This window comes from Hydra vulgaris, chromosome 14 (genome assembly GCF_038396675.1).
Source record: "Hydra vulgaris chromosome 14, alternate assembly HydraT2T_AEP".
Lineage (NCBI taxonomy): Eukaryota > Metazoa > Cnidaria > Hydrozoa > Anthoathecata > Hydridae > Hydra > Hydra vulgaris.
In genome coordinates this window covers 41,260,172-41,332,260 of record NC_088933.1, presented here as the reverse complement: position 1 = coordinate 41,332,260, position 72,089 = coordinate 41,260,172, and the positions used below count along the sequence as shown (strand labels likewise).

The following is a 72,089-nucleotide window of genomic DNA, read 5'->3' as shown; positions in this document are numbered from 1 at the left end:
TTAGAAATAAGAAAGCAGCAATTAGTATTCAACGATCATTCATGCAAAACCCGGCTTATAGAACAGAGAAAGAGCCAAAGGGTTTAAGATTTCAGTGATTTTCATCAAGAAAGTTACAAAAGTTGCTTACAAAGTTTAATGGCTGCATAATTATGGATGACGAAACTTATGAGAAATGTTACTTCAAACAGATCCCAGGTCCAAAATTTTACACTCTAATTATTCGTGGACGTGTCAGCAACAAGTTTAAGTATAAATCATTGGATAAATTTGGTAAGAAACTTCTCTTGTGGCAAGCAATATGCAACTGCTGTTTTAGTCTCGAGCTTTCGTCACATCGTCAACTTTAAACTCGGATGTTTACATCAAGGAATGCTTGCAAGCTCTACTTTTGCCATTTTATCGAAGTCACAATGCTCACTGTAGGTTCTGGCCTGTAATTGCTTCTATTCATTGTTCTATGAAGCCCGTTGAGTGATGCAATTCGAGAGACATCAAATCTATACCAAAAAGCTTGAATCCACCAAACCATCCACAGTTCCGTCCCATCGAGAAATTTTGGGGAATTCGTAAAAGATATTTTTGTAAGAGTGGCAAAATAATAAGTACATATAAAGATTTGATAAGAGAGTGGACATTGGTTGGAAAAAAACTTACCAAAGACATTGTGCAGAAGTTGATGTCATCGATCAGTGTAAATGCTCACTTATTTATTCGATGCAGTGAAAAATACTAAAAAAAAAAAAAAAACTTATAATCTACAAGTTCCTTAGTAAATGTTATAGTTTTTGCGTTTACTTTAGTTTAAGGAACTTGAAGATTATAAAAATGTTTTTTATTTTAGTATTTTTTACTGCATCGAATAAATAAGTGAACATTTAGGCTAATCGATGACATCAACTTCTGCACAGTGTCTTTGGCAAGTTTTTTTCCAACTAATGTCCACTCTCTTATCAAATCTTTAGCTGTACTTATTTTTTTGCTTATTGTTTGTAGAACGAATCATACTAAACTCAAAAAAAGTTGTAGCAAATAAAAACATGCTTGCAGAATAATATTTGGAGCAAACAGCACAGCGAACCTCTCATACGTCAGCTTGAAACATTAAATATTTATAAAATTTATATTCATCAAGTTATGTTATTTACGTTTAAAGCAAAATGTGAGTTTTCCAGTAACATTTTAATTATACTTTAACGAAATCTCTTAAAATTACTCTTTTAAAATCAAGTAAACTTTATCAAGATCAAAGTTCATTTTATTTTCTATTTACTTATTGTTTTTTAAAACGATTTTCCATGTACTTAAAATTCAGCTTAGAAACTTCAAGCTGACACTAACTCAAAATACAAATAAATCGTTTGTCATTATTTGCTTAGGGATCGTCTACAAATTACGCTATGCAAAATATATTTTAAAAATAATTATAATAGGAGAAGTTAGGCTCCTATGGGCTACTTTGATTTTTTATTTGAGTCAAGACTTGGCGTGGAATGTTAAAAATGTTAAAAAAATGTTAAAAAAAAATGTTAAAATAATGTACCTATATACAAACTCATCGCTCTCACGCTAATGGCATGAAATGCTATTAATGTGTGAGAGCGATGAAAATAGCGATGAAATGGGAAGTTAACATTTTAGGGGCCTATTGTTAACAGAATACGATTATCGCAATACTTTTGAAAAGCTTTACATAAACATGAATATATTAATGTTTGGAGTTTGCTCCATGTCGTTACACAAAGTTAAAAAAAAAACAAAAAGCTTGCTAGGGGCATAATTTTAAATATGTGATTGGAATCTGGTTGTTTAAATATTGTGATTTGCACTTTTATTAACTTTTTTACTTTAAATTTTTGAAAATTTTAAGTAGCAAAAGTAACAAAAATTATCTTTATGATAAAGTAACATCAAGACACTTTTCTTTACAACCAACCATATAGTTTTAAACTTGAAAGTGAGCTTTTTCGAACCAAACTTCTAAATTCACTATGTTAAAAAAAATTAAAATAAGCGGTTGTTTTGGTTATAATAAGCCATAAACTTTTTTTAAGTTAATTACTTCTACGTTTACTTTTTTAACTTTATTTTTTTTTTTTTAATTAAAGTTAAAAAAGTAAACGTAACTTGGTGTTATTTAAATCAGTTATTTAAAAGTTTTTTTTAAATAACTGATTTAAATAATCTCTCTTAAAAACTCTCTATTTTGCATTTTAATTTAAGTTTTGCATTTTGGCTTTTTTTAATCAGATTGTTTTTTTCTTTTTCTTTTTACTTTTTTTTATTATTTAAGTGCCCCAAGAAGACCTAACGGTGCTGTCAAGGAGCTTCGCCGAGTTGTATTTGAGAAAAGTATAAAGAATACAAAGTTCTTTGTATTTTGAATTGTGCAGTCCTAATATACTTTGTAATTTAAGGCTGGAAATAATAATATAATATCAATAAAATACAAAAAGTCATGAAAAAGGCATTTGAGATTTCGGCGGTAACTGGAAAAACCTACTGGGTGTCATTTAAAACTCTCTTTTATTTTTGTTTGTGAAAAATTTAATTGAGATTTCAGATGAATTATAAATAAATAATTTATTTACATTAAAACTTATACAAATAATTTATTTACATTAAATCTTAAAATTTAAATTTAAACAACGTCATTAAAAATCGTCTTAATATTCAGTTAAGCACCCACTTGGACATTCTCCATAGTTAAAATCGTTGCATAATGCGCGGTCGTATGTTTTACAGCGCGTGTACAATCACCTCCCATTAATGTATTTTTTTGCCGCAGGTCCTAATCCTAACAACTCAGCCAGTGAATTTTCAAACACCCTTTCCAAACAAGTGTGACATGGAGCATTTTCTGTTACGACGAACAAATCCTCTAAACGAATCCCGGATGTAACCCATTGGTTAAACAAAGCCAACATCCACTCGTTACAAAAATCTGCTTTAAATGACCCTCTTCTTTGTTTTCATCATGATGACATTTGTTGTTGATATAGCTGCAATCAAATGTTTGTTTGCACCTTTTAAAGAAGGTAATTTCATTATTGCTCTTTTTCCCTGTTTGGCACATCCTTGCGTTTTTCTACAAAAAGGATTAAAAAATTTTTCATCCGAACAAACTATCTGATGACAATTTGTTATGTGTTCGTTAATGTTCCTAACATAATCAGCTCTTTTTTGTTTGTTTTCAATACTATTCATTGTAGTAGGCTCCTTGTGCACTTTTCTAATAGAAAATAGTCTACCTTCGAGGTAATTGGGAATTGTAATTGTGCTGACGCTAATATTAAATTGTCTTAACATTCTTGTTTTAATGGCCACCAATGTCAACTGACATTCTCTTTCAATCCATGTTAGTGTTTCTTCGATTTGATCATTGGTTAAATTTTTGGTTTAAAACCACCTCTTCCAATAAAATTTAAATTTTTGCTGCGGACCCAATTGTATGTTGCCTTATATTTGAAACCTAAAGTTTACACCAAAGTAACCCAATTGTCGTTTCGCTCAGCATATTCAATTACTGTACTTCTATCATTCGATAAAACATAATGTTTTCTTTCAATTTGTTCAGGTGTATGTATTTCATGTCTAGAAATTAGACAAGGTGGAACTGGTTGTTCCAGAAGTGTTTGTAAACAAGTTTGGTAATATAAATGCTTGCACGGATTCAATTTAATAACAGACTGTCTATTCATAGTGTATTAACAAATAACACAACGATCTTTCAATTCGATTACTGTATTACTGTATTGCTGGTGCATACAAATGCTAAATTTGATCTTTTATAATGACCTTTAAGCTTACATTGAATTCGCAGTTAAAAATAATGTATTCTCATTTACATATCACAATTTCTTAATTACAACTTGTTTTTCAAATTACATACTGCAATTTCTTCTTTACACGTTGGGTTTCTCAATTACATTTTAAATTTTCTTAATTACATGTTGTGTTTCTTAATTACATATTGCGACTTCTAAATTACATGTTGTATTTCTCAATTACATCTTACTTTTCTTAATTACAACTTTCAAGTTCTCAATTACATCTGAAAAGGTGAAAAACGTTTGAAAAAAATACAAGTTTATTCTGAAACACTATTTTAATTAAATAAGGTTTAATTTTCTAATCATCCTTGTGCGGGTTGGACACCAACGCAACAAAAAGGAGGTTATTAGGGTTACCCTATAGTAGAAGACTGAACAGTTTTTCTTACTATCTTTTTTCAAATTGATTTTATATGATAAAACGCAACCAAAGATTACATCTCATAAACATTCCATAAATCATATAAACTATGTTAGATAGCTTAAATGACTTATAATTTTTTGAAAACTGTTTAGCAGTCATTTTCCTTGCGGATACCAGAATGTTATACTGCGTCATGTTGCAATAACAAAATACTCGATTGAAAAGACAAATACAAAGAAAAAAACTAGAGAGTTCTTGCATGTATAAACCTTGACTAAGTCACAAACAGTGACTTAGTCAAGGTTTACACATGCATGAATTACCCATAGCTTAGAAATTATGCCCCTTCCCTCAAACGCCAAAGTTTCATTATGGCCACTAACCTATTTCTGCTCAACAAAAAACAAATACATAAAAAATCAGTGATTGTTTAGCGGCCCCTAGTAGCACTCATGCGGCAGGAAGGCCGTCTTTATACTACTGGTGTACCTGCATGTTGACTATATTTGCCCCTAATTATAAAAGAACTACTCTTTATGATATACGCGAAAAAAGATCCTTTCCCGATGCCCCCCGCAAACACTGCCCACTTACACTAGAGTATTACCTGAAGTATTATCTAGAAGTGCCCTCAAACAGGCATTAAATTTGAATACGCATCCTATCTCAAAATTTATGTTAAACCAACATGAAATCACTGTTCTTTGAGAAAGTAAATAATATAACTTACATTTTACATACTTACAAAGTAAAGCATAATATTTCAAAGAAAAAAGTTACTTTTAGGGCCTTTTATATGGAAGACTGGCTTTTATATGGGCTGGCTTGTTTGCCGAGCCAGCCCGTTTGCCGAGATATCGACGTCATCAATATTTTAACTTAATTTTATTTTGCGTTTATATGAATAAATAGCGATATCTCACTGTTTTTTGCCGAGATCTCGGCAAACGGGCTGGTTTATTTCTTATATAAACTTGTACGCATGCGTACAAGTTCTTACATTTTTTAAATTTATAAGCTTCCGCATAAAATAATAAATTTAATAATAAAACTGACAATTTCCGTGCACTTAATAATTTAGTTGTTTTGCTTTTATAATTTACAATTAATTTTCGATTTTATTAGTTGCAGTTTTATTTATATTGCTGCAACTCTCACTCAAAATGGCTGATTTTATTGATAAAAAAAAAAACTTCATATGGGATCATAATATGGTAGAGAACCTTATGAACTGTGCTATCAGCTATAAAGCAAGGATGCTTTATAAAAACCTTGACTTTGATGCCGATAAACTTGGTTTATATAGAGAAGTTCGCTTATCTATTGCAGAGATCTATAATAAAAATAAAGAGTTGTATTTTGGACCTGTTGCCATTGATACTTTAAATGAAAAGGACTCAAAAGAAGTAATAAAATGAGGAATTAAACGAGTTCAAGAGAAATTGAAGGAAATTCGACAAAAATTATCGAAAGCAGTTGTTAGTGGAAGTCGAAGTGGAAGTGGTAAAATTGTATTTGAGTTTTACGACCAGCTCATCTCCTTGTGGGGTAGTTCAGCCAATATTGAACCACTTATATTTGTTGTTAAAGGAGATGATTTTATTGAAACCAAAGAAACTCATTTTTCAATTGATCAAGACTTATCAGAAGAGGTAGAGTTGTCAACAACAGTGATACTGCAGAAAGTATTAATAACCCTAAAAAAAGAAAAAGCTGTGTACCACAACTTATTGTCAACAAAAGAAAGCACTTGGAACGGAATTTAAGCGCCGCCCAACGCGACCAACTACTCCTTAAAGAAGCTAGAGACGATACTCAATTTAGAAAAGAAATGGCAGAAGCAATGCGAGAATCGACAAAGTGCTTCACAAAAAGTATTAACACTGTAAGTAAATCAATGACTGACCTGGGATATGGCATAAGTCGTTCTATTGAGCTTTTGGCACAAGCTATGATAGTACAAACTCAACAACAATCGTCAAACCAAAATCAGTTCTATCAACATTCACCTAACGTATATTCACAAATGCAATTTAGTCCCTTAGTGTTACCAACAAATACTTGTCTAGATAAAAACACTTTCGAAAATATTGAGAAAAATTAAAAACAAATAATTTTATAAAGAGTCTTTATAAATATAATGTTTAAGATGTTTATTTTATATATATATATATATATATATATATATATATATATATATATATATATATATATATATATATATACATATATATATATATATATATATGTGTGTGTGCTTGTGTGTATGTTTAATTTATCAAGTCTGTAAGAGTTCTTCGTATAACTAATCCTTCAGCTTCATTTATAGAATATATTAAGTTTGGTACATCTTTGTATTCTTTTTCGTTTTTTTTAATGATATCTGTTTGTGATTTAACTAGGTCGTCAACATAAGAATTTGTTTTTTCACATATGTTATGCAATACAAAACAAGCATAAATAACAGTAGGAACAGCTTCTAGTTTAAGGTCAACCTTTCTTGTTAAAATCTAGCTTTAAGGCGACCAAAAGCGCACTCAATAGGATTTCGTGCTGCTCTAAGCATGTTGTTAAAAATTACCTCTTCATTATTTGAACAATGTTCATATTTTTTCATACAGAATGGTAGTAATGGATAGGCTGGATCACCAATAAGATAATTAGGTATCTTCTCTGCTTTTTTTGTTGGTTTTTGAAACGTTTGAGGAAGAATTGCATTTCTTAACTACATATTTTATGATGAGTCTGCAAATACTTTAGCATCATGTACACTTCCTGGCCACATGCACTCAACATCCATGAAATAGCCTTTGTAATCGCATACAGCTTGAACACTAAGAGAAAAATATTGCTTATAGCAAAAAAAATCTTGTGAGTTAGTTAATGGAAGACGATTAGGAATATGGGTGCCATCGATGCATCCAAAGGCTTGTGTCATTCCAAATTTACTTTCAAATTCTGACTTTATTTCGCATTTCAGTTTGATTTCTTGGAAGAAATAGATACTTTGGCCCAAGATACTTTGATATTGCCTTACAAACTATAATTATAACGGCAGAAGCAGTGCATACTGCAATTCCAAAAGTATTTGCAGTCATTTCCAAAGATGCAGTATCTTTTAAGTAATATAAAGTAATAGCTACTTTTTTATCTGCTGATAGAGCTCTAGAGTTAGGCGTAAAAGGGTCAGGAGATAAATAAGGGCTTAACTCTGAAACCAAATTCATGAAAAGAAACCGTGAAATCCTAAAATTTGTTTTCCATACATCACTATTACACCATTTATTATATTATCCCACCATAAATCAGTTCTGCCAGTTTTAAACCAGCAACTACGATTTTTTCTTTTAAAGCGCCTCTCTCTTGCTTGTTTCATCTTTTGAAGTGGTTGAGACCGTTTTCGTAAAAGAATAATATTTAAAAAATTATCAAATTTAAATTTGTGAAGCTTGTATAATACTATTAGGCTTTTAAGAAGCATTATTTGTGTTATAACACCGGTTAAACATATTGTTAAAATGCAATGTGTTTTTTTGTAATTGTAAATAACAATTTTTTTCAAATTATTTTTATGTAATCTGTTTTTGCTAAATTAGTTACTTTGACACGTAAAAGTAATTTGTTGTTATGATGTAGTTTTATTTTACTTTATAAAGTATGTGTAATGTTTTTTAAATAGTATATTCACGTAAGTTAACTTCATAAATAACTTTTTTTACATTTAAAAAGTAAATTACATTTCGATGTAAATTTTTTACATAGTTATTACCAAAATTACTTTTCAAAGTAAATTACTTTACACGACTTACCATTAAAAGTAAATTACATTTACAAGTAAAAGTTAAAATGCAAATAATATTTACTTGTAAAATAATATAATAAAATATTATATTATACTATTTTACTTGTAAAATAATACAATATATCATTTTACGCATCTTTCATTATCAAAAAAATTATGGGAAAAAAAAAATCAAAAAAAGCATAAACAATAAATAAGCGGATAAATATAAAACGAATATGTGCAGATATAAGAATAAGAATAAAAAACTTGTCTCACAGTTATCAGTCAACAAGATCACTAAACAACTTGTTTTGAGACTTATATTTAAACATCTCTACATCTAGTGATAAACATAAGTTATAAATATAAAGTTATAAATATCCATCTCTACATCCGGCCTTAAAATACATCCCGCTAGGCCATTGCATCCAACTAAGGTTCAAAAAGTCATTTTTGTGTGTGATATAATTTACAAAAGTGTTTGAACTGACGGTTTACAAAACAATAACAAACTTATAGTAAATTTTTTTTTGTGTGACACAATATATATATATATATATATATATATATATATATATATATATATATATATATATATATATATATATATATATATATATATATATATATATATATATATATATATATATATATATATATACATATATATATATATATATATATATATATATATATATATATATATATATATATATATATATATATATATATATATATATATATATATATATCTAAAAATGAGAAAATTCTATTTATAGTTTTATATATTTTAAATATTTTTTGTATATAGTTTTAAAGAACATTTTTTTTTTTTTTATTTATTCTTTGTTGTATTACCAATTGTTTGCTTTTGGATTTCTAAGTAAGCCTTGCACAGCTTAATAAAATATATTATTTTATAAAGCAGTGTTTACTTATATACGTGGCAGTTGTTTACTAACATCATGGCCACTTAAGTTAAATATAAAATTAAATTTAGTATAAGTAAACGTCATTTTATAACAAAAAAGACAAAGATATCAGTTTATTGAACATAATAGTTTAGATGGATGAATGATCATTCGTATTTTTATTCAACATAGAAAGATTTTTATCATTATTGAACTAATAACTACTTTTACAATGTAATTTTAAAATTGCCAATTTGCTCATAGATGCCATCATGGTTTTCCTGTTATTACTTTTAGAATGCATAATCAAGGAAACATAATAAGCCCGTTGGTACAACTTTAAGTTCATTAGCAAAATAAACTAACCGTTAAACTTATTGCTAAATGTGTCATAAACTCAGAGCAGTGGCTAGGCTACCCTCACCTCCAATAGGATCAAGGAGGGGGAGAAGGAACAAATTTAAGGGCTCTTTTACAAATTTGATGACTTTTTTTTTGATAATGCATAGTGAAATATTTTTTAAAATTTTGGAGCCCTAATGACAAGTTTATAGGAGAGAGAAAGAGGCCTTCAGCTAACTAGCCACGGCACTGCATACCTATTAGTAACTGAGTTTTATAATTGTTAAAAACAGGAAAAAAGTTTCCAAAAACATTCATAAAAAGATTCTAAACATTCATAAAAAGATTCTATTTTAATTTATTCTTTATAAATGATCATGGTCTTTATAGTATTTTTTTGTTTGTCGAACCTTGTCTTTTTTAAATTCTGTAGACAGCAATTAGCCAGAGAATTCAAACCTAATTTTGGGCGTTATCGCAAAATTAGGTTTGAATTCTCTGGCTAATCTTCCTTGTGTGTTAGCTTAACACATCTCTAACTATTCATGTTTTCTGTCGTTCTTTCTTTTCGCTCTACTTCTATAGACTGAACCTTTTCTGATGCTACTTTTAATGAAACTGACCGAGCTTTTTCTTTAAATCCCTTAACAAATATTATTGTTATGTGACTAATAGTCATTACACCGAATGTTTTAGTTTTCAGTTCTATTGTGTTTCATATTTGGTTCCCGCTTGTGTTTCGTTTAGTTATAGGTAAGACAAAAATTCTAAAGCTCTTGCTATAGAACTCGAGGACTTAAAAAGAGGCAACTTGGTCTCCACTACTTTAACAGTTTATTTAGTTTTCCAAAAGCAATATTTTAAATTATTTTGATCCGTTAAGGCTGCTTAATGGATCAAAAATATAACCAATAACTTAACTTTAGTGACAACATTAGCATAACAAATCCATCTTTAATTGACATAGACTCAATAATATTCTTAGGCCATTAAAAATCAATGACTTCTTCAATAATCGTAGAAACCCGAGGCGGATCCAGACCATCTAGTACGGGGAAAGATGAGGCGGGGAGGCAAATTTTAATATTTTTTTGATTCGATGGATCCAGAACATCCAGGAATAATGGAACTATTTTTTGATTTGGTAGTTCCAGACTCTAAATAAGTAGGGCGAGAAAGATGGGGTGGGGGCGGATGAAGGGATAATTTTTTGGTTTAAATCATTAAACACTTTTAGTTAGTTCGTTTTAAAACATTCGTCTTATTTTTAATCTATGTAACTATGAAATTACGTAATATTGATAATAATTACGTAATATTGATAATCGATCCCCGCTACGTCCCTGGTAATACCGCGCTCAACTTGTTTCTCCGCGCAGCGGCCTTGTTCGTCAAGGTTCGGAGATATAGAGTTCTCCAATATATAAATTTGGATTTTTTGCGTTGTATTTTGAATTGTGGTATTTCTTCCTGTATAACTTAGCATTTTCTTGTCTCTTCTTGTCTCTTAATCATTAATATTTGTATCAACCCTTGTCTGAAATGAGGGTATTGTGAAACCTGTGAGGCGATCGAACATAAGTGTAGACTGTGGTATCCGAGTTGCGCATTGGGGAGTGGTATGGTAGGAAAACAGGAAGTTGTATAACTGCTTTTTCCAGTCTCTTCGTTCAATGTGTACTGCTTGAATTGTTTTCATCAGTGGTTTCATGAATGATTCGGCTTGTGAGTTAGCTCGCGGCCATGGCGGCATGATTCGTTTATGTTCAATATTCAGTTTGTTAAAAAACATTTTTATTTTGAATAAAGTAAAAGGTGGTCCATTATCGCTGATAAATCTTTTCGGTATTCCATATACTGCAATCGTTTTCTGTATAAAATCAATAAGAAAGCCATCGGATGTATTATTTATAATACCGACAATCGGAAATTTTGAATTTTGGTCTATAGAACTACCAAATAGAATCCGTTAGGTAAATGACCAAGGTAATCTATGTTAAGTGTGTCCCAAACTTCCGATGGTGTTGGTGTGATTAAAAGCTCGGCGGGGAGATTTTGTTTACCAAGTGCTTGACAAATTGCACATTGTTTTATTTATTGTTCTTCTTTAGTGTCTAGGTCAGGAAAGTAAACTTTCTGTCTAAGTAGTGGTTTGGCTTTCTCGAGTCCCACGTGACTATTATGCGCCAGTTGTATAACCGTAATCTCTAGTGATCGTGGAATTATAATTCGATTTGCTTTTAGGATAATGTCTGATGTTTGATTTACTGTAAGTTCTTAGCTAATCTTACGGTAAGCAAGTAACTCTTTTTTAAACTTTCTTATTTTTGGAGGACAATTCGGATGTGTTAGTTTATATAATGTATTAGTGGCGACTAACTCTGTAAGTATTCGTAGAATAGGATCGGCTTCGGTTTCTCTTTTAATATCTAGTAGTGAAAGGGCTTTAGGACATGCGTATTCAGCAGTAAAGTTGACATATTTTTTTAGCTCTTCGTTGTCACAAGGGTCCACCGGGTGTTGACTTAGATAATCAGATATATCATGTTTTCTTTGGACGTAGTGTAAATCAAAAGAATATCCCTGTAATCGTAAAGTCATACGCTCAATGCAAAGTGGTACTATAGCATTTGGGTTGTTTAAAACCTTCGCAATAACTTCGTGATCGCTGTACATTTTAAAAGGGTGTCCAAACAGGTATGTCTTGTTGTGTTCGCAGGCGTACACTATAGCTAAACATTCTCTTTCCAGCAAAGAGTACCGTTGTTGTACAGGTGCCAGCGCTTTTGAATTATAAAATTTGAGTTTAAATTTTTTTTTATTTGGCGTCTTTTATACAATGATTGCCGATATGCCTACAAGACTTGTATCTGTGAAGACTGTAGTTTCTTTGTTGGGATCGAAGTACCCAACACATGAGTCTGATGTCATAGCGTTTTTTAGTTTATCAAACGCACCCTGGCACTCAAAGTTCCAGTTCCATGATGAATCTTTATAAAGATGGTTTCGTAAAGGATAAGTAGTTGGACTGTAGTGTAGAACTTGACTTTTTCTTTTCGAAATTAGCATTTTTCAAAGTTTAGAGTTAAACCTCTCTGCTTGAATCTTTTTAATACTTTGTGTAATATTGAATCGTGTTGTGTTTCATTTAAAGCAAATATTAAAACATCGTTAGCAATATTAAGAGTTCCTTCTATATCTTTCAAAACTTCTCGTAAAGCGTTTTGTAGTTCGTCCTGCGCAGAATTTACTTCAAAATTAAGTCTTGTGAAACGTTTAATTTGAGTTTCGGATTGAAAAGTAGTAATTGATCTCAATTCCGGCGCAAGTTCGAGCTGGTAAAATGCCTTCATTAAATCTAGTTTTAAGAAAACGGCTGAGTCTTTAAGTTTTATTATAAAATTGTCGTGGGTTGGAGTTGGGAAACGCGTTCTTCCAATACCTTTGTTAGCGGCTCGCATGTCAACGCAAACCCTTAGGTTACCGTCATTTTTTGGAACAACTACCATTAGACTTAACCAGGGTGTCGCTTCGTCCGTTACCGTTACAATTATTACTTCTGCTTCAAGCTTTGTAAGTTCATCTTTAACTTTTTCTCTAAGTGCAAAAGGAATTCTCTTTTTTCTTTGTGCGACTGGTAGCTTACTTTCATTTATTTTCAACTTAACTTGGTAGTTAGAAAGCTTTCCTATTTTCCCGCTAAAAACAGAACTTTTGAATGAGTTTATAAATGGTTGTAATCGTTTCGGAACGTTTATAAGGAGAGTATTGTTTAATTTTCTAATGTTCTGCATAGAATGGCACATTTTTTGTTTACTGTCGCCATTTTGTATTGTCTTTTGTTTATTTAAAAGTTTCTCATTGACGTCAATATGTACTAGAGCTTTATTCAATTGTATTAAACCGAGTAATTTGCGTCGTTTCCAGATAAGAGATTTTTGTGGTGCGTTTTAATCACGTGGAATGTGGACTGAAGGAATTTCGTTTGATTTTCAATCACGGCATTGATTTGCTTTTCAATTTTAAGTTTTGGATTGTTATCCCCTTTAAAATAAATGCCCATTAAAATAAATCCCCATTAAAATAAACATTTAAATTTGATCCTCATGTCTGAATGCCACATGTCGAAAGTAGTAGGTTCTATATAAGAAATACAAAAATTTAATTGCAACTAACATAAAAAATTTGTAAGTGAAAAAAAAAAGTTTCACAACTAATTTAAACTTACAGTATGATATGGCATGACATGCGTCTAAAATAGCAAATCATAAATGCATAACAAACTTAAATATACTGATTATAACATTTCATATATAAAATTCGCTGTAACTACCCTAAATAAAAAAACTGATGAAACTTAAAGTGTGATATTGCATGCCACTTGTCTAAAGTCGCAAATTATAAAAGCATATAAACTAGCTCTATGTAAACATAGCTGCAACTAACCTAAATAATGAACCCATCAAAAGAAATGTTAATATTTTAAATTTTGCAACTGATTTAAATTTATATTGTAAGTTACTACATGTCACGTCTAAAATAAAAAATTATACAAGAATATATACAAGTCACATAGACAATATTAAATAAGTAATTGTTCAACTTACGTTTAGTTCATCATATAAAAAAAATTAAAAATATATTCAATGCTTAATATAGAAAATTTAAAATAAGTTTAACAACCTTCTAAATTACAAATAACAGAGTGTAATTTAAACTGTGTTTTTCCATTGGTTTATCTACTTAAAATTAGTAAAAAAAGTAAATGAATAAACACAATTTAAATTATGCTTTTTAAAATAGCTTCACATTTAGTCTAAATGCGAAGCTATATAAGAAATGGCAAATTAAACTTATGCAACAAATCTTTTATCTACGATTTAAATGTGGTTAAAGAAAAATGACTTTTAAAACTTTATCATTTATTAATAAAGAACTATAATATATTGACACATCTAAATTAAACAAACAAGGTTTAAAAATATTATCTACAGTGGAAGCACTTCATAATTTTTTACGGAAACCCTTTTAAATAAAAAAGTTGTTGTATTTCAACGGATTTGAATATTTAATCCGTTGAATTAAAGGACTTTCGAAGAATCCGTTAATAGTTGATTTTAAGCATTTGTGCGGCCGTGGCGCAGTGGTTAGAACGCTTGCTTTATAAGCAGGAGATCGAGGATCGAAACGAGCTCTGGACATATTTTCGCGTCACGGTAAGGAAGGAGGCGTGAACTTCTTGGTTAAATGTACTTCCACGGTGCTCTGTGACAAGACCGTTAGGACTTCTTGGGGCACCTAAAATAAAAAAAAAAAATAAAAAAAAAAAAAAAAAAAGCATCTGCGCATCGTTATCGAAATATCGAAACTAACCGATATTTTCAACGATAATGGGTTTCGATATGAATTGTTATGATCCGATATGTTTCAATATGATTCCGATAAATATCGTTTGGGTTTCGATATGCACGGTATCAGTATCGCTTTTAGCGACAAATACCGCATAATTTATCGCTAAAAAATGTAAAACGTTATTTTTTGAGTTTCGATATAATTCGATACGTTCCGATAAAATATCGTTTGGTTTCGATATTTTACAATATTTTGTATTAGATATAACTAAATGTTAAGTTGTTTTATATAAGATATTTTACAATATTTTGTATTAAATATATAACTAAATGTTAAGTTATTTTGCAATACATTTTCTCAATTTATTAAAATATTGATAAAAATTAATTATCGCTTAATTTTGAATGCCATCTTTTAGATTAAATTGTTAAAAACGGCTCAGGCAGTTACAAGAACAATCTTTTAAATGTTTAGTTTTTTAAATAAAACAACAATCAACTGTTTATCTTTTTAAATAAAAACAATGTCCTATGCTTTAAGGAAGTCATATAAATATAGGGTCATGATGATATCCTAATTATATTGATGTTTTAATCGTTTGTGGGTAAAATCAATTTTTAATTACAACAATTGCAGTAATTTTTAATTGAAATTACGTGACAATTGAATCAAGTTACTATTTTCAAATCATTTTTTAAGCGATCATCAAATATTAAAATATTTTCACATGCTCTATTTTTTGTCAAATCATGTTACATACTGATCGTTTATATGCCTTATATCCCATAAATCAGTGCAAAAATAAATCCATTTTATTTTTTCAAATATTTATTTATTCAAACAAATTTGAATGATAAATAAATGTCATCGTTATGGAGTTTTTGAAGATTATTGTTATTATTATCAAATATATAAACATATATATATATATATATATATATATATATATATATATAAACATATATATATATATATATATATATATATATATATATATATATATATATATATATATATATATATATATATATATATATATATATATATATATATATATATATATATATATATATATATATATATATATATATATATATATATATATATATATATATATATATATATATATATATATTAAAACTTACCAAGTGCGTTTTGAGTTTTTTTATTTTTTCAAGTAAGTCAAGATTTTTTTTTGAAATTTTTTCTTTGTCTTTCGAACTCTCTAGCATAATTTTTGTAAATGGTTTTATTTTCAACTGATTCGGATTTCATTTACTTAATATTTAATTTTTGTTTAATTGTGGAAGATTTTCTTAGTACATCGGTGATCCATGGGGATGTTTTTTTTTTAAGCTTTTGGTTTGTTTCAATTGTAGGGAAATTTGCGTCATAAATATCATAGAATGTTTTAAGAAAATCGCTATAAGCTTGAAAATTGCTATAAGTTGGCGTCCTGAAAATGATCAATATGGTGTCAATGAAGCATTGATAATTGGTCATTAATGATGCTAAATTTGCTTTGCTACAAATGCGTTTAAATAAACTGTTTTTTTATCTAGTGTTAATTTATTATCTGTATTTATGGAGAAAAAAATTGGAAAATGATCTATGATATCGCATTTAATGATTCCTTTTTTAAGAGAAACGCTCCGTTTTTAAAAAAAGTCATTGTAAAACTCTTTAATGTTGTATTTGACGTGATACTGTAAACAATCAAAATCATAATCACCAACTAAATAGTTTAATTTCTTTTCGTGGTTACTTTTTTTAAAAATAACTTTTTTTTGGTTTTGGTTACTGTTTCAATTACGGTTCTACTAAACCGAAATTATTTAGCTAATTTTAATAAGAATGTTTTTAAAAACTCTTTGGGAAAAAGTTTTTGAATACTCTTTAAATTACTTAGATATACATGATAAGGCTCTTGAAATAAATTTTTTTTATAAGGAAAGATGTTAAAATTTTAGTTTGAATTCGTATTAAAATTTTAATTGAACAACATTATGAAGAATCCCAAGGCCAACGAGCGAAATTAGGAATCACTTTAATAAAGAGGTCAGTACTACACCTGATGAAGAGCGACTTGCTACTGCAAAATGCAAGTATTGTTTTGCAATTTCCAAGTTGACGGACAGAAACACATCTGGCATGAGATCACATTTAACAAGGAAGCATCCTGTTCAGTTTGCAGCCTTGGAGAAAAAGCGCCATGTTCCTTTTGATCTGAAAATTTGAAAATTTATTTAAAACAGTTAAAATTTTATTTGGGAGTCATTTCAATTGGAGTTCCAAGAGAACAAAATTGTTTAAAAAAACTACTTTTTTAAGACCAATCCACACCAGTTTTTTTTTTGTTTTCTCAGTAGGTAACCAAATTGATATGTAACGAGAAATACTAATGATAACTAATTTTTTATTTTAATTTTAGGTTGCCGTTGTTGTACAAAAATGTGAAAATCTGTGCGGATGAAATTCTAAAGGAGGAATTGACAAAGACCGCTGGATTTGCAATCTCAACTGACCTCTGGAAAAGCAGAAACAATGATGCATACCAAGCCAGTACATTGCATTATGTGAGTGAAGACTTCCGGGTAAAGATGTTTGTGATTGGAGTTTTTCCATTTTCCGGACAAAAAACAGCTGAAGCCATTGCTCTTCGTCTGGATTAATATGTTTTAGTATTTTATTTTTATTAGATTAAAATTTCTGTAAATTAAGTTAACCGTTTGAATTATTTAGATAACTTTTTGTTACAAAAAAGCAAAACCCGCCATTTAGTTTAAAATTAATGGCACAAATTAATACTTTTATTTATATCTGAAATAACAACAAAAGTATTACTTTCTATTTTAAAATATCAAAAAGCAATCAACTAATTTTACTTTGCTTTTCAGGAATGTCTCAGAGTTGGCTGGAAATAATGGAGTTTCGTCCGTTGAGTGTGTCCATGATTTAGCCGCTAATATGAAAGCGGCAATTAACAAGAGCAATTTTGTAGATGCATCTCTTTTGTGTGCTGATCATCTTTTGAATTTGGCAGATAAAGCAACTGTCAAAGAAACAAAAGGTTTTGACAGTCTGGATCTTCACGAAGCAATCCAAAGAGCAACTGAATTAAGTTCAAGATGACACAAGTCATCTTTGTCTGAGCAAAGAATTAAAAACGAGGTAACTAGTTTTAAGTTTAACATCTTTTATAGCAATTCCGTTTATAGTTTAATACAATACAAGCGCAATTTAAACTCAGTACACTTTGTGCGACAAAATTTTTCTAATGATAGCTATCATTAATAACTAATTAAATGTTACCACTTAAAAAGTAAAGACTTATAACATAATTGATATCAGTTTTTAATAATAGTAAATAGTACTAATCAACTTTTATGTTATGTTTCTTATAATTCTATTTTAATTTTTAGCTAAAGCTGTTGCTTGATGACAGTGATGTTATTGGCAAGGATAAGTTGAAATTTGTGAAAATCATCACTCCCGTGAAAACACGCTCGAATTTAACTTTTATGGTGTTGAATAGAATTGTAAAAATGCGTCGTATCCTCAGCTTCATAAAAGACATTCCTGGAAACGATGACACTAAACTAGCTCCAATTATCTCCTATTCTGAGGAGAGTTGCTGAGATTTCAGAATGTTTCTCTGCCGACAAAAAAGTAAGCGTTCACCCCGTTATCTCAAACATTTACACACTGAGGCACAAATGCCTGGATTTCATCAAGGCTGGTGGGGCATCACCAACAGCACAAATGTTTCACAAAAAATTGGTGGAAAACGCGGATGTTCGTTTTCCGGACACTGGTTGTCAAAACTTTTTTTACTTTGTTGCTAACTTACTTAACCCCTTGTACAAGGGAAGAGCTCTGAAAAAACTGGGTGGATTTGATGAAGCCTATGAGACACTGGTTACTCAATCCAATGCTCATCAGGAATGGATTGCTGCAAAAAGAATATTTAATGAACGGTTACATGGTGAAATCTAAGGTCATGTTCCAGAAGATGATCCTTTCTATAATGTTGGAATGGAATAAGCTCCTGGACTTATGACTTCCTATTCTGATCCGGCACCACCTGCAAAGTTGGACATTGTCACTGAATGAGAAATATTTCAAAAACTCCCAGGGGTTGTTGGTGTGGATGTGCTAGAATTTTGGAGAGCAAATATGTACAAATTTACTCTCCTTGCTCAAGCTGCTAAAAAATGGCTATGTGTACCTGCTTCCTCTGCATATTCAGAAAGAGCCTTTAGTGCCGGTGGTGGAATCGTCTCTTATAAAAGAATATAATTGCACCCTAAACAAGTTGAAAAATTCTTGTACATTCAGCAAAACTACCCTAAGATCCAGATCAAAAGATGGTTTCTAACCAGTCAGGATTGGTTCATTGCCTTAGTGGCATCATTGGTCTATTTTACTGCTAAGTGTTTATGAAATTTGCCATATAGTGATTTAGTGATTTTAATAAACCTTGTCTTTGAGATTAAACTTTAATATTTTTCTTATATTAAGTCACAAGCACAAACCTTAACATATTAAACATGTTAAGCCAACAGTTTATCAAGTAAAACATTGTTATTTTTTGTTTTTAGCTGTTTTTTGCTTCAACTTAATAAATTAAAAATGTCTTAAATAAATTAAAAAAGCAAAATTACAAATAAAGTTTTGTTTATTTTTTTTTTTTACATTAAATAGTGCACTTGTCATTAGTTTTATAAAGTTATTTAGGTTTTTAAAAAAATTATTTTTTTAGTCGGAAAAAGTAATACCGTAATGAACCGATAAGTATCGTTATCGTTTGAGTTACGATATAAGTTACGATATTTATGGTAATTGAGCGATAAATATCGTAACAAATTGATAAATACCGAAACTTTATTGTGCAAATTTTTTGGTTACGATATTATCGTAATATAAAAAAACTTACGATACGCACATTCCGATATCTTATCGTATCGTATCGTAATAAGAAAAGTTTCGAGACGCAGAACCTTAGTTGATTTCACTTCGTTAATTTTGTGATTTTTGGTTAGTTAATTTAACGGGAAAAAGCAATCCGTTGCTTTTACTAACGGATTGTATGTAGAGTGTGCTTTGGTCTTTAATTACATTGAATAGTCTTTTTAGAATACACTAACGTATTTAGCATTAGTAAGTAATTTGACATAATTAAATTGAGATATGAATGTTGTTCAGCTTAGATAGACTGAATACATAAGCACACAAAAAGACCATTAGCATCGTAGATGGGGTAAACTAGAGCCATTTTCAAAATTCAATCTTCAAAATTCATATTTACATATGTATATACTTAATATATATTCATATGTATAAATGTATATACATCCCATCACTTAGACAGTCTTTTGTCAACCAAGTTGACAGTATTTTGTTAACCAAATTAACAGTGCATTTTTTGGCACACTCTGCATAAGGATATATATATATATATATATATATATATATATATATATATATATATATATATATATATATATATATATATATATATATATATATATATATATATATACATATATATATATTTGAACCTGGATCTCCTGCTTCTAACGCATGCGCTATAACCACCGCGCCACGGCCGCTTTTTATATAATATAGTATATATAATATATATATTATTATATTATATATATATATATATATATATATAAATATATATATATATATATATATATATATATATATATATATATATATATATATATATATATATATATATATATATATATATATATATATATATATATATGTGAATATATATACATACATACATACATATATTGTACCAAAGTTTCTTTTATTGATTTTCAGTGAAATTTTTAATTTTGTGGATCATTTTGCATATAACTTTTTGTAAAATTAGTGGAATATCTTAATTAAGTTTATTAGGCGCCTTATTAATTACAACTGAAAGTTTTTTCTTGATATTCATTCTTCTTTTTTCTTGATGTTCATTCCTCTTTCCTCTGCTTTTTTCTCAAGCTTTTTACACTTGACAGAAAATTTGTGCTCTAAATGCTTAATAATAAAATGGTTTTGTTTTTTAAATTGTTTTTAATCAATAGGAAATGAAAGATTTTTTCAATATCCTTTTTTATTTGTGTATGATTTAATAGCCTTGATCGAAAAACCTTATGATTTTCATTTACATGTTGACGTCAAATAAATGAAAACCACAAGGTCTACAGATGAAGCTCAAAAAAATCAAAATTAAAGAAAAAACATCACAAAATGAAACATAATGTTTGATTTTATGTTTCTTAGTTGAACTATAAAGTAATGCTAAACATTGCCACTTATTAAAACCGCAAGTGATATTAAGGGATCCCGCTATTTTATATCATATTTTATCATAGTAGGCTGTGTTTATCGCCATCCCAACATAGATAATAATGAATTTATTGTTTTATATCTGGCTATTCTATTTGAAAAACTTGCTGTTGAAAAAAATAAAACTAGCTTTATAATGGGTGATTTTAACCTCGATAAAAAAACGAAACAATATATTTAAGAAATTCCTTAAAACAAAAAAACTTCATGACAAACTAATTCTTAAATAAACTTCAAAACCTCTAGAAATTTACTTGTAACACTTATTCGAAAAAGCAAAACTAACCACTTTTCTCACTACTTTACTACCAATAGCAATAGTTTAAGAGCAACGTGGAAGGGTATTAGAACTCTTTTAAATATACGTTCGAATGATATCTCATATACATCTTGTGTATCTTCAAACAACACTATTATCAATGATCCAGTTAAAATCTCGGAAATTTTCAACTCCTTTTTAATTTCAATCCCTGAAGAACTGCAAAAAACTATTCAATCATCTCATACTAACTTCCATAAATATTTATAAACATTAAACCCTGACTCTCTTTTCATTAAATCTACTGAAAAATATGAAATAATATCAGTTACTCTTTCTCTAAATGATGGAAAGGCTTCTGGCCCAAGCAGCATTCCAACCTTTGTTCTAAAACTTCTTTCTAATAATATTTCCTCTGTACTTGCTAAACTATTTAATCTCTCATTCACTACTGGTATATTCCCTAATTTTTTAAAAACTGCATCTGTTAAACCAAACCATAAAAAGGACTCAAAACTTGACTGCAATAGTTATAGACCAATATCATTATTATCAAAGATCAGCAAAATTCTTGAAAAATTAATGTATTCTCGTATCTACCACTTTCTTGAAAGTTCTAAGTGTCTCTACGGCCGTCAGTTAGGATTTCGTTTAAAACACCTACTTCTCATGCACTTATTAGCATTACTGAAATGATTCGTGGTGCAATTGATAGTGGTTCTTTTGCCTGTGGTGTCTTTATTGATCTCCAAAAAGCATTTGATACAGTTGACCAGAAGATTTTAACTGAAAAATTGTATCACTATGGTATACGAGGTATCGCTAATGATTAGTTTTCATCCTATATTAACAATCGCAATCATTTTGTCTCGATTAATGGATTTCATTCGACATGTAAAGTTATTAAGTATGGTGTACCACAGGGTTCTGTTCTAGGACCTTTACTTTTTTTAATATATATTAACGATCTGCCTCACTCTATAAAAAATTCGATTGTTCATCATTTTGCTGACGACAATAATCTTCTATGCATAAATAAATCACTCGCCCAGCTTTGTAAAAAAGTTAATTCAGATCTCCATCATTTGTGTCATTGGTTAAATAGTAACCGTTTTTTCCTATATATCAATAAAACTGAATTTATTATTTTTCACCCTCCAAAAAAAAAGATTGATAGTAATAATGTGAAAATTAGAATTAATGGTAAAAGACATTTCCCATCTTAATATATAAAATACCTCGGGATATTTTTTGACAAAAACCTATCATGGTACTATTCTAATTCAATTAAATAAAAAACTCTCACGTGCCAATAGTATGCTGTCATTAATACGACACTATGTTCCCCAACATGTTTTAATATCAATTTACTAATCCTTGTTCTTCTCACATTATTATTATTATTATTTTTATTATATTATTATTCCAATTATTTATATCATCTTTATTTATTAGTGCTTTATTTTCCTTTGTTCCTTTTTTTTTTTTTTCTCTTTTTTCTTTTAATTTTTTTTTTTTTTCTTATTTATAATTCTTTCTGTGTTTTACTTTTTTTTCTTTTTTTTTTTTTTCAGGTGTCACTCTATTGACTAGTTTTTAACTATATGAGTGACACCTAACCTTATTTATGTGAGTTTTATAAATATTATTGTAAATTTTTTCATATTTTATGGTTAAATAAATGGATTATTAAACATATATTTACATTAATATAGATTTTTAATTAAATGGTATCATAACATTATAGAATACTACAATACCATTTATAGCATTTTATAATGCTGTATATCGGGATGCGTATTACAAAAATGTTTTAAATTTGAACTTAGACTTTCAAATAAACCTTAAAAGAATTTTAAAGTTAAGAGTTGTAAGTCAAATTTTATGTTATCACATTCAAATTATTTAAAACATTCATAATAAATCAGAATACCAGATTTTAAACTTGAAGAAACTAATTTTTTTCGCTTTTTTATATATTTTTAGTCATACGACTGGTTAGAAATTAAATATGTAACATAAAACTTGTTTAAAAATATAATTTTTTTCAGTCAACATCATTTTATATCAAAAAATAATACCATAACTTTGAAGCAACACTTAATACCTAAACTTGAGTATTTAAAAACAATTTAACTTTATTTAATTTTAGACATACGAATGGACTGAAAAAAAAAATTGTTTTTTTATTTTTTAGATGAGCTAAAAAAATTTTTTCTTCTATAAACACATTACTTGGGAAAAAATATTGCCTCCTGAATATTTTTTCCCAAGTACTGTGTTTAACGAGAATTCTCAACTGTTTTCCCATCACTGGATCAAACTTGGAAAATAGTTCCACAATTTTTAAGAACTTCCAATTATTTTCTTAAAAAAATTTAGTTTGATGATTCACGCCATATTTTCAGAAGCCGTCATTAAACCTATATTAGTAATTCTCTTTATAACAGTCCTAATGTTGTACATTGGTATATTTTTCACATGTTGTACATCGGTACATTTTTTAAACGCGTAGTACACGTACTGCGGCCGTGGCGCCGTGGTTAGAGTGCTTGCTTTATAAGCAGGAGATACAGGTTCGAAGCGAGCTCTGAAAATATTTTTGCGTCACGGTAAGGAAGGAGGCGTGAACTTCCTGGTTGAATGTACTTCCGTGGTGCACTGTGACAAGACCGTTAAGACTTTTTGGGGCACCTTAAAAAAACTAAAAAAACAAAAAAAAGCATGTTGTATATCAGTACATTTTTTACATGTTGTACATCGGTACATTTTTTCGTTAAGACAATCAATAGTTTGAAATGTACTAAGTCTTTTCTTCAAATACATTTTTCAAACGAATTGTATTGCTTAGCACTGCTTTCATGTCTTTAAAGTTAGTGTCATATATCTCTAATCATTTGTTCCAGTTTTCACAAAACTAAAACTAAAAGTTTTGCGACCAAAATGTACATTGTTAAACAATCGGTTTGTGTAGTCGTTTGGAAAAGCTGTAACAAAAAATTTCCTTTTTTTTTTTTTAGCAAGTTTTTTTTAGTTACTAGTATGAGCAAATTTTATTATCATCACAGTTATATTTATTCACAACAACATTCAAATTTTTGTTATCGTCTAAAAATTTAACTCCACAAATGCAGTAGTTTTACTGTATCCTTCATAAATGTCTTTATTTTTAATTATGCTTGTTTCACATTTATTTTGTTTTTCACTTGAACTTTCATTGTTTTTTTTTTTGGATTCTCAATTTCAAAATCATTTTCTACAGCTGTTCGAAAAAAATTTGAAGAGTTTTCTACTTTTTGAAAGATTTTGTTGGGTCTTTTTTTTCTTTTAAGTTTATTTTGTTATCCAGACAATATTTTTTTTGAATTAATTTTAATTTGAGACTGTATAGATTTGTTGGTATTTTAAAATCAGCCGTGAAGCAAAAAAGCATATATGTTAAGTAAAAAATTGCTTAAATTACCAATAAAAAAATACCAATCAAATTTCTTCTACCAATAAAATTGCTTCTACAAATTAAATTGGTTCTACCAATAAAATTAAAAAAAATTACAAAAAAAATTTAATCCGTTATATGACAGGCACGAATTTAATTGTACATTTACAAAGCTTTTTTTAAATGTACAATTAAATTCGTGCCTGTTTTTTGGTCAAGTCTTTTGCAAGCATTTTCTATACCGTAAAGCGGGAAGACTTTGATACGTGGGATGACTTTGATAATTTTGCCTGTTAGTTACAAAAGTGTTGATTTAAAAATGTAATTACAAATTTTTTTTTTCTAGTAAATTAATATATTCTGCTTATATTTTGAAAATTTTAAGGATTTTTAAGTGATTCTAACTTGTGCAAATGTATTTGGATAAACATGACTTAAAAAACAAAATAACGATTTTCTTATGTACCAAAAAAATGCCAAAAAACATATGATTTTACTTTTTTGGAATAAAGTTTTTTCTAAAAATCTATACTTAGATGTTTACGTGGTATATTCCAGTCATAATACCACTGTAATATATCACTCATTTTTGGTTACTCCCAGTTATATTTGCAAAAAATTCAAAATAATTTTGTTTTTTCACTTTTTCAAATAATTTTCAATATTTGATTTTTCAATCTTATTGTGATTATCTAATGTTTCAAACGATTATTTCTATTTAAAAAAGATTTAAGACAAAAAATATTACAAGAAGAAATGCAGAAAAATTCATGAGAACTTATAAACGTAAACCAGGTAATCGATCCTATGCATTTTATCCAGTAGAAGCCATACAAAATTCCTTTTTAGATATCTCAACTAACAGAATATTGATTTTTAAGGCATCCAAGTTATATGGTATACCATATGGTACTCTGCACAACAAGAGTAAACTAAGAAATATGAAAAACTTTGGAGGGCAGACCAGATTACAGCCCCATACCAAAAAAAGATTCTACAAATTATTAGCATCCTGACAGTTTAGAAGTAACCTTTGGATATGTTGGATATACGTCTGCAAGTAAAAGACTATCGAGACAGAATGGGTGTTACTGATTTAAAATTTATAATAACTTGTCTGGCTCTGATTGGATAAAATCCTTCATTGTTCGCAATAATCTGCTCGAATTGCTCTCAATGTAAAACCAGCAAGAGCTGAAATTGATCGAAATTCAGTATGTTTATATTTAGATGAGTTATCCATTACACTTCAAGACATTCCTAATACCAATATATTCAACTATCGTAAGACAAATGCGAGCAATAATCCAGACTCTAAAACAGTCGTTTGTAAACGTGGCCTTAAACGAGTTGAAAGGAAAATGCGGCATTCTAAAGGAGCTATTGGTATTATGTCCTTGTGGGAGTGTAACTGGTCAGTTTCTTTCTCCCATGGTTGCTTATAAAGGTGCAAACTGCTACATAGAGCGGAAAAATGGTAGCCCACCTGAAACTACATTCGACCGTTCCAAATCTGGTTGGTCCGACTCTAGAACAATTGTACGTTGGTTCAGGGAAATTGTTATTCCTTAAACAGCATCTCTTTCAAGAACTAAAGTTGTTATTAGGGATAATTTAACTTCACATTTCTTATCTGATATTATCAAAGCATGCTTGGAAAATAAAATCCAGTTTAAATGTTTAATCCCAAATGCCAAACATCTGCTACAACCGCTTGATATTGCTGTTTTCAGATCATTGAAAGTTGAGTCGAAGAAGATTTTACAAACATGGAGAAGAGAATCCTAAATCAATGGTTCACTTCCAAAAAACCATTTCCCAGCGCTCTTGACAAAGTTACAAAATACTCTGAAAGCAGACAACTTAAAAGTGGGATTCGAAGCTTTAGGTATATATTTATTGAATGGAGAAAAAGTATTAAAACGGCTTCCAAATGTCAACAAAGACTATGGCGGTGAGACCATAAAAGAAATATTAAATGAGGGTGTAATAGATATGAAGTACTGATATGAGGTACTAATATTAAGTACTGATATGAAGTACTGATATGAAGTACTGATATGAAGTACTGATATGAAGTACTGATATGAAGTACTGATATGAAGTACTGATATGAAGTACTGATATGATGTACTGATATGATGTACTGATATAATGTACTGAAATGAAGTACTGATATGAAGTACTGATATGAAGTACTGATATGAAGTACTGATATGAAGTACTGATATGAAGTACTGATATGAAGTACTGACATGATGTACAGATATGAAGTACTCATGAAGTATTGTAGCAATGATGCAGCATGAAAAACCAATAGAAAAAGAGGGGAAAAAATTGCACCAGGAAAATTGATTACAATAATTGACATTGATTATAGACAAAGACAAAAATAGAAAAAATCCAAAAACCAACAAATTAAAGGCAAAAATAAAAAATAGCTTCAAAGAATGTTGAATTTTTTTTCTGAATTAAAAGACATTGAAATTGGTAGTAGTGGTTATCCCAATGAAAGAAATGACAAGAAAGATGTTGATTTAAGTGAGTCTAATCAAGAAGAACCTGATGTCAACAATTTTCTAACTACAGGGAGTAGTTGGAATGTTGTAGCCTACCCAGGAAAAACTAAAAAATGTGTTCAATTGAATTACATTGGACAGATTGTTGTGGTTTTACCAACCCCATATTTCTTTTGTATGAGGTTCCTAAGGACAGTAGAAGGTTCCTAAAATCCTTTTAATTATCCTGTTGCAGAAGACATCGTTTTTGCTGTACATTTCTCAAGTATAATTCAACATCTTCAACCACCGAAGATAAATATTAGTTATCAACTAGAGTTTGCAAATGTAAAAAATATTGATAAAATCTGTTAAGTGAATCGGATACGCTATCAGAAGATTTCAGAAATATTCACTAAATGATTGAACTCAGAAAATTTCATTTAAAAAAATTAACACTTTATTATTCAAACATTTATTTTACTAATTAGTACTAATTAGAGATACTAAACAGAACAACTAATTCCTAGTCCGCTTGTAACACCAGTTGTTGTAAAATCTTCAGAAAATGTGATTTTTAGGTTTTTTTGTTTTGGTATCTTTCTTTAATTTTAAATAGAGTTAAACGAGTAAAGTACATTAGTACTTTATATCAATATACTATTAGTACTTTTTTTTGTTAGTATTATTTTATAACTGCTAATTACAATTCCTTTAACGATGCTATTAATATATTATATTGTTATTTTTAGCATATTAACACCAAATTTTTTTTGTCTTTTTGTCCATTTTTTGGATATATTTGATAACCAATCAATTAATAAGATTTTAAGAAATAATAAACTATCAAAGTCACCCCCAACGAAGAACTGAGATTGATAACATTTTTGACTTAAAAAAATATATATTAGAACCAAAACAAAAATTATATTTAATAGAATCCTATAAAGGAAAGATATAATGTTATATCGATAAAATAAAATTCAAAAAACAATTTATACCAGAGAGTTTATTGGCAAAAATGCTCAAAAACCTATTAAAGTCACCCCGTTTGTAAATTATTTGACATTTTTTATAACAAGCCAAAATTAACTTAAACTAATTTTGGCTTGTTATAAAAAATGTCAAATATAATTTGTTGTCTTTTAAAATAATTTGTTGCAAATTTAAAAACTTGCAAACACTGGTATTAATAAAATCTAGTCTCGAGTCTTTTCAACAATCTGGCGGAGTTGGCGCTAATTGCTAAACCATTAACGAGCTTCACACTTTTCTGATTCGGAAATTATCCCACCGACGGCTTTGCATCACTTTTTAGAAGCCGTCATTAATTTTTTATTATCCTCAAAACTGCTTGGATAGAAGCTGTTAATTAGCCAGCCATTCATATTCAGTTGATCCTTATTCAACTGAGCCATATCAAGGCGGCCATTTTGCAGGTTATGAATGTATAAAGATTCTTCAAAACGTTAATGTGCTGCAGCAACATGCTGATACAAACATGGTTCCCAACATTGTTCACATAATCGAAGCATTTAATATTTTTATTTTAGTTGTAGAGAGTTGCTTTGGATTTATTCTTAGGTAGTTAGTAGTTTATACCTTATTATATATATATATATATATATATATATATATATATATATATATGATATATTTTCACAATGCTTAAGCCAATTCAAGCTTTATATAGAAAATCAATATTTTGAATAATAAAATGAAAATGGTACATGTACTAATATAACATTACAATAAAAACTATTGAAATTACATATTCAAACACTCATATAACCATTATTTTGAAAACAGTAACCAAATATCAAAGGAACGAATAACGTTTTGATGTACAAGTAACAAAAAATTAAGAAAGTTAAAATAAAAGCTGTATAAATCATTAATCAGTTAACTATTCAGACCGGAATTTTATCCAAAATATGGTGGGGCCATAGATCAGTTTTATCATTCTCATTTAAAATGCTTATTAATTATTAAAAAAAATTATGTCCTGGAAACCTCCGTTATGGTTTAAAAAAATTTCTAAATGATAATGAGTCTTTCAAGTCATAAATTTAATTTTAATGTCGTTTTTATTAGTTACTATTTCTTCTTCTATTTCAATAGTTACTATTTCATCTTGCTATTCATTAGTTACATATTCTTCTTGCATTTCATTAGGCACAATTTCTTCTTCCAATTCATTAGTTACTATTTCTTCTTGCGTTTCACTAGTTACTATTTCTACTTGCATTTCATTAGGTATTAATTGTTCATGTATTTCATCGGATGCTATATTTTCTTGAATAGGATTGCAACATCGCTCATCTAAAAAACAAAATGAGTGATTTGAATGAAAAGCAAAGTGAAAAGAAAAGATTCATTATTTTTACTATACAAACATCCCAAGTCCCAATAAACCACCGGCTAAGTCCCAATGAACCACTAGTCAATTCCCAATGAATCACAAGCTGAGAATATTGCTTTTTTTTCTAAAACTTGCTTAGCAGAACCAATGTCATTTTAATATCTTACCGTTTTAAAAAATTTTAAATGATGCAACTGCAAAATACTAACCAAAAGAAGATCAAAGTTATTGTTTAACAAAATTGCATCGCTTATCATGGTAATGTGCGCAAATCTGATAATATATGCGCTGTTTTTATTTTGTTAAATCTGTTTTTTATTTTTATTATTTTTTTGTCGTCAAAAAACATAATGCATTTTACAAACAAACAAGGTTTATAAAACAAGATCATAATGACCTTATTATGAGAAACTTTACCATTAAAAAAAGAAACTAGTACAAAACCAAAAAGTAGGCTAGCAGACATAATTACATACTTTTCTGCGGTGCTCTTCCAGCACAAAAAGTTTTATGGAGCTTCTTTTAAATCATTTTCTGTTTGTAAAAGTTGAATAGAAATATTTAATATCTATAAAATTTTTATATATTAGGCTTCTAAAATTCAATAGATAACTCTCAAGAGTGTAAAACTTCTAAATGTCCTTATTGACTACTAAAATTTTTTCTTCTAAAGAATTCATTCTAAATTAGAAGTCTATATAGATAGGTATGTGAAAATTGCGTTATACGAAACCAATTTATGAGCTTAAATTCTGTGGAAGTTTGCTTTTTGAAGTCACAAAATGTTGGCCTTAACAATGTTAGGGTAGGGCGGAGCTAGTTGGGCAATTTTTACTAAATCAAACACATCTCTTGAACGGTACATTAGAATAATTTATTTTTTTCTCTATTAGAAAGATAACTTGATCTGCTAAAAAATGGTTAGACAAAAAAACTTTTTTCGGTTTGTTTTAGAAAATATAGTCTAAAGTTTATTTGGCTGCTCAACCTACCCCAGCTGGGTAAGTTTAGCAATTGTGTGGGGTAAGTTGGGCAATAAAAAAATGAATGCATTTCTGTGACAAGCATTAATTCTGTTATAAAACCAAAACTTAGCTTCCTTATAAATTAAATAAATACTTTCAATGTTAACAAATTATTTAAGATATGAATATAAAAACTAATAATTTTGAGACTAAAATGAAAACAAAACAAAACTTTTCAATCTTAAAACTAAGCACAGCTTTTTTAATACATTTTTAAACAAAACTTCTTAATATTGTAATAGTATAAAAACTAAACACTTAATGGTAGTCTTCAATTTCCATTTTGCATTTAATACAAATATAGTTTTCACCAGAATGTGAATCACATTTTGAATGAGACCATTGATTTTGAATAAGACCTTGACACCGGATCTAATTTTATTCTGGTAGACTTTTAAAATAAGTTTCCCAACATACAAGACAAGCATAATTGTGTTCTGTACTAGTCTTTAATTTTTTGTCATCTTTTTTGTTTGGTTGTTTTTTAACTTTTTTTAATATGCTAAGCAGCAGAGTTTCCTTATTACCATGATTTGCAAAGGATTGATAGCCAGAACAATTTTTTAGTTTCTTTAAAATTTCTTTCTTCTCAGTTTTTTTGTTTGTTTCTTAACTTTTTTTATTATACAATGTAACTGAGTCTCTTTTTTTCCACGCTCTTTCTTATTAGTTGAAAGAGATTGAGAGGTAGATAGTTTTTTTCGTTTCTCAACTTTTTTAAGTCTCTTAGTTTGCTGCTGTTTTAATATAATTCTTTCTGGAGTATCTGTTAGAATAGAAGCTTTCCTTTTTCGTCGTCTTTTCAAAGGTATATTTTTTGGTGCTGCTTTTGGATAAGGTTGCAAAAATGCTTTAGGAGTTTCAGAATTAAGTAACGTTGTCTCTGAATATTCCATTCTCTTTTGCTTAGTTTAGTGATTCAAAATGTAAGTAAGAAGAGTGATTGTCTAAAATCAGCAGAGTTTTATATTCATTTGAAGGCTTCACATGAATATAAAATTCTTTTATATTCATGTGAAGCCTTTCAATTAATTTTTTAAGGCGATTTCTTACTCTTTGGAAAATATTAATCTAGGTTTTGAATAACCAATGGATGGGTAACCAAGAAAGTTAAGTTTTAAAATGTGTCTTGTTAATGTTATTCTCTTTATATCGAATTCCTTAACAGCTGCACTAACACTTTTTTTCTCTTCAAAACAGAACTTGATGCATCACTAAGCTGCTGGATCGTGAACAAAACATTTAAAGTTTTTCTGTTATAATTACATATCCAATTATGTATATACATATACATATATACATACATATATATATATATATATATATATATATATATATATATATATATATATATATATATATATATATATATATATATATATATATACATATATATATATATATATATATATATATATATATATATATATATATGTATATATATATATATATATATATATATATATATTTATATATATATATATATATATACATACATATATATATATAAATAAATATATATCTATATATATATATGTATGTATATATATATATATATAATACTTATATATATATATATAAATATATAAATATACATGCATACATATATATATTTGTGTGTGTGTGTGTGTGTGTGTGTGTGTGTGTGTGTGTGTGTGTGTGTGTGTCTGTGTGTGTGTGTGTGTGTGTGTGTGTGTGTGTGTGTATACACACTCACACTATCTAACTGTTATATACCCAGTATTTAAAGTTTTCTATTAAATATAGTATTGTTAAATAATATATATAAATCATTTATATTTGTTTTGATTACATATACTTTAAATTGGTTATATATTTTTTTTTAAATGCACACACTTTATTTCATTATATTATTATTATAATAAACATAGTAAACAAGATTAATTTAAAAGATTCATTCAAGAACTTTTTAACTTAAAGATTTTATTGACCAAGCAATATTTAAGTAAAAATATTTTAATAATATTAAAAAATCAAATAATTTTAAACCATAACATTTAAAAAATAAGAGTTCAAGATATTACCTTATAATTGTTAAGAGTATTTTATAATGATTAATTTAAAAGTGTGAATGAACCTTAAAATGTTTACCAAACGAAATTTCTTTCTTCACGTCTGATAGTGCTGTTTTACTAATCGTTGACAAATCTGCTCAACTTATCCCAACTAGACAAGGCGACGCATCAGTAAGGTTATAAAAAAGAACTATAAGACCTGGGGAAAAAAAATAATTATAATCAATAGCCAAATAATTGTGTAAATATAAACACTTAAGTGATTCCAGATAAATGTTTTTTTAAGCATCTAATAGAAAAATAACAAAAATGTTTATTTTACTGTTTTGGTCAAAAATCGAAAAAGTGTTCGTGCGTGTTACAGAATCGCGGTCCAACAACCACTTGATGCGCATTTTATTACCATTCTAAATACCTATCCTTTATCCATTAGATGTTTTGGCATGTGATGAGTAGTTTTTGAGATACTATAGTTGCCCAACTTGCCTATAGCTTACCTAGCCCCGCTCTACCCTAATTTTTTCTATAAACTTCAAAACAATTTTTAATAAATTTAGAAAAAAGAAAAAGGAAAAATGCTCGTCTCGTTTTTGTTTTTGTTTCGGGGAGAGAAGATAAGAGAGAAAGAGGGTAAGGTAACCAAATGTTGCCCTACTTTTAAACAAAAGGTTGTCTCTGAAAGTTTCATAAGTAGTTGACTAGGGCAAAGAAGGAGAAGTTACAAATTGCAATAGAAATGTTAACACAATTAATGGACTCTCCCTGAATATAAAGCTATTGAGTAGATTCCTTTTTTTTTGACTAGTTTAAACTAAACTTAACAAGTTAGTTAACAAGTATAAGCAACATAGGATTATAAAAAATAAAACATTACTTTAAAAAGATCATTCTATAAATTTGATTTTAATACGTTTTCTTTAGTTCTTTTTACTATTTTAATACGTTTTCTTTAGTTCTTTTTACTATTTTAATACGTTTTCTTTAGTTCTTTTTCATTGAGATATGGTTTTAATTTCTTCATTTTCTTTTTGTTTAAATGAAAGGCAAAAAAATAAAGGTAAAAATATTCTTTGAAAATAAATAAAATTAATTGACTAACATTACTTAGGTATGGTCGAATTAACTGAATTGAAAGTGCTGTTTATTTAAAGAAAACATTTTTGTACATTAGCCTTCAAGTCATTTCTATTTACTGTTGTGAAGGCATGTGATGAAAGCTGGTTCTTCAACTTGAAGAATTATGAGGCAAAGATCTTAATATAAGAGGTTAGGAGAATTTAGGATGTATATAAATGTATATGCACTTTTTAATGTATTTTAATGTTTTATACTTTAAAAACTTGATGAAATTGATGACTTAAACAATCGAGCATGTGCCTTTTTGAAAGTTGTTCCGCCATTACCAAACCAGAAATCTTTATGTGTTTGTGTGTGTGAGATAAGTATTTTTAAATAACCTTTATAAAGTTGTTTTAAATGTTAAATTTTCATATTTATTCAATAAAATTTTATTCAAGTTTATTCACTTAGCAGTTTATTAAATTCATTACTCTTATGTTTTTAATTTATGATAAGGTATGATGATTTTTATATTTCATAGATAAAGTTGTTTTACAAAATAACCATGATATACACATTTTTTATAAAAAAATATAATTGTTATAAAAAATACATATATATATATATAGATATATATATACGTATGTATATACAAACGGATATATATATATATATATATATATATATATATATATATATATATATATATATATATATATATATATATATATATATATATATATATATATATTATATAAAAGTTATGTTTTTAGATAAAAATTGACACCAAATCATTTTAAAAAATGATTAAATGCAGAACCAAAGTTATTTTGCAACCCAAAAGTTATTATTCTGCTATGTTTTTATTAATATAAAAAAGAATTTTAATTACTGTACTAACCCTATACATATGTTAAAAAAATCCTTTATTTTAAATTTTGTATTTTCAGTTTCAACAAGCAATATTTTCAAAAAATATTTTTTTTTTCATCGTGAAGTTTTCCTTGTTGGATAAGAAAGAACTTAAACAAACACAGGAACCATCTAAGTGGAAATTTAGTTTTAAAAGAATCTTTTTCATGAGTGCTAGAAAAGGTATTTAGTGTTAGTCAAAAAAATTGTGAAGGTATTGTAATGGAAAATTAAACTAAAGATTTAAAAATAGACAAGAAGGTAGAGATTTTCTTAAAAACCAAAAAGAGACACTTGTTCAAAAAATATTAGGTAATGATAAAATTTTACAAAAAATTGTAAGAAACAAAACAAATTAAGATATAAAAAAATTTTTAAAGAACAAAAGATTCCATGAGATAACAGAGAATGTTATTTACTGAGAAATTGAACACTTATAACAGTTCTGGAAACACAGATATTTATTCTAAACACAGTAATTTGACGCAGAAAAGTTCAAGTGGGAATAAAACTGCATGTAATTTTAAAGACAGCGTTAATTTATTGGTTAAAAATAAAAAACTTACCGCGCATTTTGACTCAAAAATTATAGTAGAAATGAAAGAACTTGGTAAAGAAAAAGTTGAAAGAGTAGCTGTGCTAATCAGTATACCATATCTTTTAGAATCCAAACTTTTGGGTATTGTAAGATGGCACTGCTGAGTCTTTTGGAAAAACAATCAAAAAAACTTTATAAGACTGGGAGCTTTTTGACTTTGTTGATTGTCTTTTCTGTGGCACCACAGTTGAAATTGCACAGTAAAAGTAACGGGATCGTATTTGGTAAATTAAAAATATTATCCCGTCTAATTATTGTTATATATAGAGATTTATAAAAAAGGGGCATATTAAATATATATATATATATATATATATATATATATTATATATATATATATATATATATATATATCCAGTATTGGCCGATAATAACTATCCATCATGTTACTTTAATATGAATATAAGTTTGAAATTAAATATATTTTAAACTAAAAGTGATTATTTCATTAGTTGTTTTTTTTTTTATGAAAATAAATTAAATAATCGCAATATAAATTTGTTATAAAGTAATAAAAATTAAAGGAATTAAAAACTAAAATAATGAAATTAAAGAAAGTGTTCATTTTTATTAATAACAAAAATGTGGCCATATAAACTAACCATAAAAACAAAATTAACAAAGCTTATTAAATAAATACAGACAAAACATAAAAAAAAGAAATAGCATTTTGTTGACGATCCTTTTGCTTAAAAGCATTCATTGGTATGATTCAGCATGGAGTTCACTAAATTCTTAACAATCACTTTTGGATCACTATTCAATAATTTTGTTACTAATTCTTTCAGCTGGTCCAGGTCGTTTATTTCAATTCTACCGAGATTGTGGTTTAACGCAGACCACAAGTTCTTTGTGTAATTAAGATCTGGACTATTGGGGGGCCAAGACATAGTTTTAATGTTGTTTTCCTCAAACAATTGCTTGCAAATCTTAGCAGCATGTAGCATTATCACGTGGAAAGATTCCCATGTCTTTTGGGAAAATGTCAATAGCAGGCATCAAATAATTATCCAATATGTCTAAATATCTTAGAGAATCAAGCCCTTCCATCAAATATTTAGAAACGACTAACACCTTCATAGTTCATGCAGGCCCAGATGCCTATACTGCCACTACCATGTTTTGTTCTATTTGTAGAACAATTTAGGTCCATTTTGTAATGTGGCTTTCTTCTCAGCATTACTTGGTTTTTTCTTTAATCAACTTCATGCTCACAGACCAAATTTTATGAGCTAAGTACCAGGTTTTTTTTGATTCTAATTTTTTATCATTTTTAAAATATTTTTTTTAAGCAGCTCGCCGCATGTAGTTGTACTTTTGCAGATTTACTCTTACTGTGTTTTACTCTTCTAATTGTTTGAGCACTAGCAACAATACCAGAAGCTTTTTATCCTCTTCGACTGAGATCAGTGGGTTATAAACTTATATTTTTTTCACTATGCGAAAAAGTGAACATTTCTTTTATTTAAAATGCTAGGAATTCCTGGACATAAAAAATTTGAAATGTATTGTATCTTTAATAACGACTAGTTATTCTGCAAAAAGTGGCAAAAACTAGCAAAAAGTAGCAAAAAGTGGCAAAAAGTGGCAAAAAGTTGCAGGCGTTGTTTTAAAATGTTTTGCAGTTTCTCTCATTAAGATGTTTTGTTCATTCATACTATGATTTTACATTATTTTATTTCATCAATAACTTTTCCAATTAATTTGATTCGTTTATTGCTAAAATTATCTAATTAATTAATTATCTGCTCCCACCCACTACATTTGTTTTACAAAAAAACACTAGATTTAAAATTTCTTTGAATAAAGATATTTTAAAGGGTCCCTCAAGACCCTCGAATATTTAATGGGTTCCTAATATTTTCATAAAAAAAGTTTTTCAAAAATATGTCAACCTCTATTTTTTTTTCTGTTATTTAGGTGCCCCATGAAGAACTAACGGTCTTGTCTCAGAGCACCGCAGAAGTGCATTTAACCAGGAAGCTCACGCCTCCTTCCTTACCGTGACGCGAATAATATGTCCTAGGCTCGTTTCAAACCCAGACCTCCTGCTTATTAAGCAAGCGCTCTTACCACTGCATCACGCCCCCACAAAACCCTGACCCTGACTAACCCTGAACCTCGTACTCAAATGAAGCGAAATTATATAAAAAATTCAAAAATAATATTTAATTCGAAAAAAAATTTGTTGTTTTTGGTTTTATCACATAAAAAACCCTTACGTTTTTTAACAAAAACTGAAAAAAATGCATTTTTCATGTTTTTTATAAAAATTTTGATAAATAAGTCGAAACTTTTTCAAAATGAATATAATTTTTGAAATTTTTATTTAATTTTGCTTCATTTGAGAATCAAGTTTTCATATTTTTGAAAAACTTTTTTTTTGAAAATATTAGGGATTCATTAAATATTCGAGGGTCTTTATTTTTAATTTAAAAATTTTTTTAAACCCAATGTTTTTGTATTAGAAAGAACACATTTAGGGGACGGGAGCAGATTATTTTCAAAAATGTTGTTTTTTGGGACACCCATATAGATATATATATATATATATATATATATATATATATATATATATATATATATATATATATATATATATATATATATATATATATATATATATATATATATATATATATATATATATATATATATATATATATATATATATTTATATATATATTAGTAGTAGAAAATCACTTAACAAAAATTTTTTCCATTTAACACTGTGTTTCATCAACAAAGCTTCATCTGAAATTTGTTGATGAAACACAGTGTTAAATGGAAAAAATTTTTGTTAAGTGATTTTCTACTACTAATATAACTGCTCTGTTCTTTTAAAAACATTGAGCACTCTATTGTGTAGAATACTTTTTAAAGTTGTTTAAATATATATATATATATATATATATATATATATATATATATATATATATATATATATATATATATATATATATATATATATAAATATATATATATATATATATAAATATATATATATATGGGTGTCTAAAAAAACAACATTTTTGAAAATAATCTGCTCCATATTATAAGATCATAATTTTATAACTTTGAGATATTATTCTATAAAACTTATAACCAAAAAATACCAGATCCGCTCTTGATCAATACAGAATTTGATCATACCATTGTACTGCTATCTTGTTAACCATTACAACAAAAAGGTTCTCTCGTGCATTAAATGAAATCTAACTTGTGTTAGCCATTTTCCTACTACTGATTTTGTTTCCCACCTCAATATATATGATATTGGTCCTTAAATAGAACAATGATGCCATATTTGGTCTAATTATTTAAATAATTTACAGTTAACTCTCAACGTAATTAATATTTGTTTGCAGCCTTGTTGGAGTTTTTTAAAAAAAATAAAAAATTTTTTATATAAAAATTGAATAACAACTAAGTGTCCGACATATATGCTTTGCTGATAAAAACGAATAATATATGTAATGATTTAGAAATACCATTTTATTGTTAAGCAGCTGTTACGATGTTGTTAGAGCCTTCGACTAAATAGAAGATAATACAAACATGTTCACGGTAACACGAGTGTGCTCACTGTAAGACGAGCATTTTCATCGTAATACGAGCATGTTTACGGTAGTACGAGCATGTCCATGGTAATAAGTGCATATTCTCGGTAACCCAAGTATTTTCACGGTAACCTAAAAATGGTCATGGTAACACAAGGATGTTCATGGTAACACGAGCATATTCATGGTAACACGAATATGTTCACGATAACACGAGCATATTCACGATAACACGACCATGTTCAACTAAAATAAATGTTAAACCCAGTGTTTTTTAAATCATCTCGTTTTAATAAAAAGAAAATACAAAAGTATATACACTTGATACTTTTTGTAAGTTTATTTCAAATTATAAAAATTAGATATATTATTTCAAACCATATAGTTAATATGCTTTATTCAAAGAGTTTCTTTTCAAAAATACTCTGCTGTTATTTGTGGCAAAGTATTTTTCCATTTACGTCTTCAAATTAACGCCTTTTTAAAAATGTTTTTTTAAGCATTAAAATAATTACTTTTAAATATTTGAAATTAAATTTTTTTTCTTTTAAATTCTTTTTTTTTTTATTATTTTTTAATTACAACTTTAAGAATTTTTTGTTTTTAATACTATTGATTTTATATTATGCTCGTTTTCACATTTGTTGACATGATTTGTTCACATGTTTCACATTCACATTCACACTATTGTAAAAAATTTTACATTGCAAAAACATGAATAATACACAACATTTCCGATAAGACCTGGTCTTATACTTGTTTCTGAGTGTTTCTCGCGTTTTTTAAACTATAATGTTGTTATTTTATAAAAATTTGTAACATTAACTATTATACGTTAAATTTCCTTTTGCTCATACACATATAAATTGTTTATTTTTAAATGTGTAAGTGTGTTTTATACAAAGAACTTTATTTGTAAAAGAATTAAAAAAATTATCACCAAAAAAATAAAAAATAATAATAATTGCACAGTTGACAAAATTTTTTTTCTTAGAATAAACATTAAGTAAATAAAACGTTAATAGTATGTAGGAAACCAAAACGAATACCAATTTGTTTTACTGCTATGGAAACATTTATCTGAAGAGTAAAATTCACTCTAAATATTAATATTAAGTTACACTTACTTGTCCAAATTCCTGATTTGTAAACAAGATACGAGCATCTAAAAACAACCATAATTGCCGGTGATAATGAAAGTACAAAAGTAGCATTTTCAAGCTTTTCTCCAAATAAATGATAAAAGCTGTTGTTAAATGGGAAGCTGAGTTTTCCAATCTTTATAGTGCCCAACAATGCAAGTAAAAATAAGACAAATGAATCAAAATAATTTAATGAATTTTTTTTGAATGGAAATGTAAATGTAAAAACAACCAGCAAAATAACTAAAAATAAAGTAATTGCAGTAAACTTATCTAATTGGTTTATTAAAAATGTGCCTAGGCCAATAATTATAACTCGGGCAAAAAAGTAAAATGATGCAAACCCTTGGAGAAATATATTGGATTTCTTCTTGCCACTAAATGCGTCAGCTAAACAAGGTTGAAGTACACGATTTATTTCTAACTGACGGATCAATATCAGTGGGGATACAGCCAATATAATTAAGAATATTACTGCAATAAGTAAATACCAAATATGGTTTTTCGCTCCGTAGGAAACAGATGCATACAAAAATGGACTTTTACCATGATTTGCTGACGAATCTACAGGTTGCAAAAGTAAAAAAGAGATTCTTAAGAGGTCGGCATAGGTTAATATTAAAATTAATGGTAGTACTTTTAAAAAACTTTCAGGTTTTTTCTTGTGAAAACAGCTACTAAGCTTCAGTATAAGTTCGTTAAAACAAATTCTTTGTATAAATAAAGATAAAAACATTAAAACTGGAAATAAATATTCAAGTGCCAACTTATCAAGATTATTCCAATTCTCTATAAGACATACTTCAAAAAGATCTTTTTTAAACTTACTTATGCTTAATAATCCAACTAAAAATGTTAAGAAACTACTTTTGTCAACTATTTCACTGTCAATGTACTGCAAAACCTGATAGAAATAGATAGTTGAATTAAACCAGCATTCATAAATACAAACATTCAGGAAAATAGCACAAAATAGCACCACAAAAAAAGGACCTAATATAAAAAATATTACCACCCATGTAACAAACTTTTCACATTTCTTACAACTTTCACTTCCAAATAATAGGGAAGTCATTGGCTTGCATTTTGAGCATAAATAACCTGTTCTATTGTCATTACATTGATCGTCTATATTGCTAGGATTTGTGTCTAACAGTCGAACGTTTTGCTCAAAATTGCATGACTTGCAATACCCATACGGGCATTTCTGAGTAGTTTCTTTACCAGTCCCAACTGATCTATTAGTGTTAGTGTAAAATCCGCAAGATATTGATATACTTCCGTCGGAGTTGCAAAACAATCCTTTCGGAGCGTTTTGTTTTTGGCTACAAAAACAAACATCATTTTCTCTGGAGTAAGCAAATGGACAGTGAATCAGCTTTACATTAGTATATATGGTAGCGTTTCCCGATTGTATTGAAACATTATATAGTTGGCTAATGTTTCCTTTAACAGAAAAAACAATATTAGAGTTAAGACCCCAATATACTATTTCGTTATTAAAGATGATTTTGATATAACCAGTTACACTATTGTTAAGTTCATCAAAAAGGTAAATATTAGGCTCAAGTAACTTTCCTGTATACACATTATTCCATTCTTCAATTTTTATTTCTATTCGTTTGGGATTGCTTGCTAACCATTTTGTATTAAAATAATGTGATAATGCTGTTTCATTATGATTTTTATTGCAATCAGTGAAAGAAGATGTGGAGATATCATTTTTACCTTCCAGTTGAGACGTATTGTTATTAAAGTTCACTAATGTGCTTGGGCTGATTTTCATAAAACATGTATTTTTTAAATCATTTTCAAATTCAGAATTATATTGTGGTTCGGATTTTACAAAAATAGCTCCTCCAAAAGATAATGCCCAATTGTTTAAGAAAGAGATAGTACTGTCTTTGCGAATATCTAAAGATGAATACTGGTATATAGCTATTGCCCCACCTTGAAAGCCAGAGTTATTCGAAATTTCCATGTTTCCTTCAACAATAGTTTTTGAAATATCCAATATTATAGCTGTAATATTATTTGAGGTAAAAATATTTTGATCTCTAAGTTCAACTTTGCTATGGTAAGAAAATAAAGCACCTTGGCCAGTAACAAGTGGGTTATTCCACGGAATGGAACTTTTGGAAAGAAATATAGAAGAGAGCTGAAGAAAAACATCTTCAGCATAAATACCTACCCCTATCTCTCCATAGTTTTCTGAAATAGTGCAGTTATTGATAATAATTCTCATTATTTTTGTCTCACTAAAAATGCTAAAAGATTCTGCAGGCTTGTTCTTGCTGTATTGAGTAAAGGAGTCAGCAACTTTCTTTTCGCTGTAATGACTCAAAGCGCCCCCAAACGTAGCAGCATTTTCAAAAAAACTACAACCAGATATTTTAACAAAGTTCGTAAACACTGTCTGAGAGTATGTTAGAAGACCTCCTCCTTGTAATTTTGCTTTGTTTTTAATAAAGGTTGACTTTAAAATATGCACTTTATTATTTTTTGAGTTTTTTAAAAAGCATAACAGCAAACCTCCTCCATATAACCCTTCATTTTTTATAAACTCAGAGTTGCTTATTAAAAGTGTGTTATTTTGTACAGATTCTCCAAAGAATACAATCAGTCCGGCTCCAACACTGTATAGCATATCTTCATTTAAAAACCCGTAACGTTGACGCTCATTTTTGTTTAAATTAAAACTGCATTTTTTTATATGAATGAACGCTTTCAATTTTGTCTCCGAAGATTTCTGGTAAACTAAAACGCCACCTCCTGAATAAAAATTTGTTTCTGAGTTAAATACTTTAGTATTGTTTTGAGCCGTAAATCGATAAAGAGATACCTTTCCAGAAGTATTGATTAGTACCATTGCAAAACCAACACTGTTAAAAATCGTTACATTAACTATATTTACGTTACGTATACTTAACAAAAATATTGTTGACAACACAGTTTGGTTAGTGCTTTTTCCTCCTTCTAACCATAAGTTATGAGCACGGCACCCACATTTTTTTATAATTAAATTTTGGAAAGAAATAATTTCAGATTTATAAAAATAAAATCCTGCGTCTTCAAGACATGAAATTGAAATATTACTCTTAGCCCCAATGATTGAGAACCCATAAAGAAATGTTAAAGTATGGTTTGATAATAATAATTGATCTTCCTGTAATAAGATACACGTTCCGTTGTTTTTAAACAGAGATACATCTTTAAGTGCTGATGTAATGTTCTGATAAGTTTTCCAGTAGCTTGCATTGTTGTAATTGCTATTTGTCACTGTGACAATGCTGTTTACTTCATATATATAATTGCAGTTATTCAAAAACTTTGCATGATACACGTAAAAGAATGATATTAGAAATTGTATAAATAAAATTATAGTTACCATATCACAATGCAAATTCACACTAAACAAACTCTGAAAAAAAAAAAAAGAAGATTTTTTTAATTATTAACAATTGCAAGATCATTGTTATTTTCACTATTAATGACACTATGCGAAATAATAAAAATAAACAATATTTAACTGAGAAGCAAAGTTTACATTAACAACAAACTAAATTTAAATAAAAATAAAAGTTAAAAACAGTAAATAACTAAAAAACAGGATATATTGAGCTAGACTATACCAGTTGTTATAATGATCTAACATTTGGGTAGAGTACATGAAAAAACTTTTTTGGAACGGGTAAATCCTAAGGTCATTTGATGACCTGAATACGTTTATGGGGAAATTTTGGCCCATTCACGCTCCTTATATCGGATCGCGGCCATTTTTTTCAAAACGGCCGCCAAATTGATATTTTTCAAAGCGTATTGTCTTTTTTTTCTCCGAAACAGATCTAATAATATGTTAATTATAATGTTTTTCGAGCTGGTAAGTTTAAAAAACACACTAAGATTACCGTATCTACAAGGTGTTTGAGTAATCTAAAAAAACACTTTTTTTCCCCCGTTTTTTACGCTATTGCACCGCTTTCTCCTAATTGAATCTTCTCACCAAGCGATCTGTGCGGCAATTCACTTAGGCACATATGGTACAAATGATAGTCGACTCGTTTGCACTAGTATAAAATAATGAAGAAGCCATCATATTAAAAACATACGCTACAGTTGATTCAGCAAACACAGTAAATTAAGGAGACGACAGTGTTGTGAAATGCCTCTTCGATGAAATTTACAGAAACCAGGAAAATTTCATTGCCCAATCTAAACTCCAGATTGGAGCACAGATATGAGGTAGAATTTTTCATCTGCACACCACGAAACCAGGTCAGAAGACTGTGTGTAATGTGGCTGCCTGTAAAACTGTAGCAGCTGAATACATTTAAGATTGGATTGCAAAGAACGTTTATTCTTTAAGTCAACAATGTTGCAAAGAAATTTTGCATTGACTATCAGAGATTCATCGATTTCAGCAAACAAGAAATAAATAAAAGTTATAACAAATCGGACGAATGGTACTTAGAAGTAAATGAGTTCAATGATAGCATGGCTAAACACGCATACGACATACCTACTAAAGACGAGTTGTACCAAAAGAAACTGGATTAACATTTTTGGCGTGATAAAGACAGAAGGAGATGAAATATTCTATCAAAATAACTGTTTTGGGTCGTAAACTTTTACTTGTCTCGGCACCGTGTCTAGGAAACGGATCAAGCAGAAGAACGAGTACACCGAAGACTTTCATAAGTTGAGAAAAAAAGACAACGGTTTGATGACCACAAGCTGCACAAAAATGACGTATCCTGCATCATCAGAACATATAAACAGCAGCCTTCCCAATGACTCTGTTCCTGAATTCGAACTTGTTACCATGAATCTAGATGAATCCAATCTATTATCTACAGTGACAAGGCAAAAATCAATTTTCAGTTGCAGTCTACCTAAACGGCGGTTGAATAAAAAAATAAAAATAGGGATTTAAGTTCAATATAAAACACTGCCTAAAAGTACATAAGATTTTCTACATACATTTTTTAAATAAATGTAGCATTGCGTAATTTATGAACAATCCCTAAACCCTAGTCTTTTTGTGCTGTTTTTTTATATCAAAAGCAATAACCCTTATTTTACTACACCGTTATGGTAGCTTCCTTTTAAAATTAATAATCTGTATTTTCACAAGTAAAAATATTTTACTTGTATAAATACAGATAAATGTAAAAGTGTAATCTGTTAGACTTTTAACTTTTATCTCATCAGTTTATATATTCTGAAGGGCGTAATGATATAACTGTGTATTACTGCTGCTGTTTCTCGAGCTTATTTTTGCTGTCTTTGAAACTTTAACTCTTTTTTTTTCAAACATATAAATATTCCATGGTTGTTGGCAATGAAGCTTTATTTGGACTTGAACCTGTTTTTTAAAAACATTATTACTTTGTTTTTGTTAGGCAATTAACTTAAATGAATAATTGTGAATAAACGGTGAGCCACAACACTAAAGAATAAGTTGTTTGCTAGAGATATCAGGAAATAACGAATAATTTGAGTCGAGAGAAGTAAATTTGGAAAGAAAATTTTTATATAGAATACATTGTAATTTAACTTGCTTTTGATAACACAGGGCAGAAATTGATTAATTAGGTTTGAATTCGGAACACCCCGAAAACACTTAATAGATTCTTTTTAAGAATCTATTGGATTTACAAAAATTGCAAAAATTAAAATCCTGCGAGTAGAAAATCTTTAGAAAAAATATTTAAAGGAGATAGATGTTTGAAAGTTTTGATTTTAATGGAGGAAACTATCAAGCCTAAAATTTTAAATACTTATACTAACGTAAAATAAGGATATTTTGCCAAAAAAATGTTATTTTTAGATTTTGGGTACATAAAAAAACAGGGAAACAACGAAAAAATATTTTAAAAAATAACTTTTTTGTTAATTTATAAAAAATGAAGTTTTATTAATAGCATTTAGTTTTAAAAAATTGTGATAAAGATTACAAGTTATGATCTAAAACCGCTTTTTCCTGACATCCAAAAAAATATGGCTATATCATTTAAAGCAAAATTTTAATCAAACTTAAAGCTCATCAATATATTTTGATTTCGCTAAAAAAATTACAAAAACCCTACACAAATGCTGTTTTTTCCTCTCGATTGAGTCTAAATTGAAAGTTACTAAAATTATGCCGAAATATGCCTTACTTTAAAAAAAAAGGTTGTACCTAATTTTAGATGGAAAATATTTTCCGTCATCAGTTAAACACAAACGGAGCATAGAATCTTTATGCAATTTTTACGGCATAGAAGCTGTATAAAGTGCAAAATTTGCAAATTGCCAACTTGTGAAATCTTAGGTTCTTTGTATTGTGTTAGATTTTTTTGAATTAATTTAAATTAAGTTAATTATGAATAATTCTTGTAATAATAAGGAAATAAATTTCAAATTGACTTAACTTTAGGTAAGATAGGTATTTGCAAAAGTTCAAATGCTGCTACCTTAAAGGTGTGTTAAAAATATTTCAAGTTATTGGTAAAAATGTTCGTCATTAATGCTTCCGTGGTAAAGAAAATCAAAGAATATGGCAACTTATCTCTTAAAAAAAGATATTAAAATGTTTTGTTAAACGTAAATTTGAATTCCAATGAAGAGCTTGTTTATACAAGACCTAATATTTGTGCAACTTTTTTTTAATTCAGAATATTATGAAGCCTTGCCTTACAAAAGAAGACGAGTCTGAAAAGCTAGTATTAAGCATAGTGCCTTTAATAGAAATCCATCTTCTCGTTAGTTTGGTAAATCACATTTGCAATTATATCATAGCTCTCTGACAGGTTTAAAACAATATTTTAATAGACTTATTAAAACACCGTGATAACCCTTTCAAAATAAGACTTTAATACTGTTATTTTGGAAAGGTTTTCACGGAGTTACATGCAATGATAATGTTTAAAGAGTCACATTATAGATTGTAAATATTCTTGCCTCAGTAATTCTAATAAAGCTATTTCCTTTAATTGATACATTATAGTAGTTTGACAGATCAAGTGAGCACAGGATCTAAAGAGACCATTTGCAATGAAAGCCATAAAACCATACATTCAAATTGTACAATATCTTATGATTATGCAAAGACAATTTGTCTCAAAACATGGGTTCAATGAAGGGGAAATAAAGCTATTCGTTTATTTTTTGGTAATTTATTATACCAAACCAAAACATATTGATAAATTTCAAGTTTCATATAATTAAATTCATAATAAAATTTTTTTATGTGCTTGAAAAAATATGGTCAATTTTTTGCGGAAACAGTTTTTGGTCATAACTTATGAACCGTAAAATTGAATATTTAAAAATATTTATTTTAAATTAACTTTAATTTTGTTTGAATACAGTTATTATAGTCTTGGATTTAAGAAAAGTTACTCAAAATAAAAAAAATGTAATGTAAAAATAATTCTTTTTTAAGTTAAAAAAGAAACCTTAAAATTAAATTCACCATTACTTAATTAAAATATCAAAGAGAATTTTTAAAATAATAAAAAGTATTTTTTTTAGTGTCAATTAGTAAGCGCGAAAAAAATGTATAAAAAAATATTAGCTAATTTAGGTGCTTTATGAATTTTAATTTGTAAAAATTAGGACTTTTTAAATTGTCACGATGCACCTAGGCGGTTTGTTTTATTTACTTTTACAGTTCAATAAAAATCTAACAAACTTTAGTAATTTTAATAAAATAAAATATTGGATAAATAATACATCCACAACCATTATTGATCAATTACCTATTTGCTTAAATTTTATAAATACTGGATTAATTGAAGTTATGCATACTTAATCTTACAATAAGATGGGCGGATTTTAAAATAATTAATCTAAACTACCTTTTGAAAACTTATCTAAAATATTAGAGTTTTGGACTCAGGTATTTAAAAAATTTGGATTCAGGTATTTAAAAAATTAAAAAAATAAAAAATAAAAAAAGCTTTTATCTTTTTATTTATAATTTTCATTCTTTTTTCTGAAATTACTTTTATTTAAATTGCTAAAGATTAAATTATTTTACTTTATTATGTTGTCTTTATTTAAAATAAAATTTGTTTACTTTGAAAAAAAAAATAAAAAATTTTGTTAATTATATACTTTAATAAAAAGTCAAGCAAGAAAACTAACAGTTTTGAAATTATTGTCACAGATATCATGAATTTATATCTCTGCCATTAAACCCAAGCCAAAGTTCGGTAAATTAGTTTAACCAAAAAAAAAATTATTGTTCTTGTTTCATACAAATTTGCTTTTGTTTATTTCATTTATAGATTGAGAATTGATATAGATTTATAGATTATAATTGATAGATTTTATACATTTATAGATTATAATTGATAAAATAATTACTTGTTATATTTACTCAGCGACAAAATAATAAGGTTTGTTAATAAATTCGCTGAAATTCTAAAAATTATCATATTATCAAAAATAAATTTAACATTCAGAGTTTGTTATTATAAAAAAATATTTCCAGACTAAATGTAAGAAAAGAAAAGAAATTTAATAAAGAAAAAGATGATGCAGCAAAGTAAAAATTTAGAACTGTACTTGATATTTTTAACAGATGATTGATATGACAGTTGATGATGGATGACACAAGTTGATAATGGATAATACAAGTTGATGATGGATGACACAAGTTGATGATGGATGACACAAGTTGATGATGAATGACACAAGTTAATGAAAATAAAAAAATGTAAATGAGAACTTTTATTACTTTATTGGTAAACTAGTAAATCAAAAAAAAAATCTTTTTTCAAATCCATGCTTTATGCAAGCAGAATTCTATTGGGCCTAGAAGTTCTTTTTTGTTATCTTTTGTAGAAGGAAAAATTACTGTTACGTTTTTAAATTTTTTTTTTATTAATTCAGTGTTCTTATGGGAAAATACAAATAAAATTTTTGTTAACTTAATTAACTTATTTTGGTCAAATTTTTCCATTTCCTTGTATTGTCATCGAAAATGATTAAGTGTGCAAAATTTGAGCAAAATTGGTTGAGGAAAAAAGCTTTCAAAAATTGATTTCAAATTTTGTGGCACACAAACATATATATATAGAAAGTTACCTTATATAAAGCATTGAAAAAGGGTTTTTGTTTATAATCAAATATTTTTTTAATAATTATAATTTTATTTATTTATAATGAAATATTTCTATATATATATATATATATATATATATATATATATATATATATATATATATATATATATATATATATATATATATATATATATATATATATATATATATATATATATATATATATATATATATATATATATATATTTATATATATACATATATATATATATATATATATTTATATATATATATATATATATATATATATATATATATATATATATATATATATATATATATATATATATTAGGGTGTGACATCCGCCCCCTATGATGTAAAAAAGTTTTCCAAAAGCATGTCATGTTGCGTAACAAAAGAAGCGAAATTATATAAAAATTTTAAAAAAACTATCGTTTTATAAAAAAAAATTATATTGAAGATTTTTTTTTTGAAAAAAATGACATTTTTTAACATAAAAATGAAAAGAGTGTATTTTTTTGATAATTATCGCAAAAAAAATCCTAAATATAAACTTTTTTTTATAAAATGATTGTTATTTTTAAAAAATTTAAACAATTTCGCTTCATTTAAGACCCAGCATGACATACTTTTGAAAAAACTTTTTTTTATACAATATTAGGGACCTGGAAAGTGTTCAAGAGTCTGGTGCTCCCTCTAAATCCAATAAAATTTTGAAAAAATTTAACAAAGTTACTTGTGAGAACCAATAGAAGGTTTTAAGAATATGAGCAGATTATTTTAAGAATATAGAGGGCGGACGTCAAACCCTATTATATATATATATATGAATATATATATATATATATATATATATATATATATATATATATATATATATATATATATATATATATATATATATATATATATATATATATATATATATATATATATATATTTAAATATATATATATATATATATATATATATATATATATATATATATATATATATATATATATATTTAAACAACTTTAAAAAGTATTCTACACAATAGAGTGCTCAATGTTCTTAAAAGAACAGAGCAATTATAATAGTAGTAGAAAATCACTTAACAAAATTTTTTTCCATTTAACACTGTGTTTCATCAACAAAGATTTCTGATGAATCTTTGTTGATGAAACACAGTGTTAAATGGAAAAAAATTTTGTTAAGTGATTTTCTACTACTAATATATATATATATATATATATATATATATATATATATATATACATATACATATATATACTTTAAAGTTATAAATATTTTAAGATCGACACCATTAAAAAACAAAAACAAAAATTACTAGCGTTTATTGACTGGCTTACTGACTCTATTATAATTAAACTCTACTCAGCTATAACTAAACTCTACTCTACTATAATAAAATTCTGCTCCACTCTAATTAAACTCTACTTCACAATAATTAAACTCTACTCTACTATAATTGAACTCTTTTCTATTATAATTAGTCTAGAGTAATAAAATAATAAAGTAATAACATCAACTTTTCACTTAAAAAAATGAAATTTTTATTGACTAACATGAAATGAAAAACACGTATTATTTTAGGATACAATATATTCAAAGGTAAAGTTGATTGGTTAATCAAAGTTTTATGATGGTACCTAAGTTAATGAAAAAGTAATTGAACGCTTTATATAAGTTAATGAAAAAGTAATTGAACGCCTCATTTTATTTAATGAAAAAGTAATTGAATGCCTTATATAATGTTCGTTATTTATTGATTATGACTTTGATTTTATTTTTTTCAATTCTTACACTTTATAAAAATGAGGAAAAACAATCAAACTTTCAACAAGTTTTTGTTGAAAGCCCATAAATTACTTAAAAAATGCATAAAATTCTGCATAAAAAACTAGATAATTCTTTTGGCTTGTTAAATTGTCATCCTTAAGTTGCCTTTTTTTTTCCTTTTATGTTACCATTTCTTTCTTTTCCTTTTAAGTTACTGTTTTTTTTTGTCTTTTTAGGTTGAAGCTGTTGATGATTTTATAAACAAATATAACTTGAAATTTATTTAGCTTTCAAATATCGAATCTTTTTCAAATTAACTTTTAAATTATAGGTCTTTAAAATGCCGAAATACATTAGGTTTTGACATTTCAAATTTAATTATAAACTTTAACTTTACTGTTTAACAATTACTCATCCATTCGCGAGTTTGAATTAGTATCTGGTCGTGAATAGTAAAGTAATGATAGATAACTACAACTTAATTTTTAAAAAAAATTCGTTTTGTGATAAATTAAACCATGGCTAGAAATAAAAAGCAAAAGCCTGATTTGAAAAACAATAAAAAAAGGATAAAAAAATATAAACAATGTAAAGAAACGAAAAATGAGTCTAAGAACCAAAATCTTTTTTTTAATTAAAGATTTGCCTATCATATGCAACCATTTCTGTGCGACCCTTTCATATGTGACCCATTTAGCATTAGCAAACAAATATACGTTATTTGAGTAATAATATTTGAATATAGTTAATATAGTTGATTACCAAAAAAAAACTAAAGATCAAATTGTTTAAGAAACTAAAATTAATAATCACGATTCAATATTAGGAGAAAATAGTACCTCAGATTGGAGTCAAGCCATTAGAATGACACTTAAAATAAAATTTGAATAACAAGACAAAAACGAGTTTGAAATTCAAAAGTAGTTTTGGGATTCATTCCTATTGTAAATTCTTCTCGTAAAAGTTTAACAGGAAAACTTCTAAAATAACATGACAATTAAATTGCTATTGCAGATATAAAAGGAAAGGGGAACAGGAATTGTTTGAACGAAAAAAGAAGAAAAAAAATCGATGTTAAAATCCAAACTTTATCACTAAATTAAGATTTTATTTCTTAAATTTGTCATTGCTTTAATTTATCGATCAACGATGCTGCATTGGGAAAGCAGCTAGCTTGTTCATTTTTTTATTTTTCATCATTTTATATTCATTAGAATATTTTAATGCAGAATGCAAACACTACTTTGATACCATTTTTCTCTTTTAAACGGAAAGTAGAATGTACGCTATAACTTCTTTAAGATTTTAACTCAAACACATATATAAAGCTTTAGCCAACACTCAATTAGATGAAAAACACACCAATCAAACAACATACGAATTCCCATTATTAGCTATAAAGTGTCTTGTTTAAAGTGTATTCGAAGCCTGATCAGGAGACTCCTCCTTATTGCAAAACTGTAAAAAACTAATTTTTTCACTGGTGACGTGCGGAAAAATCAAGTATTTTAGGCAAGATCCTAGTAATTTTGTTTTTCAAGATAGGTATAAATAAAGCCACATGACGTACTCAAATTTCTGGTATGTTGACACTGGTATAAAATGAGGATGACTTACAGAAATATTGGGAAATTGTAGCTAAACCAACCACGGCCCGACCCTTAGTTTCCCCTTTCGTAGAACTACGTCTTCTGATATTATTAAAAATTTTAATAATCTTACCATCTTTATCAAAATTTTGATCTATCGCGAATTAGATTATAACTAATCAACAGATTTTAAATTTCATCAAGAAATCTTTTGTTCAAAACTTATGATCATAAGAAGTTTAATATTTAGCTCATTAACCCCATGAAATGAGCCAAAAATAATGGTCGTAATTTTTAAACAAGAAATTTTATTTTGATGAAAATTAACCCTGTTGATCAAATTCAATCTAGTTTAATATAACACAAAAAATACTTTTGAAAAATTTCATTTAGAAACCATTTCCTAGTGACGGGCTATTAGGAGTCCAATAAGGATAGCTACAACTACTTTATGGTTGTAAAAAGTTTTTTTCTGGTATACGTGGTTAGGTTATCATTTCTATTTTGCAAGTCATACCCAATCATATTGAATATCAGAAAGTTTTGTTAAATTTTCATTTGAGATTAATATTGTATTTTTTACAAGCTACCTGCAAATTCACAGCTACTTAAAAAGTGTTTGTAATTGCAAGCAACAACTACATTTTTTTACCCTTCAATATAATTTAAACTGTGCTCTCCCTTTTTTTTTCATTCGCCCAAACTGACTGAAATCCTGGTGAATGGATTCGAGAGCCTGTTGGGTCCAGTCTTGTTTATTTAATGGTCTTGTTGCTTTTGCAAGTTTTAAATTTTATAAACTGTTGTAATATTTGTATTGAATTAAAACTTTTAATAAAGATTATTACAATTTAATAGTATTAGTATGATCATTTATCAAATTTAAAATTTATTTATTATATCAAAGACTCGACTTTTCATGTTGATGAATCCAATAATATATTGCTCAACTATGAGTACTTTTAAAGGAATTATAGCCCCTAGAATTCTATAACTTGTAAAGAACTGCTCTATATCTTTGACATGCCATGAACATTTTTTATTAAAATCTTAAAGTACTTTATTGTTTTTGGCAGTTCGATCTCTAGGATTAGACCCAGCTCTACAAGATTGGACTCCTAAAAAAAAAGCTGTCAAAGCTGACTCTGTTTTTAGGCAACTTAGTTCTCAGCCTTCAAAACATTGTTGCCCTTGGTAAGATATTATTTAGATGTTTATTATAGACAGATATTGGCTGACAAACTGTAACCAACGCTCCTTATTTTCAAACAAAATTTTTTAATCTAATTTAAATTTTGTCGACAACACCTAACAGTAGACCGAAGTCAGTAATAGTCTAACAGTGTTTGTAGACAAGGAATATTTAAAATCTCTATAGTTTTTTTTTTGCCTGTTAATAAAAAGGGTTGAAAAAATTATGTGTATATTTTTGCATTTTTAAATTTTGCATTATCAGATATCCATTGGTGGTATAATTTGCACAAAGATTCTAAAGAATAATGACCAGCTTTTTGAAAGTAAGGAGTTGCGGTTATCCAAAATGGACAAGGGTTCTTTGATGTTGCAGTTTGTTTTTCGACCATTTGAAGCAAAACCTCAAGATCTTCGGATACTATGTAACCTAAAAAAGAAATGCTTCATTTCTCTAAAACTATCCGCAGATTATTTTTGTTCAATGAAGACGATAAGGCTAGTTTAATAGTTTTGTGTATACTTGAATCTTTGAAACTTTTAATTTTTTTAATGCAACTTTGTGTTATTAGATTAGATTAAAATGTGTTGCTATATATTAAACTGGACCAAAAATCATAGATAGATATTAAATTTCATCAAAAAACAATCTATTTTGAAAGTTACAACCATTCAACGTTATTGCAACAGCTAAATGAGGCAAATTTTAAACTTCTTATGGTAATATATCTTAAAGAAAGGAGATTTTCTGATGAAATTTGAAATCTGTCGATAAATTTTGATCTCACACATTGATGTATCTACATATTGATTGTAAAATCATCTACGTCTAAATTTTACTTAGTCGAAATGTATCCTTCGTTAACGGAGTAGTTACAGCCTGTTAACGGACTGTTACGGGTGTAACAGTGTCTAAGTGGTGTACGCTCTGCGCTTTGACTTTATATGGTAAGAACTTTATTTAGTTAGTGCACAAAAGTGTGCAGCAAAAAAAAAAAACAACCTTTGTGCACTTACTAAAAAAAAAAGTATACTTTGGATACCAAAAGGTGAGCCTCGAACCCTTTTGTATTATGTATATAAAATTTTGCAGGTCTTAATATATTGGAAGAATAAGTTTTTAAAATTGGTATTGTGTTTTGGATAGCAATGTTAATTTATACAATTTTACACTGGACTATTAGGGTAAAAAAAAAACATTAAACGGACTGAAAGGTAATAATTAAATAAATCAATGATACTAAGAAATTAAATCAAAGAAGCTCAGAATATTATAGATATTACAAGCCCTAGGAATAAAAATTATATTGAGGGAGAGGGGAAGGGCAATGCTGGATGAAGGGGCCCTAAACTAGTTTTAAGGACCTTTTTTTTTTTAATCAGTTTTTCAGTCAATTTCGATCAAAATTATTTATTTGAAAAATTATTGGTTTTCAAATACCCCTGGTGACCCTGGTTGCTACGGATCTGTATTATTAAATTTAAAACCGTTATATATTTTGTAAAATTTTGTACCCCCCGCCTTACTAAAACATTATTTAAAAAACTGTTAGAGGGTGGGGGTACAAAATTGTTGCGTAATTTTAGGGGACGGGGCGAGCAACAAAGTGTTTCAAATGCGTTACGAGTGAAGGAGGAGGAGGTGGTCAAAAAATGTCAAAAACTGCATGACGTACTTTATGGACGATCCCAAGAACTTAAAAATTTTTTTTATGCTATTAGGAGACGTAGTTTAAGAAAAAGGACAATTAGGGATTGAGACAGGGTTGGTTTAGTTCCAATTATCTATCCTTTTCCAAGTCATCCTCGTTTGATACCAGTATAAATATACTAGAAACTTGAGTATGCCACAGGGCTCTTAGTTATATATCTCGAAAAACAAAACTACTGGACACTTGCCTAAACTACGTAATTTATACCCGGGCCCCCAGTGAAAAATGTTGTTTTTTACTTTTTCGGAACAAGTAAGAGCATGCTGGTGTTGAAAAAAAAGGTTTCTGAGGTGTTTTTGCAAAATCTTAGAGCATGTTCCTATGCACCGCGATGGTTACATGATTAGTTTTTTTATTTACTGCCCCATACAAAGCAATCAATTCAATTAGCTAAAGATTTAAACAAATAAACTAAAACGAAAAAAAAGTTTCAAATAATGTATAATATTTATAAATAAAAATCCAAAAAAAGATTAGAAATATGCAACAACAGTACAGGGCCGACTACACGGTTTTTGAAGTGAGGGAGGGGGAGGAGCCGATGCATAATCGTCAATTTAAAATTTTTTATCTACATCTACAACTTTCTAGAAAAAAAAGAGTCTTTTAGAAAAAAAGTAAGGGGAAATGTATCCTCCTCCTTCCCAGGTGTTCTCGACTCTAATGTAACCATAATTAATAAATAGGGATAATAGAGGTATAGATGGTCTACGTAACTTCGTAATGAAACTATAAATTTATGTATAGTGTATAGTTTCAAAAAAGTATAGTTTCAACTCTATTTCAAATTTGTACAAATATTATTTACCCGTATAAGTTGCTTCTGGAAAACGCAGCTGCTTTATATTAAAATAACAATAATAAATAATACCTAAGATCATCAATGAATCAAGTTCTTTAGTAGGTCTTGTAATGTGTTAAATAAATGCAATAAAATAAGTTGTACTTTCAAAAACAAATGTTATCAAGAACAAAAATTTTTATTTCTATAACCTTAATGTTTTTAAAACCACTTTTTGAATATTTAAAGTTCTGCTTATAAACTTCAAGTTAGACAACTGATAAATGATAATCTGATTAAACAAAAAAATCGCTAGTTGTTATTTGCTTACAAAACATTGTCACAAAGCATGTGATATACAGAGTTTTAACCACGTGGGTTGATTAATTTAACTGAGCTTGTTTGTAAATTGCGTCACGCTTTTGGCGAGAAAGGAGGCCATGGATTTTGTAACATCCAGTGATAAAGTGGGCATTGGAAGTGAATAGGAGGAAGAGTTAGTAGAAAATATTTGGAGTGAGCCATAAATTTTTGTTTTACAATGTTAGCCGTGTTACAAAATACATGAGTCGTAATACAGTTGATACATAAACATAAAGGCCGTTTTCCACAATACGAAATATTTGCGCGAAACGAATTTTTTTGTCGATAAGCATAAGTATGTTTCGCTGTAGCGAAAAAAGAAGGTTAGATTCATTTCGATATTTTGCAAATCGCCATAAGCAAAAACCAATAAAGTTTTAAATATTATATCACATGATATCAACAGTAAAAAAAGCGAAAACCCGTCGTTTTTAAAATGGCAAAGAAACAAAATTCTCAACCTGGCATTCTCATTGATATTCTATGAACTCACTCTGAACATTGGCAAGCATTAGCAATTTCATCAAATAAGGAGAAGACTTAAATCAAGAGTTTACAAATGTAAATTTGCACACTGCCAATTCCGAAAGTTACTCTATTCAAGAAGGTTTATTTTTTTATTTATTTATTTTTTTTTTTTTTTTTTTGTTCTTTTTATTTATTCAAAATAAGTTTTACAATATAAGAATGAATAAAATACGTATAGTCAGAATTACAATTTTGTTAACGTTACAACAAGAACGCGGATACTCGCAGAAGATCATAAAATCTTGTCATCGAGAACCGCCTAAACAGATTTTAAATAATAAATAATCCTTTAAAAATTCATAGACAAATATTCACACATAAATACAAATATAATTATTTATACATATAATTAAACATACGAACATGTAAATAAATATACTTACACATCAATATATATATACACATACAAGTAATACGCACAAATACACATACATATATACGTATATATATACACACACATATATATATATATACACACACATATATATATATATATATATATATATATATATATATATATATATATATATATATATATATATATATATATATATATATATATATATATAAAGTTAAGATAAAAGATTTCCTATATATAAATTACGATAAAATATTTCCTAAGAGTATTAAGAAAAAACAAAACAAACTTAAAAATATATCAGAATGTTTTCAACTGAGAAAAGAATTTCTATCAATTTTCTTTTAAATAAGAAAAAGTCATATAGATTCATATATCATATAGATTCTAATGATGCTAATTTAGCTTATAATTCGTTTTTAAAAACATTTTTTGAAATTTATGATATTCATTTTTCTAAACATAAAATACTAAAAAAAAAAATATTTTACGTCACCATGGATTACAAAAGATCTCAGAAAAAGTTCTAAAGTTAAGCAAAAGTTGTATATAAAGTATTTAAAAACGAGAACATTAGAAAGTAAAACAATTTATAAGAATTACGCTAAAAAATTTGAAATGCAAAGAAAAAATTTAAAAAAAAGATACTACATAAATTTACTAGAAAAATATAAAGATAATTCAAAGCAAACATGGCAAGTTTTAAGAGAAATTACAGGCAGTTAGAAATTGAAAGCTAGCTCTTTACCTAAAGCTATTAAAATTGATAATAAAATATTTGATGATCCAGGAGTGGTAGCTAATAAAATGAATGAATTCTTTACTTCAGTTGAACCAAATTTAGCAAAAAAAATTTCAATCATAAACAAAACAATAAACAGATGTAGTTTTCCATTAATATCTTATCTAAATTCTTTTGAATTGTCTTTTGATGAATTTGATAAAGCTTTTAAAATGCTAAAGTTAAATAGAGCAGTCGGTCCTGATGATATCAATGGAAACATTGTCATTGATTTATATGATATCATAAAAAATATCCTTTTTAAAATACTTCAATGTTCAATTCAACAAGGAATTTTTCCTGATGAATTAAAAATAGCTAGAGTTTCACCAATATTTAAAGGTGGAGACTTACTTAATGTTAGTAATTACCGTCCAATATCTGTTCTCTTTGTTTTCTCAAAGATTATAGAGAGAATTCTTTACAATAAAATTTTTAATCATCTTTCTCAAAATAATATCCTATACAAAAATCAATATGGGTTTAAAAAAAATAACTCCACTGAACACGCTATACTCCAAATAACACAATATATTACTGAATCATTTGAAAGTTCTAAATTTACTTTAGGCATTTTTATTGACTTGCCTAAAGCCTTTGATACGATAGATCATAAAATCCTTTTTAAAAAACTTTAATATTATGGAATCTCTGGCAATGTTTTGAAGCTTTTAAAAAGTTATTTAAGTAATAGAAAGCAATTTGTTCACTATGACGTATCATCGAAATCAAACTTGTTAGATGTAACATGCGGAGTTCCTCAAGGGTCTGTCCTAGGACCTCTCCTGTTTCTCATTTACATAAACGATCTTTATGAAGTATCTAATTTAATGACAATTATGTTTACTGATGACACGAATTTTTTTCTATCTCATAGTAACATAATTACCCTATTTCAAAGTATGAACATAGAATTAATTAAAATTTTAGAATAGTTTAAATTAAATAAGCTTTCTCTTAACATTGAAAAAACAAAATGGTCTCTTTTTCATCCATACTACAAAAAACATCTTCTACCAAGTGAATTGCCTGCTCGTTTTATAGATGACATTCAAATTAAAAGAGTAACGGCTACAAATTTTTTAGGGGTTTTGTATTGATGAAAATCTGACATGGAAAAAACACATTGAAAACTTATCCTCTAAAATTTCCAAAAGTATAGGAATACTATTTAAAATAAGAAGCATGCTAAATAAACATACTTTAATTTAGCTTTACCACTCTTTTATTCATTGCCATCTAAACTATGCTAATGCGGCTTGGGGTAGTGTAAGTAAAACTAAATTAGAACCACTTTATTGCCAACAGAAACATGTTGCACGACTTATTAATTTTAAACATCGATTTTATCATGCTAAGCCTCTTTTAAACGAAATGAATATTCTTAATATATATCAACTTAATATTTTTAATGTATTGTGTTTTATGTTTAAATGTAAGTCTCGCACATCTCCAATTTCTTTTCACAATTTATATTCTTTAAAAGTTAAAAATAAATACAATTTGCGTAATGAAAATTTTATTCTTCAACGAGTTTTCAAAACTAATTTTAGTAAATTTTATATTTCATTTAAAGGAGCATTTTTATGGAACAAAAAAGTGTTAAAACTTTTTGATTTCTTTCATGAATGGAACATTGATCATTGAATGGAACATTTATCATTGAAATCAATTGAATGGAACATTTATCTTTGAATGGTCACACGAAGATAAACCTTTTTGTGAAAAACCCGACATGGAGTCTTTTCAACCTGACTTTAGTTCTTTCAGTAACAGTTTTTTTAACAGAAATGTTCATATCAGAGTATAGGACATTTTTTCTTATACTTTCTTATAAAAAACTTTATATTAAGTTATTATACTACAAAATAATATCTCATCTTACATATAACAACAGAAATGTTAAAATTAATGCATGGAAAGAAATTTTCACATGTTTCAAAGTAGAAAGTATGCAAAAAAAGCAATAATTGCTTTTAGTTAAACATACAGCGTAAACCAATGACTTATAAATATAACTGAATGCAAGACTAAAGTTAAAAAATCAGGCCAGCCTCCGCCATCTTGCGGTACGGCAAAAATATTAAATTCTGAAAGTGTTACATGGAGATATATAACTAATTTAAAATGGAATTAAGTTTTCAATGAAGTTTTAACTGTTTAATTTTTAAGAGCAACTAATTCTTTGTGAAAAATTGCAGAGTTATGGTTATTTTATGCATATGGATTCGCAAATCGCCAAAAACAAAAACAAGGTGTGTCATTAAAAGTGAAAGACGTGTCATTAAAAATAAAAGTGTTTCATCATACCTGTGAAACGACGTGCCTTGGTTTTGTTTTAGCATTTGTATAATACTAATACAAAGTAGTATTATCATAATTCAAACAGTATTAGAATAATAAAAACAGTATTATACTAATACTAACTGTCGTTAGTATTAGGATAATACTAATACTATAAATACTAATAATACACTTATAATAAAAGTGTAATACTATTATTAATTGTATAAGTTATTACAAGGCATAATAATAATTGTATATTATTATAATAATATACAATAATTAATATGCCTTGTAATAACTTATACTAATAATACACATATAATTAAAGTACATGACTAATAATACACTTATAATTAAAGTGTAATATTATTATTAATCGCAATACAATTGATGATAATATTACACTTTAATTATAGGTGTATTATTAGTATTGTTAGTAATTATATACAATTAAAATTGCATATTTTTTATTATTTTATTTTACTTTGTAAATTTGCAGTCATTATTTGTACGTGTATACAAATAATGTTTGTATTATAAAAAATATTATTTGTACGCAAAACACATTAAAATATTTTAACTCTTTTAACTATATTATACTACTTACTAACCGTACTTCTGTGGATGTGAAAAATATCATTTTTTGAGGCGCGGCCGACAGAGTTGAAGGTTCAAATCTGCATTTGGGAAATTTTATTTTTAATTTTAATGTCGCATTAACTTTATTTAGTTTTAGTTTTTAAGTAGTTTTATGTTTTTTAAATATAACTGTTGTTTATATATGGTTATTTTATTTATTTATTTTTATTTCTCAAAGTTTCAGTGATTAAGTCAATTTGTACATATATTGACTGATTTAATTGAAACAATGGTCATAAGGAAAAAACTCGTAGATGAAATGAAGATACATTGAAAAAATGGTAAATATTCTTCTATTAAGTAGGATAAACTTATAGTTAAAGAAATGTTATTGTTAAAGAAAAGTTATGAAAAAATAAAGCGAGTGCTTAATTACTTTATAATTTGTATTCAGAATTTTTTTTTTTTTCCTAATATTTTTTTTTTTATTATTATTATTATTTTTTTCCCTTTTTTTTCGAAAAAATAATAATTTAACAGTTTATAAAAAATACCCTACTTATGAATGAAGATAATGTTACACTTAACTCAGAATTTAATTCATTGCAAAATAAAAATAGGATACTTCTAGATAAGCATTCTGACCCGAATATTAATTTTTTTAGTAATAACAAAGTATTTCAAAATATTATTACTTTATATTATGACCCTAAAACTAAAAACATAATGCAAGGACTAGGTGCAAATTCATGTTCAATTTTACATTTATATATTAGGAGTTTTTCAAAAATTTTTGAATTATTTAAACAATTTTTATGCGACGTTAAATTTAATTAGTCTCAGCGAGACATGGTGTACTGATGAATATATCGAGACAAATAAAAATTTTCAGCTACCAAATTTTAAAGTGATTCATCGATTCCCGTTGTGCACAACACTGCTGATTCAACGTTGATCCGGTGATGTTGAGTGGTGATCAACGGTGATCAACGAATTAACACTAATAAACTAACGGTGATAAAATCGCCATTTACAACCGTTGTCAGGACACTGTTGCTTCAACGTCGTTTCAGCGCGAGTAAAACTTTACCAACCACACATTTATACATGCGTGATTGGTAAGTTTTAATCATGTCACAAGTTGTTGTATGTAAAGGTTAAATTTTGTAATTTTTTTGTAATTTTTTTTTTTTTTTTTTTAATATATTATGTTGTATATTTAATTTGTTTTTGTCTTTTTTAATTAAAATTTATTTGTTTTTCACCAATTAAATTTAAATATAGTTAAATTGATTCATTACCCAATTATCATAATATAATGATGCTACATTCTATTGTTAAAAATAATTAATTTGTAGTTTAATTTATTGAACTCACTGCTTTTAAAATTTACTATAAGGCAAGACAATATATTTAGCTATATAAATGCAATTTATTTATCTCAATTTGATTTTTTATCTTTAATGTTTATAGTTTGGCTCCTTGAAGCATTTGTTATTTTGCTTTTTAATGAAAATGTTTTAAATCTATTCTGATGTCTTTTAAATTAAACTAAAGTTTTCAAGACAACTTTCTTAATTTTACAGATTGTTTAATTTTTTCAATTTGAAGGCGTTTTTCTTAAAGGGTATTAGTTAAGGTTTCACAACCTTAAATTGTGGAAAATAGCCTCTATAAATTAATTATGTAACAGATCGACCATAACCCGTATTACTGGTTGCTTTCTGCTAGTTTTAGAATATTCTTATAAGCGTGTAATTTTTATTTTATGATAAAATTGTAGCAAATACTTGAAAAATTATCAAATTTTGTTAAATATACTACTGATTATGATTAAAAAATCTCGAAGTAGTTATTTTAAGCATTATATGAGAGACTGGCGCAATAAAAATAGTCAGATTAATGATTTATTAAAAGAAGGTAAGAATAGAGACAAAAAAGTTCCTTCATCAGGCTCTAATTCAGCAGTTTCTACTGCAGAATTATCAAACATCAAGAAAATTCCAATTGAAACTAACCATCAAAAACCAATTGAAAATATTGTCTGCACTAAGCAAAATTTTAAAAACTGTTATTCCTCTGAGTCTGACAACATAAATAATCTTTCTTGTAATTATACTTTATCCGATGAAGATGACTGTGTTCCCTTTGATATTGATTCCTCAGATAATGAAAATGTATACAACAGTGCAACAGATGTAAATGAAAATATTGAAATAGCTAATGAAGATGTAACAACTATATCTTTTCTGCGAACGTGGTCTTTAAAACATAACATTAAAACTGCTCCGTTAAATGAGCTTTTAATTTATTTAAATAGTGTTGTACCAAGTTTACCAAAAGATAACAGAACATTAAGGAAAACATTACGCAATGTGAATATTATTAAAAAAGCTGGCGGTGATTTCATATATCTAACAGTAGCTAATGCTTTATTACATTATTTAACATTCTCAAAAGATACACAGAAGTCTTTAGACTTGACAGTCATTATAGATGGAGTGAAGGTATATTCAAGTCAATTCAAATTGTTTTGGCCAATTTTGATCAAAGTTAATAAAAGTTCTCCATATTTGGTTGCTCTGTGGTATGGTGAAATTAAACCTAACAATGTTTCTTGCTACCTTGAAGAGTTGAAGAAATGAAGCATTAGTTAAATGAAGGGCATGAGCATAATAATAATTATTTTCCTGTCTGTTTAACTGCTTTTATATGTGACGCTCCAGCGAGAGCATTTATAAAGTGTATTCAAGGTCACAGTGGATACAACTCTTGTGAAAGATGTGAAGAGCATGGTTCATTTAAACAAGGTGTAAGGCTGTTAGGCACATCTGCACCACCTAGAACAGATGCAAAGTTTAGTTGTGGTGTTTATGATTTACATCAACACAAACAACTCTCTCCTTTACTTTCTTTAGACTTTCCTATGGTAAGTGGATTTGTATTGGATTACATGCATCTGATATGTTTAGGAGTGGTGAAGAGATTGTTACACAACTGGGTGAGAAGATCATCAACACATAGATTAAACCAAAATGTAATTGATCAAATATCAGCTGAAATGCTTATTATTGCAGAAATGACCCCTTCAGAATTTCAACGTACTGCAACAAAACTAGATGACTTATTATATTTTAAGGCTGTAGAGTTTCGTTTCTTTCTCTTGTACTCTGGATTAGTTGTACTAAAAGGTAAGATCTCTGGTAAAGAATACAATTTGTTTCTTGCTTTGTCAGTTGCTACGCGTATACTTCTTTCTAATGTTTTCTGTAAACAAAAACGTTATGTAATACTTTCCTAAAAGTTATTTTATTGGTTTACTAATGAGGCTGTTATACTATTTGGAGAGACTTTTTAATCTTATAATGTCCATTCTCTAATACACATAGCTGATGATGTTTTAAATCATAATAAGTCTTTAAATGAGCTATCTGCTTATCCATTTGAAAATTACTTAGGATGTTTAAAAAAAGTGGTACACTCAGGAAGGTATGTTATATCTCAGACTGTCAAAAGGTTAGAAGAAAAGTCACAACTCCATGAAAATGTGACGTTTCAAGAAAAAACAACTAAAATTGGTACAGGGAAAAAAAATGGCGTCTTTTTTATTGCAAAGTCTGGGTTCACAATTATAACAAAAAAGCTTGGTGAAGATATGTTCCTTGGAAGGTTAATCAAATTAAAATATTTCTCGCATTATTTTAATGAACCAGACTTGTCTTCTACATACAACATCTTTTTTATATCAACGATTGATAATTATACTGAATCTGTTTTTAAAAAAGAAGCACTTTTTTCCAAAGCAATCATGATGCTTTTTTCAAAAGGGGGTTTATTTTTATGACTTTAGTTCATTGTGACATTTGATACATTAAATAAATCTATATGTAAATTTGTTGTTTTCGTTTTTGTTGTTTTAATGTCTTGGAGTTATTTTTTACTGTTTGATTGATTCTAATTGTTTGATTGTTTTTAATTGTTTGATTGATTTTAACTGTTTGATTAATTTTAACTGGTTGGTTGATTTAAGTATTTAATTTTGTTTTGAAGTTGTAATTTTAATTATTGGATATATTTTTTTAATTATTGAATATATTTAAAAACCCAATAAAGTCAATATTCAAATATCAATTCTATTAAATACCTTTTTTCTTCTTATTTTAAATTGATTTTTCATTTTAAATATATATTACAAAAAGATTTTATGTAAATAGATTACAATTCCGACACTTATAAGTCAATTATGGCATTTTCAAAAGTAAAATGGGTAGAACCACATGCAAATGGGTTGAGTAAAATCCAATACGGCACAGTGCCAACCAACTGGATTGAAGAAGAAGAAGGACAAGAGTTTATTCATTGGCCTTGCAATACTAAAGATGTAAAGCCGCATATTAAACGTTGCCAAAATCCTGGAACTAATTGGTTATTTTTTGTTTTAATACAAAATTTTGGGAGTGCAGGTATTTATAAGGGAACTCAATTCATTATTTATTAAAATAATATTAACTTTAAATGAATTTTATTTATGTGAATTAGTATATTTTTAGACAGTTACATCAGTTGCGATTCCATTAAAACATGATCAGAATCTGAATCTGATCACAATCCACAATTAGGAAAAAGAAAGTACAACCAAATTTATTCATTTGCATATCAAAAGCAATTCGGTGAGCATTTTTTAAATGTATTTCTTGTATGACACTTTTTGATTTGAATCAGATTACACTGAATGTTACTGTTATTAGTCCAGACAACCACAATTAGTAAATATTTTTAAATATTCAAAAAAAAAGAAATAACAATAAGTACAACTAAGGTTTTTGTTACATTTCTAGAAAAAAAAATTTGCTAATGCTAAAAAATCAAAAAAAAAAGAAGTCAAAGGATACAGAAACAAGTGAGGATGAAGTCTGTTTTTCCAGTACACCATTTCCAAAATTAGACGGTAAAGATTATGTTTATATATTATAAAAATCCACTTTCATTAAAGTTTTGTTTTCTTTATGTTCTTTTTTCGTACTGATGAATGAATTTTTCATACTGATGAATTTATTAACAATAAATTACAGATAATGGTTCTTGTGTATCTTCTTACAGCAATTTTGCAGCAATTAGTTCGTTATTATTAAATTCAACATTACTGACCCCAGTGAAGGGGTCAGTAATGTTGAATTTAATAATAAGGAGTAGTCTTTGTTTGAGTTTATTTGACTTCTTTTTACAAAAAAAATATTTTTGGCAGAAATTTTTTTATTTTTGTGATTATCTGCAAATTAACTGATAACTATACTCATTCTTTAGTTAACTTGTGAAAAAGCAATTAATAAAGAAGTTCGTAAGAATGCTGGGGAAACAGATAAAGACCATATTTCTGATCAAAGTAAGAAAAATTTTAATTAATATTTCTTTATGAACAAATCTAGTAATTTTATTCCTGTAATTTTATAACCCTAGTTGTAGCTAGTAAATTAAAGTTGTCTAAATTAAATTTATCTTAATTTTTTTAAAGCCTTTAAAAGGACAATGTTAGCAGCAATAGCACGAATTGAAAAAAACTTTAATGACTTTAAAGTCTCATTTAAGCAGAATGATTTAAAATCTTTAGTCGAACCATTACATGTGTCAAAACTAAGTTTTAATGAAATTTTGGATCTGGAAGTTAATCTGTCAACTAATAGTAAACAAAAGGATTATGCAGTGAGAAGTTGTACATTATTATTTTTGTTTTTGGCTTAAGTTGTTTTTTACCTTGAATTTTGTGTCGTTTTTAAAGTTAACAACTTTTTTCCCCAGGTTATCATTATTAGGTTCCCCAGGAATCATTATGTATTGTGGGTGGAAAATCTACCATAGATATGACTTACAATGTCATGAAAAAATTGATGAGCGACGAGGCGTCATGTCATTTTAACATAAAAGGCAGTAATCAGAAAATCTCATTTTGTGAAAAGTGCCCAGTATTATTTTCTGCTATTATTGGTAAGTACATCTTTGAGTTTTTACCTTGTTGTTTTGAACACTTAAACCCATAAAAGTTCCATCGGTTGTCATTAAAATGCTCTTCAGTGGCGGGTTTATTTCGTGCCTTAGGCAGAGAGCTTAATCAGAATTACAAAATGTGTTGTTATACTTTTTATATTGTACAATATAAAAGGTATAACAACACATTTTGTAATTTTAGTATAAAGTTAGAAAATAAACGTTACTTCTTTACTTATTGACTTCAAAAAAAATAATCTAACGTTAGATTATTTTTTTTGAAGTCAATAAATAAAGTAAAGTAACTAACGTTTATTTTCTAACTTTATACTAAAATTACAGTCCTATATTCAATATGGGCTTTAGGTAACTGCCTATTTTTGGTTAACGCATAATCCACCACAGGCCGTGCTGTGGGGCTCCTATAAACGTTCGGCATAAATCCATAAATCCAATAATATAAAAAATGTGCTTCATTGTTTCCTTGTGTCTTAATTATTATTATATAATTAAAACACAAAATAATTAGAACTATATAATTACTTAAATGAGTAATTATATACTTTCATTTACTTTATATTGTATTTATTTTTAATTATAAACGATTAAATTTCATTAACAAAGTGAAATCAACAGTTAAAAATCCTTAAAGCACCGTTGCAAATGTAGACAAAACTCTGCAGTCAATTAACGGTTGATCAACACGAATAAAAAGCATTCAACCAACGTTAAATTAACAATAACAAATCAACAGTGATTCATCGTTGACGGAACAACTGTAAAACACCGTTGCAAATGTTAACAAAACTCTGCGCTCAGTCAACGGTAAATCAACACTGCTCGGAAGCACTCAGTCAACGTTGAATCAACAGTGATGTGCACAACGGGTTTAGAGGATCTGGGAAGAAAGAAGGGGATTAGTGTGTATTTATAATAATGTTATGTATTTGCCAGTTAGTAAAAAAATTTTACAATCGTAATTAATAAAAGAAAAATATACATGACTGGGGCTAGAAGAAGACAAAATTAGTTTTACCATTAAGCCCCGAAAAATGCATCATTATAAAATAACATTTTCCAAGAAAATGCAAAAAATAAATAAAATATAAAATGTTTTACAATATTTAGCTTTTAAAATTTCAAAATATTTAGTAATTTAAAGAGTTAAATTTAAGAAGTGGTTAGTAAAGTAAGAAATTATAAACTAAAAAATATAATTTTAGCTGGTTCAAATTACAAATAATTAAATTTGAGTTAATCTCAATTCTTTATGTTGATGTTGTTTAATAAGAGTTAAGAAACAGTTTTACGTGGAACTATAAGATTAATAAACACAACAAAAGATAAAAAAAAAACAATAATTACAAATCACAATATAAAGTTTGAAAAACTGCAATAACATTTAATTTCAAGTTAATTAATTGTTGAATTGTTCTTAAATAATATAATAAAAAATATATATAAATTATACGTATATATAATTTATATAATATAAATTATATATAATTTATATAATATAAATTATATATAATTTATATAATATAAATTATATATAATTTATATAATATAAATTATATATAATTTATATAATATAAATTATATATAATTCATATAATATAAATTATATATAATTTATATAATATAAATTATATATAATTTATATAATATAAATTATATATAATTTATATAATATAAATTATATATAATTTATATTATATAAGTAAAAATAATATATTAAATATAAATATATATATAATTTATAAGTGACTCTTTATCATACTAGCTAAAAAAAGATTTGTTGTTAACCACTAATGATTGCGAATCACTATGTGTGGAAATAATAAACAAAACCACAAAATAAATTACCATCTACGTTTTATACAGACGACCTTCAAGCTTCAAGTGACATTTTCTAGCCAAAACCTCTAAAACCAAAATTTTTTTTAAAATTAGAAACAGATTATTATATTGAAAAACATAATTTGTGGAAAAAATAACATTTGTTTTTTAAAAACTTCACATTTTATTACATAATTACGCAAATTATTAAAAAATTCATTAATTTTCCATTTATAAAAAATTACGTTTTTACCCAACAAAATTAACAACAAGGATATTATTTAAATTTATTATTTACGCAGAGTATTCTATCGTTGGCTCTTGCAATAGTTCAAGTACACCAAATGGTAGACTTTTTTTTTTGTTATCTTCTTTCTTAATGTGCAAAAGATCAGATGCACATAAAAGGCGATGAAAAAGGTCTATATTGTTTTTTTCCGATCGCATTTTCTTGTAAAATTTTCACAAAAAATCTTAAAAACTTTATTGGTAGCCTCTTGAGCCTCTTCAGAAAACATACCTAATGGAATAGTAAATAGTTCGATGACTTCATAGCCATGAATCAAAATCTTATGAAGTGTTTGGGTCATAGGTACCAAGGGTACAGGAATACATAGAGCGAAGCAGTTTCCCAATAGAATGTTTTAAATTTGGATGAGTTAATTTCATAACCACTTGATATTTTGGCGAGAATAATATGAAGCCTTTTCATAAGATCTACATCGATATTCATTATACTAGCTGAGACATCGTATTGCTGAAAAATTTGCCCAGCTGTGTTGCCATCGTTTGATGTACCTGCCCCACCTATTCTCGGTTGGTTTATGACAAGACCTATCCTTGTTCGAAATTCAGCACAGACTTCAAGCTTTCTCAGTTTAACAATATTTTTTTTGTCTTGATTTCTAGCCTGCGACTTCATAATCGGCATCTTATAAGAGATATGGAGCATACATTCTAAAAACCTTATACAAGCATGCAAATTTGAACCGCCATGTTTTATATTGCCTTCTAAAGTTTTTTTTTGAACAACTAAAGATAAGTTGTTCATTTCGATTGGAGATGCACCACACACTGAACAGCATTGGTATAAGTTGGTTGCAATGGAAATAAAAGTTTGAATTTTTCTATCTATCATTGTTAAATTTACAGTATGTTGTATTTCAACTTCCTTTGTTGTACCGTCCTCCAATAAAACAGGTACAACAGATAATGTTATCTCTTTAATAGAAGCCATATTTGACTCATATTCTGCAAGAATTACTTCATTTGATTCTTTTCAATATTTAAATATCAGAGGTCTGCAGTAATTAGTTGACGATGGTTTCGGATTTCTCCAAACAACATGTTTTTTGTCATCTTTGAAACAATATAGTTCTAGAGGAACCAAGCAAGTTATGAAAAGTGATTCATATGTATGAAGTTCAATAGAAACATCTGACAATTGTTTATAAACAGACTGTCCTGTTGTACCATCAAAACCAGCTTTGTATATTATAAATAGTTTAGTACAATCTTTAAGCACAGGTGAATTTAACACAACACTATAAGCTGAACATATTCTTGATGCAGTATGAAAAAGAAGAGCTTGTAATGGAACCTCTGCAGAGTAGTCACTGACCTGAATGTTTTCAGGGTAGCATTTATTTTTAGTCTCTTTTACAGTATGATAGGATGGGTATAGAGAGCTGAATGGAAGAGCATTGTTTCTTAAATGCTGATAAGTTTCTTTGGATAAATTAGCATCTAAGACTAGCGCTAATGATTGTTCTGAAGTAAGTGATTCTGTCGATAATTCTTTGTTGTATACTTTTTTAACCACTTTTGCTTCTATAAACCTTTTATCCCTTTTCAAACTTTTACTTGCTGCATATAAAAGTTCGTTTAAATTATATTTACTCAAAAGCTCTTTAATTATGCGATCTTTAGTTCTCACAGACGCATCTTCAAACAAAATCGAAGGGCGTCCACCTTAAAGTAAAATATTATTTTATCAAGTATTAAATTGTCGTAATAATAATAATAATACAAATAAATTATACACATTATAATAAATTTACACATAGTTAAAGTAAACATACCACAGGTTCTTGCTTCGAATTTTTTTTTTTTACAGTCAAATATAGTTTGGTTTAACCAAACTTTATATCTTTTTTCAAATACTGCACTTGTTCTATTCGATTTTTTCCACTTTTTTTTAGCTAGGTAAATGAATTTCGAAATAATTGACAAGTTATAATTAGATTCTTCAAAATTGCTTTGGGAAACAAAACTCAAAATCTTTGCATGTAAATCATCATTTTGTAGTAAATTATTTTCCATTATGTAATTCATAAGACATCTCCTATCCATTTTTAAGAGATTGTCTGTTCAATAAAACACTTTTAATTTGAAAGAAAGTAATTTGTTTTTAATAAAGTAATTTTTTTACGAGCAGTAACTATGAAACTCAGTTCCTTTCCTTTATTTCTCATTGGTTGTTATCGTGTTTTTAATCGATTACATATAACTTTATTGTTTTCGGAAATTATAAAATAAATAATAAATATTTTGTCCCAAACTTGCACTACGTAGAAGTATATAATTCAAATTTTATCACAGTCGCTGAGTTTTTATTACTTTAAAACGGTAGCATAAAACACTAGAAATAATGGTTTCAATGCGATCTAAATGTATATTGAGCAAATACGAGGAAGTTACTGGAAAGCAATTAAAAAATACAAAAATAGTTAATTTTAAACTTTTGTCTTTAATAAAAATTATTATAAAGTCAAACAGCAGTTTTTAAATTTCAAATCTTCTTAAAATTTTTGTTATCGATCAAAAACGCATTAACAAGAAACGTGGACGTAGTTAATTAAATTTAAAAATGTATTTGTTTATACCACAAGATCAATGTTATATTGGTATTCAATTTTATATCATTTTAAGCGGTTGATAAAGGTTGATGCGATGGTTTTAAATGATATTTTTGAAAAAAATAAAAACTCAAAATTATTAATGTTTGCATTGTTGATAAGATTTATATAAAATGCAAAAAAATTTTTTTTTATTTGATTTAAATTAGTATTATTATTTTTTATTTATTTATTTAACTTCTATTTCGCTGATTAAACAATATTACAATTTTTCATATAAAATAAATAACATCGTAAACATAAAAAGCCTTTATAAAAAACGTTTTTAATCCTTTTAATTTATAATATATATATATATATATATATATATATATATATATATATATATATATATATATATATATATAATATATATATATATATATATATATATATATATACTGTTATAATCAGTCAGGGACTTAAAGAAGGTAAGGATGATGCGTTTATCATCACAACCTTTTCATAGAGCCCCTTTAGTCACTATTGAAATAAAAATAAAAAAACACTTTA

At 27.5% G+C, this 72,089-nt stretch overlaps 1 protein-coding gene across 3 annotated transcripts; it reads right to left on the bottom strand.

The window, feature by feature from the left end:
• Positions 1–29,218: 29,218 nt before the first annotated feature.
• On the bottom strand, positions 29,219–56,302 carry LOC136090464 (uncharacterized). Of its 3 annotated transcripts, none has more exons than XM_065817151.1 (3): positions 56,176–56,302; positions 39,819–43,254; positions 29,219–29,461 (listed from the first exon to the last, which is right to left on the bottom strand). In XM_065817151.1, exons 2-3 carry the CDS (start codon positions 43,222–43,224, stop codon positions 29,277–29,279), a joined length of 3,591 nt encoding a protein of 1,196 aa, XP_065673223.1. In that variant the 5' UTR covers positions 43,225–43,254; positions 56,176–56,302; the 3' UTR covers positions 29,219–29,276. The 3 variants fall into 3 exon arrangements, with proteins under 3 accessions (XP_065673223.1, XP_065673225.1, XP_065673226.1); XM_065817153.1 differs by having other exon boundaries at positions 55,991–56,254; XM_065817154.1 differs by lacking the exon at positions 56,176–56,302 and adding an exon at positions 56,054–56,166.
• Between the last annotated feature and the right edge of the window lie 15,787 nt (positions 56,303–72,089).

Bases quoted from the DNA above. Each gene is read 5' to 3' on its own strand.
- LOC136090464 (XM_065817151.1), bottom strand. From the start codon at position 43,224: ATGGTAACTATAATTTTATTTATACAATTTCTAATATCATTCTTTTAC. The intron at 29,462-39,818 runs GTAAGTGTAACT...TTTGTTTTTTAG, and splicing joins CAAATCAGGAATTTGGACAA to ATGAGCGATGTTGCAATCCT.